General features: G+C 47.1%; 4 protein-coding genes and 1 pseudogene across 17 annotated transcripts in view; 4 read left to right on the top strand and 1 right to left on the bottom strand.

Annotated features, from left to right (window-relative positions):
• Positions 1-12,165: 12,165 nt before the first annotated feature.
• IL19 (interleukin 19) lies at positions 12,166-20,329 on the top strand. Of its 4 annotated transcripts, none has more exons than XM_014460898.2 (6): positions 12,166-12,201; positions 14,509-14,655; positions 14,810-14,875; positions 16,790-16,942; positions 18,118-18,192; positions 19,769-20,329. In XM_014460898.2, the coding sequence occupies exons 2-6, from the start codon at positions 14,512-14,514 to the stop codon at positions 19,862-19,864; spliced, it is 534 nt and encodes a 177-aa protein (XP_014316384.1). In that variant the 5' UTR covers positions 12,166-12,201; positions 14,509-14,511; the 3' UTR covers positions 19,865-20,329. The 4 variants fall into 4 exon arrangements, with proteins under 4 accessions (XP_014316384.1, XP_023614787.1, XP_006094954.1 ...); XM_023759019.1 differs by lacking the exon at positions 12,166-12,201 and adding an exon at positions 14,256-14,389 and having other exon boundaries at positions 19,503-20,329; XM_006094892.3 differs by lacking the exon at positions 12,166-12,201 and adding an exon at positions 14,256-14,389.
• Positions 20,330-29,318: 8,989 nt separating this feature from the next.
• On the top strand, positions 29,319-36,427 carry IL20 (interleukin 20). Of its 2 annotated transcripts, none has more exons than XM_014460899.2 (6): positions 29,319-29,439; positions 32,904-33,091; positions 33,373-33,435; positions 33,552-33,704; positions 34,397-34,471; positions 35,730-36,427. In XM_014460899.2, the coding sequence occupies exons 2-6, from the start codon at positions 32,933-32,935 to the stop codon at positions 35,805-35,807; spliced, it is 528 nt and encodes a 175-aa protein (XP_014316385.1). In that variant the 5' UTR covers positions 29,319-29,439; positions 32,904-32,932; the 3' UTR covers positions 35,808-36,427. The 2 variants fall into 2 exon arrangements, with proteins under 2 accessions (XP_014316385.1, XP_006094955.1); XM_006094893.3 differs by lacking the exon at positions 29,319-29,439 and adding an exon at positions 31,858-32,742.
• Positions 36,428-45,521: 9,094 nt separating this feature from the next.
• Positions 45,522-46,993, top strand: LOC111827252 (annotated as a pseudogene).
• Positions 46,994-53,970: 6,977 nt separating this feature from the next.
• On the top strand, positions 53,971-60,641 carry IL24 (interleukin 24). 10 transcript variants are annotated; one of them, XM_014460944.2, is made up of 7 exons: positions 53,971-54,143; positions 54,846-54,898; positions 55,559-55,757; positions 57,365-57,427; positions 58,311-58,469; positions 59,109-59,183; positions 60,069-60,641. In XM_014460944.2, the coding sequence occupies exons 3-7, from the start codon at positions 55,587-55,589 to the stop codon at positions 60,150-60,152; spliced, it is 552 nt and encodes a 183-aa protein (XP_014316430.1). In that variant the 5' UTR covers positions 53,971-54,143; positions 54,846-54,898; positions 55,559-55,586; the 3' UTR covers positions 60,153-60,641. The 10 variants fall into 10 exon arrangements, with proteins under 10 accessions (XP_014316430.1, XP_023614793.1, XP_014316429.1 ...); XM_023759025.1 differs by lacking the exon at positions 54,846-54,898 and having other exon boundaries at positions 55,464-55,757; XM_014460943.2 differs by lacking the exon at positions 54,846-54,898 and having other exon boundaries at positions 55,556-55,757.
• A 1,010-nt stretch (positions 60,642-61,651) lies between these two features.
• The window catches only part of FCMR (Fc fragment of IgM receptor), a 15,455-nt gene continuing 11,399 nt past the window's right edge, over positions 61,652-65,707 (bottom strand). Inside the window, exons 5-7 of the mRNA XM_023758997.1 lie at positions 65,468-65,547; positions 64,700-64,729; positions 61,652-62,753 (exon numbers count right to left, since the gene is read on the bottom strand). Of these exons, the coding sequence (XP_023614765.1) occupies positions 62,577-62,753; positions 64,700-64,729; positions 65,468-65,547 (287 nt within the window). The 3' untranslated portion in view covers positions 61,652-62,576. The remainder of the gene's footprint in view (positions 62,754-64,699; positions 64,730-65,467; positions 65,548-65,707) is intronic.

A 65,707-nucleotide genomic window follows, 5' to 3' on the forward strand; every position in this document is an offset into this window, starting at 1 on the left:
ATATTTGGAAACTAAATAGATTTCTAAATAATTCTTGGATTGAAGAAGAAATCAAAAGAGAAATTAGAAAGTATTTTAAACTGAATCAATACAATACACCACACGTCAGTATTTGTGGAATGCTACTAAAGTAATACTTAGAGGGAGGTTTATAGCACCTAATGCCTGTAATAGAAAATCTTTCCCCCCATCTGCTAAAGGGCATCTATGGAAAACCTATAGCTAACATCGTACTTAATGGAGAAAGACTAAACACTTCCTCCCTAATATCAGAAATAATACAAGAATATTTATTTTCCCACTTGTATTTAACATTGTATTTGAGATTTTAGCCACTGCTATAAGGCAAAAAATAAATAAATAAAAATAATAAATAAAAGGCATCCAGATTGGAAAGAAAGAAGTAAAACTGCCTTTATTCATAGTCTACATAGAACATTTTGTAGAATCTACAAAAAAGTTATTATACTTTCTTCTCCTTTCTCAAGATTGCTGCGGCTCTTTGGGGTCTTTTGTGGTTCAAGTATGTAAAGCATTTTACACATACACAGTTAGCAAAATAGAAGTGTTTGCTGTTGTGATTACACAAAACAATGATAATTTCTGCAGTTTTCAGAAGTAGAGCTGTCCTGTCAAAAGTTAGTTTACTCTTCCATTAGGCTTTTCCCTTGAACGGGACATTGCAGGATTTTGGCACCCTCTCAGATCCTCCTCCTCCTCCTCCTCCTCCTCCTCCTCCTCCTCCTCCTCCTCCTCCTCCTCCTCCTCCTTCTCCACCACCACCACCATTCTGGGAGCTCCCTGAGGTTAGAATTCCCTAAAGAGGATCCTCTGCAAGAGGAAGTGTGCTCAGGGTTAATGGAGTCTGGGTGTGTCTTTCTCTTGGCCAAAGCTCAGTACCTGCTCCAGCACCATCAGCCACTCTCCTATTGGCTTCCACTGAGGCAGGTAGATGCAGGTATAGCCACCTGCCAGGTGTTTCTGAGCTTCCCCAGGCCTGGCAGAGCCGAGGAGAGGCAGCGGTGAGTCAGTGATAGGCTTCTCTGGTATCTGCCACCCCTGGATAAGCATCCACCTTCCCTTTGCCCTTTGAACCTGGGTGGTTTGGGGAAAAGCTGGAGGGAACGCTCACCCATTGGAATGAATTACACTTGGGGAGAGGCCTGCTCTGCACCCTAATTTGGAGGAGGTGCCCAGGTGTGACAGGCTCCCTTAAGCCTTGCTCTGGCCCTGCCTTTCTGGGATGGCCTGGAGCTGAAAAGTCCCATTTCCTCCTCATCACTTCCTGGCCCCACCCTGCCTGGAATTTGGGGGAACTTGAGCATTTTTAGCCTGAACTGTGATTAATATTTGGTGCTGGGAAAACCAGGGTTCTTGGGGAAGCTTGAAAAATTTGGGGGATGAGGGGAGAGGGGAATTTCCAAGATGCCCCTGAGAGACTGGGAGGGTAAGAGGCTTAAGAGCAGTGGGGACTGCCTGGCCGGTGTGGTGCAGTGGTTGAGTATCAACCTAGGAACCAGGAAGTCATGGTTCAATTCCTGGCCAGGAGACATGCCCGGGTTGCAGGCTCGAGCCCCAGTGTGGGGTGTGCAACTCCTCTCAAGCTTCCAGTTAAACCTCACTTCCTTTGGGGGGGGGGGCTTGCGTGACCTGTGGACCTGGCCAGGTCCTCCTACTCAGGCTCCCCCAGGGCAGCACTGTCATAACCCCCACCCCACTTCAGAGTTGGACTCTGGGGGTCCAGACCCCAGTTCCTCCCTTACTAGCTCTAGGTAATTAAGCTCTGGTTACCTAAATTCCCTCAATCTGTGTATTGTGCTAAAAATAGTACCTCCTCCTGGGGTTGTAAAGATGAAAATAGTTCCTTCTCACGGGATTTTCAAGATGAAACAAAAGAATACACTGGAAGTGGTCAGCACAGAGGCCAGCTCCTGACTGGAAAGGGGATGTGGTCACAATGGCTGCTTCCTGGCATCACCCCTGCTACTGTGAGGTCGGAGGTGGTGGGGGGGGGGTAGTTCGCTTTGTCCAGCACTGCACTCCCAGAACCGAGCACAGGGCCCAGTTAAGTGTTTGTTGAATGAACGTGTAAGTGACTAAAGTGGGCTCGGGTTAAGGCTCTGGTGGGGGTTAAGGCCTAGGCCAGTGATGGCGAACCTTTTGAGCTCGGCGTGTCAGCATTTTGAAAAACCCTAACTTAACTCTGGTGCCGTGTCATATATAGAAATTTTTTGATCTTTGCAGCCATAGTAAAACAAAGACTTATATTTTTGATATTTATTTTATATATTTAAATGCCATTTAACAAAGAAAAATCAACCAAAAAAATGAGTTCGCGTGTCACCTCTGACATGCATGTCATAGGTTCGCCATCACTGGTCTAGGGTTATAAGTCACCGTGTCTACCCTCTCAATATTTTTCTCCAGATGATCCCGAGTTAAAAAAGACACCAAGGCTACTCCTGGATAGATGACGATGACTGACCATTTTTCTTTCCTTCTATTTTTCTGTAGTCCCCACAATTTGTCTATACCAAACAGGGATGACTTTTCTAACACGTAAAAAAGAGAAAATGTTATTAAGCCAACGTAACCCTGTGCATTGTCTGGACGGGAGGAGTGTCACCGAAGGATAAGAATAGGTAAGTGGTGCAGGGGTGGCTTGGGCGGCACTTTCCCAGCTCAGCAGGGCCCCCTGGAGGTCTCACAGGCTGCTTCCTGCCAAGGGAATTCTCAAAGCATCAACAAGGCTATGGGACGAGGCCCCCACTTTTCCACTCAGGAAGCAAGTTAGAGCTCTAACAGGATCTCCAGCGCTCATTTCCTGACTCAGTGCCATTTGGCTCTGCCAATCACAGTGGAGGGGCAGACGTATGGGAGCCAGAAAGTAGTCACCCCTGCTCTTTCCTAAGGGAGAAGTGATTTAAGCCCCAGCCCTGGGCAGACCCTTCCACAGGCAGGACCAGCCTGAACAAACCCAGCAGAAAGGCCACGCGGGCAGCGCCCTGCTGGCGTCAGATCCGTCTCCCTGTTTCTCTGACTTTCATCACTGAGCATGCTGTGACCTGCTCTGAGGGAAGCAGGCAGAGAGAAAAGGCAACTCTTCCTTTCTAGGTGAGCGCCCCTCCCTCTGTGCTAATTATTCCTCACGCAGGTAGACAGCGTATGGTTTGTAATGCAGGAGGGCAGGGCAGGGCAGGAATCGTCATCCGAATTTCCCAGATGAGGAAACGGAGGCACAGAGAGGTTGACCTGTCCAAAGCTATGCAGGTGCCCAAACTGGACGCAAATCCAAGTCTTTTAAGGTTTGTAATTTGGATCTCAGGGACTCCTGAGGGTCTGTAGATGAACATGGCAGGGAAAGTGGTGTGTGTGTGTGTGTGTGTGTGTGTGTGTACTTTTTGGGTGAGGGTCATTCCATGTATTTCACCAGTTTCTCAAAATTAATCAGACTTCTCAGCTCTGTAGTTCGGGTATGATTGACCTTTTCTGTGTTTAAACATTAATCGTGTTACAAGGAAAGCTTCAGGGATAGCAAGTTACTCTAACTCTTAAAATATGCCTGTTGCTGTACTTCAAGGGCATTAGGCAAAATGAGTGACTTGACTTTGATACAACGGGCCAAATTGAATTTTTTCTCTCTTCCTGCTTGGTGTTTCTTCAATGTCTATGACATGTCATGTTCTCCTGGTACCATGTTTTGTTTAATCCTCAACATAGGTGCACACACAAGACATTCAACTCTTCAATACCCAGGGTTTTCTGCCGCAGTGCTTCCTGGGGGCTGATTGTTGTGGACCCTGGGAGAGAAGCAAGCAAACCCTTTGGGCCTGAACTTTCTGATTTTTCTCCGGAAGGCTTCACCACCAGGCACCCAGCTTAGAAGGCAAGCTGTTCATTTTGAACTCACTGAAACCCCAACAGATGGGTGTGGGGAACACCAAAGAACTATGCAATTGCCTGTGCCTTTGGGAGGTCCCATTGCCTGTCACTCATTCATTCATCCTTGCGTTCACTCAATAAACGTTTATGGCCTGCCTACTATGTACTATATTTTGGACGTTATAAACATGACATGCAAGATCCCCGCTGTCATGGAGTTACATCCAAGCAAGAACTTGGCCTTAGGTTCTCAACCTAAAAGATGGATTTAATACATCTGAGAGATGCAAATCAAAACGACAATGCAGTACCATCTCACACCTGTCAGAACGGCTATCATCAACAAATCAACAAACAACAAGTGCTGGCGAGGGTGCGGAGAAAAAGGAACCCTTGTGCACTGCTGGTGGGAATGCAGACTGGTGCAGCCACTGTGGAGAACAGAATGGAGTTTCCTCAAAAAACTAAAAATGGAACTCCCATTTGACCCAGTGATCCCACTTCTAGGAATATATCCCAAGAAACTAGAAACACCAATCAGAAAGGATATACGCCCCTATGTTCATAGCAGCACAATTTACCATAGCTAAGATTTGGAAACAGCCTAAGTGCCCATCAGCAGATGAGTGGATTAAAAAACCGTAGTACATCTACACAATGGAATACTATGCTGTAGTAAAAAAGGAATTCTTACCATTTGCAACAGCATGGATGGAACTAGAGAGCATTATGCTAAGCGAAATAAGCCAGTCAGAGAAAGATAAATATCACATGATCTCACTCATTTGTGGAATATAATGAACAACATAAACTGATGAACAAAAACAGATCCAGAGACAGAGAAGCATTGATCAGACCATCAAACCTCAGAGGGAAAGTAGGGGAGTATTTGGGTAAGGGGGAGAGATCAACCAAAGGACTTGTATGCATGCATATAAGCCTAACCAATGGACACAGACACCAGGGTGGGTGAGGGCAGGAGTCGGGGGGGGGGTGAGTGGGGGCCAAGGAGGGGATAAGGACACATATGTAATACCTTAATCAATAAAGGGAAAAAAACCCACAAAACATCAAAAAAAATTGATTTAACAAAGGAGCCATCTGGTCGTCAGCTAGAATTGGGGAGACCGTCTTAGTCCTCCTCAAGCTTCAAGTCTGAGGGGGGAGAGATTTCAGGACGGCTCAAGCCACCTAAAGCGAAAGTAAATAGCACAAGTAAGCTCCCAGGTGCTGAGGTTTAAGTTTGAGCCCTCAGCTGAACGTTCTAGCTCGCCGCTAAGAGATGACAACGGGCTCCCACTCAGCATGCCAGGTGGAGTGAACTTGTACCTTGAGTAGAATGGAGGGTTAGCCCACCCAGGGGAGAACGTCCTCTGGGAAAGGAAGTCCAAGTGGGCGGACAGGACCCTAAGAGCTGGGGCGGCGCCACTGAGGAGTCCTGCTGGTCGGGGTCTCCTCCGGGAAACCATGGGCACACGATGCCGTCCTTGTGCCTGGCCTGCGCTCACGCCTCAAGCGTTTCCATCTGTCAGCGGCTGCCCACTTACTGCAACTACACAGTAAGACTCCAGCCTCCAGCCTCCAGCAGGCACCCTCCTCCCCCCACGTGTCCTGAGGTGCAGGTCTCCCCAGGAACTCCCTGGCTCGTGGGAGCAGCGCTTTTCAAGTGACCTGGTTCATTTTAACAATAAGGGAAAAACCACATCCGATTTCCTCAGAATCACAGTTCCTGCTGACATGCCCGGATCTGTTGGTTGAAAAGGGTGCTGTGCTCGGCATCATTTGCTGCTCTGCTTTTTCTTTGCTTGACGCAGCGGTTCTCAACCTGTGGGTCGCGACCCCTTTGGGGGTCGAACGACCCTTTCCCAGGGGTCGCCTAAGACCATCGGAAAACACATATATAATTACATGTTGTTTTTGTGATTAATCACTAGGCTTTAATTATGTTCAATTTGTAACAATGAAAATCCATCCTGCATATCAGATATTTACATTACGATTCATAACAACAGCAAAATTACAGTTATGAAGTAGCCACAAAAATAATTTTATGGTTGGGGGTCACCACAACATGAGGAACTGTATTAAAGGGTCACAGCATGAGGAAGGTTGAGAACCACTGGCTTGACGGGAATAGATGCTTTTATTTCTGTAGAAAGAAGGCGTGAAGTCAGAAGAGGTGACAACGGGCATTGAATAAAAAGAGCACTGGATTAAGAGTCCAGGGTTGTGGGCTCTGGTCCCTGACCCACCATTATGCAGCCGTGTGGCTGTGGGCAAGGCGCCTCTCTCTGAGCCTCTGCGAGAAGTCTGGACCACACGCTCCCTCATGGCTGGTAGAGGGCAATAGCTAAGAATGGGGTGCCCGAGTCGGGCTGCCAAGACTGCATCCAGCTCTGCCACCTACCTGCTCCCTGGGTGCCCTGGGGCAAGCTTATTTGACACTTCTAAGTCTCAGCGTTCTCTTCTACAACAATAGACACAAAGACTGTCTTCCTCATGCAGCAGGTGTGGAGATTAAAAGAGATAATGCAGGTAGGCGCTTCCTGCAGTGCCTGGGCGGAGATGCGTGCTCAATACTTGTTTGCTCTACTGTTAGTCTGGCTCGTCTGTCTATAAGTTTTGAGTGTGTGACCAGGAGGAACATAAGATAGTGGAAGGAAAGACACATGAAGCATTTGGACCTGATTCCATTCTTCTGATTCTTCCTGGAGGGAGCTGAGACACAAGCGCAGGATAGCAGGGCGTTGCCTGCACCCAGCGGCTCAGGCCTCCACGAGTGGGCTTGAGTGACACGTTGCCTCTGAAGAGGCGGCATTATGATGTGTTTCTATTGGTCGGATAGGGGAGGAGCGTGCACATGTTTGCATAGGGCAGTGATGGCGAACCTTTTGAACTTGGCGCGTCAGCATTTTGAAAAACCCTAACTTAACTCTGGTGCCGTGTCACATATAGAAATTTTTTGATATTTGCAACCATAGTAAAACAAAGACTTATATTTTTGATATTTATTTTATAGATTTAAATGCCATTTAACAAAGAAAAATCAACCAAAAAAATGAGTTCGTGTGTCACCTCTGGCACGCGTGTCATAGGTTCGCCATCACTGGCCTAGGGTGTCATATTTACTTATTTATTTTTTGTTAATCCTCACTGGAGGACTTCCCCCCCCCATTGATTTTTAGAGGGAGCGGAAGGAAGGGAGGGAGAGGGGGGAGAGAGAAGCATCAATTGATTGCCTCCCACCTGCAAGATTGAACCTGCAACCCAGGCGTGTGCCCTTGACAGGGGATTGAACCTGTGACCCATAGGTCCATGGGCTGATGCGTTAGCCACTGAGCTACACCGGCCAGGGCTCTATGGGGTGTTATAAAATAATTAAAGATTTATCTTTCATTGTAGTAAGCTGATAGATCACTTCAAAAATCAAGAATTAAAAAACGGCAATAAAAGCGTGTTCCTTACAATTGTGGAGATACATAGGAGAAGAGGAAGGTGAATGTCGGAAAGCTGTTGCCTACAGGGTACAAGATAGGGGGTTAGGGAGGACTGGAGCACCTGACCGCAGTGCAAATCTTTGATTGAAAATAAAAATGAAGTTAGAAAAGACAAAGAAATACAATATATTATCCCAGGGTCTGTGGCCAGCGGGGATTTACTGTTTAGCTAAGAAAGTTCAAGCGTTGGGCCCCGCATTTGCATGCTCTCCCTTCAAGTTCCTTGAGGGGCCCTAGCGATGGGTTCACAAGGTCATATGTTCTTGTGAAATTCACAAAAGTAAGGTACATTGGCCTTAATCAGTAAGATCAGTGTCCTTTCTGATTCTGACTTCCCCTCTGTCTCACTTCCTCTCAAGTCAGGTGACATTAGAGAGGCCACACTATCTAGGGGATCTGGCTAAGGAGCAATTGACCCGAGATGCATCTGGCCTTTAGAGAAACATCTTTAATGGATTGTAATCACATCTGTGTGTGGTTAAGATATTGTAACCCATATGGTGTGAGAATGGCACCAAGGCACACTCCTTCCTAGCACTGTGCTGACTCTCATTACTGGAAGTGTGCGGGCGGTAGGAGAGAAGCGAGGTTTGAGATGTATGAGCCAGAAGGAAGTGTGTTCAATTTCTTCCAGGCATTGGGCATGTAAAATTGGAAGCCAAAGATTTGGTTTTTATTAAAATCTAGTCAAAGTGGAAAAAAATTACTTAATAATGCCATATATACGATTAGAAATGAATCATCTGCTTTTTCTTCTTTTCATGGGAATCTTGTGAGGCAGAATTTATCAGAATTTCTGTGTTAGTAGGGCATGAACCTATAGCGTATTTTATGCATTTCCACTATCAAAACCAAAAACCCAATTTTGAACAACCGTATTAGAGAAAAGACAGACTTTTTTTGCTGTCTTTATAAAAAATAACAGTCACTGTCATAGAAAAAGCAAACACGGAGGTGTCCGGTGGTTAATTTATAACAGTGCTGAGCTATCTTTCTGAACTTTGTGGTGCTTGTGGTATTTGTCAGCTTTTAAAATTTTGCAATTTCTTGTGATTTATTTCTTGTTCTAAGTAAATATTCACGTTTGTCCCTAATTTTGTACTTCTATTTTAAAATTTCTTTTCTTAAAAAGCAACCCATGAGCTACAGGGCCCATATAAGCTGCATCTGGCCCTGGCTGGCATGGAAGTCTAGAGAGGGCTCTGGAGAGAATTGCCAGATTTAGCAAATAAAAATGCAAGACGCCCAGTTCACTTTGAATTTCAGCCACTGTGCAAATGGCCCATTTAACTTAAGCACTGAAATGTGTTTATCTGAAATCCAAGGTTAATTGGGCATCTTAAATCCATCCAGTGAAAGAAACAGCAGTCAACTAGGGTTGGGGTAGGGAATCAAAAGTATTCATTATAGACCTAATCCATTTCATTCAAATTCCTTCGGTAGGGCCACACTTTTTCAACCTCACGGGGCCTCAGTCCAAAGAAGGCAGTGGGCACAGTGGCCTCTGGAGTAGGGTTGAGAAGGGGAGGGGGGAAGAAGGGAAGAGAGAAAAGATTTCACAAAAGAAGTCACACTGCAGCTAAGTCTTGAACGTTGGGTAGGTGTTTGCAAGGCAGAAAAGTGGGGGCTGGTCTTTCTAGGTGAGAGGGGACAGTGAAGTGTGGGGGGCTAGTCAATAGAGATGAGGTGGGAGATGTGGGCAGGGTCTGGATTCTGATGGGTCTTCAGTGCCATGGGAAGAGGCTCACCCTTTATCTTGGAGGCTCCCTGGGAGCCATGCTGAGAGTTTTAGCTAAGGAGTATCAAGACTGGGCTTGCATTTTAAAAAATGTATATATATATTTATTGATTTTCAGAGAGAGAGAGAGAGAGAGAGAGAGAGAGAGAGAGAGAGAGAAACATCAATGATGAGAGAGAATCATTGATCAGCTGCCTCCGGCACCGCTCTTCCTCTAATGTGACTGAAATTGCTCACTTAGACCTAATCCCTTTCATCCAGACCAGCCAGTAGGGCCACACTTTGCTCCTCTCACGGAGCCTCGTTCCCGTAGAAGGCCGTGGGCATGGCGCCCTCTGGAGTTGTGCAGTGCCTGGCTCACTTCTGTCTGAGCTCCAGGACTTAGCACTATGAGTGAGCAGCTTGCACTGTTTTATAAAGCGGGAATGACCCCGGCACCACCCTGAATGTTCATGAAATCGGAGTGGATAGTGGGGAGGACGGGGAGAGGGGGTTGAAAAGTGGGAGAGAGCTGAGTCCAGTACATGTCTCTCGGAGCATTCATTCTTCAGCCGGCTCCCTGGTCTCCCTTCACATTCTCCCTGCTGCCCCATTTAACATGGAGAATCGAGCTCCGGTATCCCAGGAGTGGGTGGAGTGGCTCTCGAATACCCAGTTGTAAGGCTGGACATAACCCTATGCCTGTGGCGCAAGACCATGGTGCGACTGCAGTCCTAGAGGGATGCCATTCCATCTCAACCGAGTCTCTTATTTTCTACGTTATGTGTTAGGCAGCAAGGCTTGGGATGGAGAAGTCGTTTCTTATTGTCCTTTCTTCCTCCCAATGTAGCGGCTGTACAATTAATGACAAGGGGTATCCTCTTCTAAGCCCTTACTATGTGCCGGCCGCTGCGCTAATGGCTTAATCCTTTAACCTACGCACATGCCCACATGGTGAATAGCCAGCCAGCACCGTGAGCACCATATTGCAGATGAGTCAACAGAGGCACAGAGAGGAGCTGGCTTGCCTTCAGTCTGGCCGCCACAGGGAGCAGAGGCAGTCAGCCGAGGCTGGGCTGGCTGCCTCCAAGCCACAGGCCCAGCCGCCCTGACCCTTGGTGCGTCCCGGGGGAGCAGCTCAAAACACATCACATATTTTTCCTTCCTCTGCCAGTTTCCCGACAATGACACCGTCCCCCTGAAATGCAAGCTGGGTCAGAACATACAGTCTGAGCACAAGGGGGTGAATGCGGGGTCAGAGTCCCAGGGACGGTTAGGCAATCCTCTCACATGTGGGGCTGGGCCGCCATCTGCAGGCTAAGAGCCAGGCAGCTCAGGCCCAGCTGGGAAGCAGCGCTCAGCTCCCCTGCTCCTCCCCCTCCCTAGGGAAGCAGGGGTGGAGGTGGGAGAGCTCTCTAGACTCAAGAATAGCTCTTTTTCTCCTCCCAAGCAGGAGCAGAAAGACACTTATGGTTAACTCCTACCAACGGTGTCTTCTCCTTTCCGGTGCCTGGCGCACAGCATCAGAATACATAATCTTTATTGAGTGCTTTCTGTGGACCAACTCCATTAGCTCATTCAAATCCTCACACTTCAGTTTACCTAGTTTATGGCACTTCAGAAAGGTAAGCAGTCCAGTCTCACAGAGAAAGGAGAGTCAGGTTTTAAATCCAGAGCTACAGTCTACTGCTCCCCTCGACATATATTAGGATTTCATTTTGTCTAAGATGCTGGACAATAAGGCTTCTAGCCCCCGAGGCTCCTTTTCCTTGCATCGACCTCCATAAAAGTTCCCAGTCTTCCTTGTCCCTCTTCCTTCTGCCAGTGCCCTGCCCACTACTCCGGCTCACCAGTCTGGCAGGGCAGAGCCTGGGCCAGCCCATTGTACCAGCCCGTTGTTCAAAGGGCCCTTGGGATCCTTTGTAATTGCATTTCATCCCAGAGTTGCTTCATTTGGTAAAAAAAACAAGCTCTGTTTATTTTGAGAGTTTGTGTTGCGGGGGAGGGACTTTTTATACCTTAGCTTTCCATCACCATCACCCCAAACCCTGATCCTTGGAGAATTCATGGTGTAGAGTTTATTAATTTAGAGCCCTGGCCAGTGGGGCTCAGCTGGTTGAGTGTTGTCCTGTCCACTGAAAGGTCTCTGGTTCCATTCCTGGTCTTGGTCAGGGCGCATATCTGGGTTCGATTCCTGGTTGGGATGCATATGGGAGGCAACCAATTGATGTTTCTCTCACATCCATGTTTCTCTCTCTTTCTCCCTCTCCCTTTCTCTCTTTCCCTTCCTCTCTCTCTCTCTCTCTCTCAAACCAATCAAAACCTATTTTATAAAAGCAATTAAGAATCCTTGCCCAACCGCAAGGATTCCAGGGCTCTGTTCCTGGCTCTGTATTCCAGGCCCTCTACTCCCCAGTCTCACTTTCTCTCTCTGTGTTCATTGAGAATGAAATGACCATCCAGGGACAATATGAAGAGGAATGAGATGATGTCCAAAGAAATCCTTTGCATTCCTGAGGGGAAACCCCACGACATTCTCCATGAAGTTAAACAAAAAGCATTTAGCTAATGCCTGGCACCGGGTAGGCATTATGAGCACCATGGATATGAGCACCATGGGAGCCATTGGGCAGGTGGGGTGCGCTGGAGTCATCGGCACCTGCAGTCTCAGGGCGTGGCTGTGAGGAGAGCGCTTTCCTGAGACTGCCTGCCAGATGCAGTTGGTGACATGCCCCAGCTCTCAGGAAAGTGACCTAACCTGGATCTTTCTCTATGGACACGGGATTGCAAGAAATTCTCATTTGCATGTTGATGGGGAGTTCATTTTTCCTAGAATCTGCATGTCTAGACCCAGAGAGAGAAGCATTTCTTCATAATGATTAATCAACTCGATTTCGAAGGTGAAAGAAAAGAAAAGAATTAAGGAAATGAGATGCTAAGGAAACAAGGGGCGGGGGGGGGGGGAAATCTCCCAAAGGTGGACCCACCCAGTACACCTTGACAGCATTTCCTCGTATCCACCTGCATAAAAGCAGTCCGCCCTTTCTGCGTGACAAAGAGCACCGAGAGAGCCGACGCAGGAGCAGCCCGAGCATCCAGGGACAGGTGAGCCTCCTGCCAGCCTCCATCTCAGGCTCTTGTTCATCTTCATCCTCACCCTCATCCTTTACAGCTGCAGAGAGGTGGCCTGCCACCATTGTGTGTGGCCTAGGATGTCCCAGGTGCTTGGTACTCAATATAGAGGTGAACTTTCTGGTACCTTACCCTCAATAAGAAAAGATGGAGAGTGGGGTAGAAGGAAGGATGGAAGAAGGAAAGATGGAAGAAGGAAGGAAGGAAGGAAGGAAGGAAGGAAGGAAGGAAGGAAGGAAGGAAGGAAAGGAGAAAGGGAAGGGGAGAGAATCCAACATTTACTATAACCTCTTTGTTCTAGGGCCTGTGCTGGGTACTTCATAATATATCTTCTTTTAAATCCTTTGCAGTATTAAATATCTTTTTAAAAAGTATATATTTTTATTGATTTCAGAGAAGAAGGGAGAGGGAAAGAGAGATAGAGATATCAATGATGAGAGAGAATCATTGATTGGCTGCTTCCTACACGTACCCCCCCTGGGTACGAAACCCGCAACCCGGGCCTGTGCCCTGACCGGGAATTGAACTGTAACTTCCTGGTTCCACCCCTGAGCCACACCGGCTGGGCTTACATATCTTGTTCACTGTAAGGAGCATCTGTAGCTCAGTCTACCCAATCAGAAGTGCATTTCTTTCTGGCTGGTATGAGGGCATCTGTGGGGATCTCCAGCTGAGCTCCCCCAGGGGACAGAGCCGTCAGTGGGATGATGTAGAGGACAGAGGGCCGAGGGCCAGCTTGCCTGCCTTCTCCCTCTGGCTCTGCTACTTGGTGGCCACATACCTTGGGCAAGTTCCTTCCCTTCTCTAAGTCTCAGTCGCCTCTGGTCAAGTGGAGATAGGGTGGTTGTGAGCATGAAATAATTAGGAAAAATGCCTGGCACAGGGCCTGGCACCTTGGCATGCATGACGAACGTTAGTTGCCTCTCTTATCTCAATCTGCCAAGGTGTCTGGAGTTGCCAAGCGGAGGGAGGCATCTTTCTCCTGCACAAGATGCCGGGGCCTCCTGGCAGCAGGGGCCGGGCAGGGACTATCCCGTTGCTTCTGACAAGGTAACTGTCAGAAGCAAAACTGTGCTCCCTTCCTAGTCACTTGGCTTTCTAGAAGCAGCCCAGTTGCCTTTGGCGGGGAGAGAGCGCTGAGGGGACCTACAGACACCCCTGCCAGTGGGGTCTGTACTCTTGTTTGGTCAGAGAGAGAGGTTGGAAAAGGAGCAACCAAGCTCTGTGATGAATGCCCCCTGCTTGGTGAGGTCTCATTAGACACCTGTTCTCTCACCGGGAGTGATGCCGAGTCCAGGAGAGATAAGGCGAAATGGCTCTCTACACAGGATTTGCTGTTTCTTGGCTTTCGGGAAAAGAGCGCGGGACTCCCAAAGGGAGATCTGTGGAGTGGTGGTCGGGTATGGGAACAGCTGCGGCTCACACTCTGGAACCAATGCCTGTGCTTTATAGTTAGAGCCACTATCACTAAAGGCAGGAGGTGGGGCGCTCTGCCGCCCCTTAATTGGCTTCCGATTTGGGTGCCTCCCTCTCCTCCGCTGTCACACACCAGCTGGAAGTGGTTACATGAGAAAGGCGGAGAAAGACGGTGCTGAAGGGTGAGAAGGCATCTCAGGGTCTGGCCCTGCCTAGGGACTGGCCAGCTCCACCATGGCCCTCACATCCCCGGCGCAGTGGGAGACAGAGGGGAGGCAGGGGCAGCCTTCCCCTCTCTCTTCCCTGTGGCTAATTAGTTATTAGGAGACGGCTTGCTTCTTTCTTTCCCATCTTCCCCAGGAGGTGACATCTTCATAGCTGGCGTCAAATAATGATTTTAAGCAGATAATAAAAGGGTGTCGCCTATTTTGGGGGCAAATAAAAGAAACCACATAAATGTGCTCTTATGGTTTTTTAGATCTGTTGCCTAATTCCTAGGACATATTACAACCCTGTTTTTCCTATTTAATTGATTAAAAACAATGCTTTTCAAAGTGAGCTGTGTTGAGTCATAATAGAGTGATATGCACTCACAGTCACAATCCCTGGGACTTGAGAGAGAGCGCACTGTATTGTGCTTCCTAGGGTGGCCGGGGGAGCATGGGGGTAGGAGGAGGGCTCACTCAACTGAGTCCAGAAAGCCAGGGGAGGAGACAGATGCCTCTGGACTCCACAGGCCGGGGCGGTGAGTCTGTTCTATTGGTGGCTGCCTGGCCTGCCCTGTGACGTCCAAGGGGGAGCTCACCAGGGGTCTCTCTCGCCCTCTGCACTCGGCCGGGCAGCTGACTTCCACCCCTCCTGCAGGACATGAAGGCACAGCGGGCTTCCCTCTGGCTCCTGGGCACAGCGTTCCTCCTGAGCGCAGCGCATGCCCGGGGTCTCAGGAGATGTCTGATTGCCATGGACATGCGCCACCTAGGAGAGAGCTTCCAACACATCAAAGGAACCATCGTGAGTACGGGCTCTGGGTGCAGGTGTGGGCAAGAGCGCGTGCCTGACCTTACATCCAAACATGAAGAACAAGTACCTGCTCGTTGTTTGTTCGTGTCTCCGGAAGACATGGGATGCTCCTCACGTGCGTTCGTTCTTATGTTTTCCTCCTCAGCAAGCTAAGGACACCTTCCCAAATGTCACCATCCTGTCCACATCGGGGACCCTGCACAGCATCAAGGTACTGGCCTGTGTCTGCTCTTGCCTGTGTTGTTATTTGTACGGTGAAGCGGCCCTGGGCTGAGAAAGAAATCCTCACCCTGTCCCCGTCTCTTTCCTAATCTCGTGTGTCCTCTAAGTGCTCCCAGCTTTTTATTAATCACCAGAGACATTAGGGCACACTCATGACTCAGAAACTCTGAACCCTTGGGAGCTGCCATTTTGTTGTCTGTATCTATGAGGTTTGTTTGTTGCTTTTTGTTTTATATCCCCAAAGATATAAACCCACAGAGTAGTGGTTACCAGAGGGGGCGGACCCCCTTCAAGGACCCCCTTCCTTCCTTTTATCCACTAACCCGCAGCCTACTCAGCCTGTAGGTCACTGCTCCTTTTCCCGGCTTCCCCATGAAAGCTTCCAGAATCACCTTAAGCCGCAGGCATCCTTTTACTGACTACTATTCCAGCCAGCTGTACAAGAAACTCATTAGATATCACAGCTGGAAATGACCCTAAAGATTACCTATTCCGAAACCACAATTTTCAAATGACCAAATTGACACCTTTAGAGGGAGAATGACTAGTTCCTGGTGGGCCAGGAATAGAGCCCCACGTCTCATGCCTCTGTCTCCACATTCTTCTCTCAAGGTCTAGAAATAGCTGATGGGATGTGAGAAAGGGGTCCATGAGGATTCAGGTCTTTATCACATTTTTTTAATCTTTAAATTTTTATTGATTTCAGAGAGGAAGGGAGGGGAAGAGAGAATCATTGATAGGCTTCCCCCTGCACTCTCCAAACTGGGGATGGAGCCCACAACCCAGGCATAGGCCCTGACCGGGAATCGAACCGTGACCTCCTGGTTCATAGGTCCATGCTCAACCACTGAGCCATGCCGGCCGGGCTTTATCACATTTCTGTCTCCCTCTTTTCCTCCCTGATAAAAGAGATGTGCCACTTTAGCCCCTTCGGTTAAGGGAACTGGCAGGACTGGTGGCAGGAGAGTATTTGTGTGTGTGTGGCAAGTAGTGTTTGCCATCCAGGAAAAGCTACCCCTGGGGCCAAGGAGGTTTTGCTGCATTAATGCTAATGAAGATGAAGGCTCTATCTCTGCTGTAGATCCCTCCCTTCTCAGACTGAGCTATACGTCTCCTGCAGAGTAACTCACTGATCTCAGGCTGCTAGAAGGAAACAGCCTGGCCAGCTGCTCTGAGCTGTGCTCTGGGAATTCAGGAGCCCTTCTTTAGAGACATCTGCCCTCTGTTAGCTGCGGACCTGCCCAGATGCAGCATTTCCACAGCGGTCAGTGTCCATTCTTGCACATCCCAGTCCCATCAAATGATCCCTGCGGTTTAGAAAGGACAGACTGGAGGAGAGCCGAGCATTACACTAGAAGGAATGCCATTGCGATAGAAGGAATATGTGCTCAGCATATGCCTGGCAAGCAACCGCCATTGAATAAATCCAGGCTGTCCGAAGGCAGACGTTACAGAGGGGCAGACTTCTGCACAATGTAAGAAAATGCTTTTCAGGAAAACTGCTCAGACACGGATGCTTTCAAAAGGCAGATGCCTGGTTCCTGGAGGGGTGTAAACAGAACTGAGTGGTGACCTGTTGGGGATGCTGTAGAGAGAATCTAGTCTCTGATTGGGCTCCACCCCTTATTAACATATCTCCTGGCCCTATACAAAGAGTGGGTGAACCACAATCTCTCCTCAGTGCCTTCATCATAAGTAGCTTCAGTGTACCAAGGGATGGACACTCTGAAACCAATATGAATTTAAAAAAATAACTTTTAGTTATCTTGGTCCTTGCTGCTCCTATTCAATCAAATAGGCCACGTTGGTCTCCAAGATAATAAAGAAGAGAGGACCCTGGACTTCTCTGATTCGTAGCTGTAGCCCGTGGGTGCCCTGGGCTTTCTCTAATTCATATCTGTAGCCCTTAGATGTGTGCTGTGTGACCAAGAACCTCCTGGCGTTTTACGTGGACAGGGTGTTCAAGGACCACCAGGAGCTGAGCCCCCAGATCCTGAGAAAAATCAGCAGCATCGCCAACTCTTTCCTCTACATGCAGAAGGTTCTGCAGCAATGCGTGAGTCCCACATCAGCACTCCCAGCATCTGCATGCTGTCTGCTGGGGAGAGCCCGGGATGTGCTGGCCCCAGTCGCCTTCTCACGTGGTTCAGGAAGGCAAAGGACGTCCCCTCCCTCATCCGCCATGGGGAGACCTGTCAGGAGCCTCTTCCAGTGGTCACCCCTTGCCCAGGCGTCCTCCCTGCCAACACCTTATCAGACCCGAGTTTCCTTAAGGAGAGTCCTCCTGGGGTGACCACTTATGTCAAAGTATCGCTTAGGTGACCCCAGGACTGGCCTGTGAGAGGGGCGTTCCAGGCTTATCCTAGGCCAGTGATGGCGAACCTATGACACGCGTGTCAGAGGTGACATGCGAACTCATTTTTTTTGGTTGATTTTTCTTTGTTAAATGGCATTTAAATATATAAAATAAATATCAAAAATGTAAGTCTTTGTTTTACTATGATTGCAAAGATCAAAAAAATTTCTATGTGTGACACGGCACCAGAGTTAAGTTAGGGTTTTTCAAAATGCTGACACACTGAGCTCAAAAGGTTCGCCATCACTGTCCTAGGCACACCCCTGCTGTCTGTTTCTGGCCCTTCGGGGTTTTCATAACCTCTGGGTAGGTCCCCGGTATAGCCTTCCCCTAAGGATCCCCTGTAATTCATGATTATCTATTAAAATCAAACATCAGAAATAAAACCAAACTCCAACAAACCAACGAAAACGTAGGACAGCAGAGACCCTGTAGCCCCACCCCCGCCAAGGGTTTCCTGTGTGCCTTGGCGGCAGGTTACTTCACCTCTGTGTGTCAGAGTCTGAAACTTAGGAACCATGACCCCTGTCCCACTTACAGTAAGATTCATTGAGTCAATTATTTAATTAACGAACCCAACCAATATCTATTGGGTGCCTGCCTTGTGGGGCGCTGCATTCAGAGTGGGGACAAGACGGATTTGGCACCTACTCTCCTGACGCTTCCAGTCTGTCAACCCAGAGGAAGCCAACGCTCTGGTCAAACACAGGGTGACTCTACAAACAGGCCTTGCTCCCCTGCTGCTCCACACCGAGTTTATTTACCTGGCGCTCACCTTGGGCGGAAGGAGGAACATCACTCTAGGAGGGGAGGCGGTTGAAAGGGTGGGCCAGGATGGGAAGGTTCTCTCACGGGTGCTGCCTCCATTTTATCAGCAGGAGCAGAGGCTGTGTCACTGCGGGCAGGAAGCCGCCAATGCAACCAGAATCATCCATGACAACTACAATCAGGTGAGGGCGGGGAAGAAGACGGGGACGATGGGGATGACAAGTGGGCGTGCACCACCCTCTGCCTCCACTCCACTCACACTCATCCACTCACCAGCAAGTATTTATCGCAGGTCTCCCGAGCTGTGTGTGCCCGCAAAGAGAGTGTTGGCCTTACCTGATTTGCTAAGGTCCTGGGCTCCCCTCCCCCACACCCCTCCACTGTCTTCTTACGCCCTCACATATCAGATCTAACCCGTGTTAAGTTTTGGGGGAAAGCACATACTGCTTAAGATGGGGGTGATCCAGAGGAAGCGAGATCTCCAGTGAATTGGAAGCTGTTATGCATGAAGCAGGTTACCTGCCAGGTGTCAGCGTGGCCAGTAACGGTCATGAGCATTCTGTGTGGTACAGAAGAGCATGCTGCTCATTCGGTGGTGGGTGCATGTCTCATACACAGGTGGAGGTGGAAGCGATGCTTCTTATGTGCATCAATTGGAGATTTTTGTGAAAATGCAGATTCTGGCTCCATTGGTCTGGAATGAGGCCTGAGATTCCACATTTCAACCACACTCTCTAGAGATGCTAGTCATTGGAATAGCAAGGAGGTGGGGAGAGCTGTTAGAGCTCTGGTTCCTTATGGAGAGGTCCCATAGGATAATGTTATAGCAATGGCTAAGAGTCCTATTGCTCTTATTATGAGTCAAGTATTGTTCTAAGCTCAGTGCAGGTATAAACACATTTGGTGCTTACAACATTGAGATGAGCTGTTATCGGTGTTTGACAAATTAGGAAAGTGAGGCACAAACAGGATAAGAAACTTAGCTAAGTTTATATTGCAACTAAGTGGTGAAGGTAGGACTCGATCCCATGCCTTCTGGCTCTACGGGACATACTTTTAGTCGGCTGAAGAGGAGATGGAGGAGGTCAGGAGCTAGTCCCACTACCGGTTGTGTGACTTTGGGTAGGACACTGATTCCTAGGGACTTTGGTGCTTTCATATGTCCAATAGGGAAAACAAGCTCTCCCTACTCACTGCACAGCACCCTGGGATCGAGACCTCTTAAAGCTAATTTGAAATAGAAAAAAGCAAAAGAACTGTCTAGAAAGGCAATTTTTCCCCCCTGTGAAAAACAGGAAAAAGCCTGGCTGGCATGGCTTAGTGGTTAAGCGTCAACCTACGAAATAGGAAGTAACAGTTTGATTCCTGCCCAGGTTGTGGGCCCGATCCCAAGTGTAGGGCATGCAGGAGGCAGCCGATCAATGTCTCTCTCTCCTCATTGATGTTTCTCTCTCTCTCTCTCCCTCTCCCTTCCTCTCTGAAATCAATAAAGATATCTATTTAAAGAACAGGAAAAAGAAAAACAAGGGGCAAAGAATGAAGAATTTTTAATTTTGACAAGTTTCTGAGATGATTTAACTGCTTGTTTGTGGCAAACAATTTGGGTTGCCTGTTGGGAAAATTATTTGGGGTCTGTATACTCTGCAAATATAACTGATGAACTAAAAGAAAACCTCGTGGGGACCAGAACATGGGGATAGTGGGTTGAAATGATTACAGGGTCTGAAAGGCAGGTTCTCATAGTCTCTCTGGTTCCAGCTGGAGGTCAGGTCTGCTGCCCTCAAGTCTCTGGGAGAGCTGGACGTCTTCCTGGCCTGGATTGACAAGAATCATCAAGGAACTCCTGCCGCCTGACACAGAGAACCTGGTTGCCCAGGTGAACAGCTTGGGAGGTTTCCAGGAGACAGCCTCAAGCATGTCAAACTTGTGGCCCGGGGGCCTCATGCCTCGTCTATTTGGCCCGTGGTAACCTTTGAGTTTGACATGCTTGGCCTACCTTGAAGGGCAGGGAGATGGGGATGACCCCATTTTAATGCAAATGAGCATGATTGTGAAGCAACTTCTCTGCAGATTTGGAATTCTCTCCTCTCGGTCTGAGGGATTGTAGGGCAAAATCTAGGTTTGGACGGATCTCACCCTGTAGCCGGGAGTCCCAGGCTGTCTGACCCCACCTGAAATAACCTACTAGTCTATTGTCATATTTATAATGAAATATGTTCCTTTGAAAGGTCTCGTTGGCCATCCTGGAGGAGAAGGGCTGGCTTCCCCCTAATTTATTGTGAGCGTGTTTATCCCATGTCTGTGATGTGAGCTGAGCGATATCCTGTAGTACATATTGTACTGACTGATTTTTCTTAATAAACTCTGTTTTTTTAATCAATTAGTGAAAGTGTCTTCTGATTGGGGTGGGGGGAAGGGTCAGTTAAGGAATCATAAATGGCAACTATTAGAAATGAATGGGGCCTTAAAGAACATGACTAGGCCTAGAGAGGGATGAGACTAGAGAAGGGTTCCAAACTGGGTCTCTAAAGTCTCCATCCAGCACCCTGTCCTCTGCTTAAGGATCGGGAAGATGGATGGAGGGCTTCTGCCCACCGACTCCTGGACATCACTCTGCTTTTCCTCCTCTTTCTCTGTGTCGTTGCCTTTTCTTTCTGCCTGACTTTGTCTTTGTCTCTCTCTGTCCTCTCTTTCTTACTGCTCTCAACCTAGAAACATCTTCTCTGACCCTAAGTCTCCATGGGTGTATATGTCGGGCTAGAGAAGAGTGTTTCTGACAGAGGGATGGTTGTCATGGTGACAAAGCTGGGGTATCCTGGGTAGAGGAGTTTGGGCCCAGGCTACAGTGGAGAGAGGCCAAAATGGGCACCAACTTCTAGATGGACCCTCCTCAGATGGTTAAGGACAACAACAGCTGACACTTACTGAGCATCTGTCACGTGCCAGTTGCTGAAATAAGCACTTTATACTCGCCATTCTGGGTCGGTATCTCTACTGTGACCGGTTGGCCGAAGCATCCTTTCTTATTCTACCTGAGAAGGAGATTTCACAGAGTGTGCTTTAGTGGACAGGGCAGGATCCCTGAAGTCAGAACAACTTGGTTCCAATCCTATTGACTTGGAGCAAATTACGTATGTCTCTAAGTGTCCGTGTCCTCCTCTGTAGAATGGAGATAACACACCAGTCTCAATGTGATTCTGTGAGCACCAAGTGAGGGGAAGCCCCTGACCCACATGCCCCCCACAGTAACCCCAGCAGGGGGAGGCTGCCTGGTGTAGTGTGAAGAGCTTCTGTCCTGAATTGATGGGGGCAGGTCACCTCTGAGTGCCTGGCGCAGTCCTGCACGAGCTATGGGCTCCCTCCCCCTGCACCTTGGCGGTTAAAGGTGAGCCCTAGATTTCTCAAGGGTGCTGCTAGGAGCTGATGGAGGATGGAGAAGAAATGGTTTGGCTCCTTAGCAGGTATTTATTAAGCACCAACTCTGTGAAAACAAAAACAAGAAACAACAACACCAGTGTTTGAGTGTGGACCTCTGAACCAGGAGGTCACAGATCGATTCCTGGTCAGGGCACATGCCTGGGTTGCGGGATGGATCCCCAGTAGGGGACAGTCTACCGGCATGCAGGAGGCAGCCAATCAATGCTTCTCTCTCATCATTGATGTTTCTATCTCTCTCTCCCTCTCCTTTCCTCTCTGAAATCAATAAAAACAAACAAACAAACAAACAAACAAACAAACAAACAAACAAACAAGAAACAACACCAAAAACACAACTCTGTGGACAACCAGAGTCAGGACACATTCTTCAAGTCTGGGTGGAGGGAAAGGACAGGTAGACAAGGGAAGTGGGCAAAGTGAGGTAGGCAGGCAAGAGGTAATCCTTCCTCCCTCCCCCTCCTCTCTTTCTCCTCCCCCCTCTCTCCCCTTTCCTCTCCTCCCCTCTCCTCTCCCCTTCTCCTCCTCTACAACCATCCATGTAACAACCTGTCCTTCATGCAGGCACAGCTCCTTCCGCCTGTAAGGCTCCTCCTCTCCCAAACTCCCATCATGCATGCAAGATGAGCAGGCCGCATTGCATCCTGATTGAGGACCCAGGCTTTGGAGCAGGACTCTCTGAGTTTGGAACTATTAAAGGTAAATGGAGGCACATCAGAAACTTTACAAGTTTATTTGAGCAAATCAGTGTTTACTGGAATCAGGCAGTGCCGGACCAGAAGGAGCGCTCTGCCCACAGGATCCAGGAGAAAGACTCAGAGAGAGAAGGTGCAGAAGCCAAGAAAGGACATTGATTGGCTGCAGCTCAAAGCCCGAGTGGCTGTCAGGGACTGGCTGCCCTTGATTTCATGACTTGAGGCATTTCCAGGCTTAGGTTATAGTTTGCTTATCAGGCTGCCATGGCATTAGTCTCACCTCAGTCCAATGACTTCCTTGTTTAATTTCACAAATCCCAGTTCCATAACTAGAGCTGTATGACTCTAGGTGTGTCGTTGAAACTTACTAAGCTTCACACTTCTTCATCCATTTAATTGGGCGGCCTTTACCCTATTATGAGGAGTAAAGGAGAAGGTGTGAGCAATGTTTTCACCTCAGTGCCTGGCGCATTCTGAGCGCCAACATGTGTACATTGTTGTCGACACTGTAGGTCAAGCATGTCAAACTCAAAGGCTAACACAGGCCAAATAAACGAGGCATGCGGCCCGCGGGCCACGAGTTTGACATACTTGTTGTAGTTCATTCTGGCACCAGATTGCCTGGTTTGGAAGCCCCTGGCTTTGCTGCTGCTGAGCTGTGTGACTTCAGGGAAGCTATTTAACCTCTCTGTGTCCCAGTTTGGGGGACCCTGCTATGTTACCAGAATTCTCTGGAGAAAGAATGACAGCAGTGGGCCTATATACTACTGACATGTCTAAGTTGTGAGGAACATAATGATATTTTGGGGTGTCTGAAGCAGCTGGAATAGGATACCAAATAGCTGTGATTTCTAGCAGGGACAGGTTCACAGGTGCTGCGAATTCTATTGTGGTTTATGTTTGTTTCCCAGCCTCATGATGGAAGGAAATGCTTTGAACAGAGGTTAGTGGAAAAAGCAAAAAAGGATGTTTTTTCCATCCCCCTTTCCCAGGCTAAGAACCCCTGCGTTAGAGGGTCTGTTCCCCTATGATGCTCTGAGGTCCCAAGCACCCAGGTCTTGTCCACTTTGGTACCTTTGGGCCATTTTGTTCGGTGCGGGCACACGGAGAGTCCCCTTGCTTGTTTGTGGAATTGAAAGGAAAGGAATTGCCTAGATCGCCATCCTCCCAGGTGAGGAAAGTGCTCATTCAAGGCTAAGGCTGGAGTTTTGTTCCCACACTTCATGTCTGGGAGAGGGTTTTCCAGGGGCTCCCACTCTGCAGGCTGGAGCGGGAGGAAGTGGCCAATTCTGGGGACTCCGCTAAGTTACAGGAATTCTCTGGAGAAAGCATGACAGCAAGTTGAGCTGGTTAAGCAGAGCAAGATGGAAAAAACGCTGGAAAAGGAAATGACGTCACTCATTCTGTTGGCTTTGAGCACCGGAACCGAAAAGTTCGAAAAGTACAGAAAAGTACGGACGCTCCTGATAGTCGGCTGCTCGGCCCATCCCCGCCCTGCAGGGAGGTGGCAGGGCTGCCAGGCAAGGCTCCCAGTGAGCGGAGGTTCTTCCTCCTCAGAACGAGGATGCCAGGGTTTCCCTGCAAAGTGATGCAACTGGCAGGCAGCTCAGATGCCAGCAACGATGATGCCCTCCATATAGACGGGCAAGACGCTGAACTGCGAGCTCAGGACCTGCCGTGGGGAAAAAGGAGTGGCTGGGCTTCCTTGGTTTCTAGACAACTGTTTCCGGCCCCAAAATGCCCCGGTGAGGAAGCTGAGTTTATTTCCTAAGAAGGGATTCTCCTTCCTCCTCTGCCCAGCTTATCTTTATAATTACCTGGCACTGGTTATAGGCTGACCCCCAGTTTTGAAACCCCACTTCCTAAAGTTAGCTTCGTGTGCTCACGAAATGCACCCTTATTTCCCCGCCCCGGCCACAGCAACCCCCCTCGCCCCCCTCCGCCGCATCTCATTTGAGCCGTTTGCTTCTGCCACTCACAGGGTTTGCTTCTGCCACTCACAAGCAGACATTCCTTCACAGCTGCCTGGGGAAGGCCAAGCAATTCCTGTGCCAGGGATCCTGCTGGCATGAGTGAAGCAAGATTTGACAGGGTCAAGGGACAGTCCTCCACTGGGAAGTCTGTGACGGAGGGAGGACAGACTGCAGGCGAGCCTGTCGGAGGGGTGTCTGAGCAGCAGGGAGAATGGAGCCTGCCTGGCGGCACAGAAGCTGCAAGCGCCCCTAGCAGGGATGCAGACCTAGAGGAAAGCTCTGTTGGCCTGGCCGGTGCCTTTTGCTTTGTCTCACTGGCTAGTTCCCACAACAGTGTTTCTGGGAAATAAGATTAGAAAAGTTGAGAATTATGAAATAGTAACACCATTTTTTTTTTAAAAAATTAGAGATTGTTTTATATGTGCCATATACCTTTAAGAATATGTTTTTATTGATTTCAGAGAGGGAGAGAGAGGGAGAGAAAAATAACACATCCATGATGACAGAGAATCATTGATTGGCTGCCTCCTGCACGCCGCCTACTGGGGATCCAGCCCGCACACAACCTGGGCATGCGCTCTGATCCGAATCAAACTGTGACCTCCTGGTTCCTGGGCTGATGCTCAAGCACTGAGCCACACTGGCAGGGCAACACCATTTCCGGTAATCATTTGCAGTGCTGAATGAACTGGTTCTTAGACATGATGTGATTAACATTAATTGTCCAAGGAGGCAGTGAATTCCATTATATTGGGAAGTTTGAAAACCTTCTGATTTCAGGACTTGAGGACAGGTTGCAACAACTCATTGTTTGCTTCATGGACTCCATCACTGCCCAAAAGTGCCCTGCCTAGATGGGTGCTCAAGCAGCTGGGTATTGCTTCTGATAGGATAGAATCACCCCAGTGATTCCGGATTCCTGGGAGGAAGATGGAAAGTGCTAGGTTCTTCCTATTATTGTAGATTCAGTGTGAATTTCAGAGCCTCAGACAGATGAGATGCGTAGTCTCTTCTAGCTGAACAGACTGTTGGGACTCTTATAAGTAGGCCCTGAAATAGAACGAGGAGCCCTGTTTCCTGGCACCCCCATTCCCACTGCTCTTCTAGGCCCTTTTGTCCCTGAAGACACACAGTTTAATGCACAGAGTAATGAATTAAAAATTAAGAGACTTAGATGGAAGTTTCCATTCTGCCACCAACTCACCTTAAACTTCATGTTGCCCCCTGGGGCTGGTTATCCTCACATCAACGGTAGGAGGAGAGGCTATATTTTTAGTACATTCCGTTACTACTAGCTGGGTGAACTTGGGCAACCCATTCAACCATTAAGCTTAAGTTTCTTTGTCAGAAAATTGGGATATAAGACCTGTCTCATAGGAAAAAAAATATCTGTCCCATAGAAATAACAATATATTCAACATACATTTATCCAAAACTTACCATAGACTAGGACCCATCCCAGGTGTTTGTAATATAGGGGTGGTAAGGCAGACACAATTATAGCCTCAAGGAGCTTATGTTCTTAGTGGGATTTTATGATAATATCTACATTAAATATGTATTAGTGTATATATATTATATGTTATATACTATATATACATTATATATTATATATACATATATGCATACATTTATATACATACATATATATACATATACACACATACATACACACATATATATACACATACAAAAATGATTATAGTGTACAGAGTAATTAATAGTTACCCCAGGTACCAGGTTCAGGAAAATCTATACATTATTATAATAATAATTTTAGGTTGAACCATATGACAGTGCCAATATCAGATAGTTCTGACCTATGCAGATGGAAAATGCATGTGGTCAGTCTAGCTATATTTTTATGCTGGGCTGGGGTCTCTTCTCCGAGTCCCGCATGGAGAGAGAGATGTGAACCGGTTTGTTTAAGTAGGCGGCGCTTTTGGGATTAAAGAAAAATGAAAAGACAGACACAAAAATAGAATAGAAGCTTGGGCCGGGTGTGGCATCTGCCCTCTGATTCGAGGGACAGACAGAGAGAGCCTCAGCACCGCAAGCAGATTTATTTATACTCGAATAACTGGAAGTTATATCACATCTGGGTGGGCCTTGATTTCCTGGCAACATCATGAGATCCATCCCCTTAACACTGGGCGGGAAGGTCAGACTGAGAGGTGTCCCAGTCTGTTGACCTGGTCTGCCCTCAGGGCGTGGCTCTGCCTTCACTCTGAGTTTCAGCTGGCATAATTAAACCATGTTTTTGCCAGTGGCCCTTAACACATACACACACACACACACACACACACACACACACACACATATATATATATATATATATATATATATATATATATATATACAAAAATGATTATAGTGTACAGAGTAATTAATAGTTACCCCAGGTACCAGGTTCAGGAAAATCTATACATTATTATAATAATAATAATGTTAGGTTGAACCATATGACAGTGCCAATATCAGATAGTTCTGACCTACACAGATGGAAAATGCATGTGGTCAGTCTAGCTATGTTTTTACTATCCTAGATTGCTCCTACAGGTTTAATTGGCCTCTATTTTTTAAAAAATGTACTTAAGCCAAAACCGGTTTGGCTCAGTGGATAGAGCATTGGCCTGTGGACTGAAAGGTCCCAGGTTCGATTCCGGTCAAGGGCATGTACCTGGGTTGCGGGCACATCCCCAGTAGGAGATGCTCAGGAGGCAGCTGATCGATGTTTCTCTCTTATCGATGTTTCTAACTCTCTATCTCTCTCCCTTCCTATCTGTAAAAAATCAATAAAATATATTTTTAAAAAATGTACTTAAATGCTCTTCAGTTCACCCACATCACTCTCTACTACCACTAATTGAGGCTATAGTTAAATCTCTTTCTGGGAGGAATCATTTTTGCCTTGGGAATTGGTGGTGGAGATAGAGAGAATGGTTAGGGTGAGGTAGGAAAACTTTTATAGAGGAAGTGTGTGGAGAGTGGCTTCAGCGTTTGGACAGGTTCAATCCGGGATTAATGAGAGGGCATGATCCTCTCGTGGCAGAGCCACGTGCAAGTCCCAGCTTGAAGGGCAAAGCCCTCCCAGCACAATTATAGCCAAAGGCTATGTTTGTAAGCTTGAGCTTATGGTCCGAACCTGTGGTCCCACATGGCTGAGTGATGATAGAGTTCCGGTGCATGTAATTGAGTAGATTAGAACATTGTTAACATCTTGACCACACCCTTATTTGTCTCGTGGAATCTGGCTATAAAATAAAGACTCGGCTTACACGCCATGGTCCTGTCTCTCCATCAGAGAGGGCATCGTCCCACCCAGCCTCAGCTTTTATCTCTTGTCTGTCTTTTCTAAATCCTTCACCGCCCCCCTCTCAGGTTCACCCATGGCCATGCTGGCTCGGCACAGAAGTGGACTAAATTGCTGTCTGTACGGAGAATGGAATGGGATCTATTCAATGGATTTTAAAAGAATAAAGCCTTTTGATATAGGAAAAGGAGACAATTGATTAGTCAAGTTAAATTGGGGGGATTGAACATGAATATGTTTAATTAATCATTGCAAGTAAGTTAACACAAAGCATTTGGGTTCTTCTTGGCTAATGAAAAGGAATTGACTGGCATGGGTACTGCTTATATTTCCTGAAAGTCTTGATTTTAAGTATTCTTGTCAGATCGTGTTTTTCAATTTTACTTTAATCACTTATGGCTGATCAAGAGAAATTGTTTACTTATCACCAATGATAAAAAAAGACAGAGGGGAAGGGAGAGTAGAGGACTGGACGAAAGAAGGCGAAGGAGCCAAGTAACATATATGCATAGCCCATTGACACAGACAACAGTGTGGTCATGGCCAGAGGGAAGAGGAGGGTAGTAGGAGGTGGGCAAAGAAGGGAAAAATGGGGACACCTGTATAGTATCAACAATAAGAAATGAAGTAAAATAAAAAGAATAAAACAAGTATGAGCTCAAGAGATATTTAGATTAGATGTTCACACATATTTTTAATGTGTATCAAGCATTAGGATGAAGAGTTATGGTCTTCATTTTGAGGATCTTTAGGAGACGTTAAAAGACATGAAAGAGAGTGCCCTGATCCAAAAGGCAGAATAACAAAGAATCATGGTGACATTGAATGTCAGAACTGGAAAGGAGTTTATACATTATCTCATGTACAATATTTTAAAAAATATTATAAAATAAAATATTGCTCTCATTTTACAGATATGTAAGCTGCAATCCAAAAAGATGAAATACTATGTCAAAGTCATTCTCTAAACTGTGGAATCCTGGGACTCTAATACAGGACTTTAGAGTCATAGATATTGAGTAGAAAATAAGTTGAAAAGGGATATAGTATAATAATCTCTACCATCTTGAAAAATTTTTTAAACATTAAACTGGATAGATTAGTCCCTGTATAAGAAAATCTTTCCACGTCCTCAGGGGGAAAAGGCGAAGGCCCATGAAACAGAAGGCAACGTTACACTCTTTCACGTGCCAAAGAAAAATCTGCTATTGGAAGTCAGAGAAGAAAGAGGTCGGCGTGGTTTAAAGTAGTTTATGAATAGCCCAACTGTCGTGGCTCAGTGTTGAGCGTCGACCTATGAACGAGGAGGTCAAGGTTCGATTCCCAGTTGGGGCACATGCAGGAGGCAGCTGCTTGATGATTCTCTCTCATCATTGATGCCTCTATCTCCCTTTCCCTCTCCCTTCCTCTCTGAAATCAATAAAAATATATTTTAAAAATAAAGTAGTTTAGGAATAAAGAATTGGGGCCCACTCTTTAATACTGAATGGAGAGAAACAAGGGTGGCCATGGTTGGAGGGAAATGGGAGAGAAACAAGGGTGGCCATGGTTGGAGGGAAATGGGGGGGAATAGCAAGAGTAAAGGAGAAACAGCAGGAGGCAGCCCACCATGTCTGAGGTTGGGGAGAAGCCTGGTTAAGGAAAATTGGAATTAAAGGAGGGCAAAAACACCTCCTGGAATTCTCTTACAGTTCTGTAATTCAGTCATCTTTTTTTGCCCTAATTATCTTTAGAAAGAAACCAGAAAAAAAAAGAGCATATCTTTTATCCAATAACTACAACCAGTAACCTCATGAGAAGTGCTTTTTGGAAGTGTTGAGGTAATCCAGCCAACAATTAAACTGTCTTCGGATGGGAGGAAGTGCCATGCACCAGAGAATTTCCAAGGGAGTTTCACTTCTCACCTATGGGAGCTCACTTCCTTCCTGTGACACATCTATAAATAATTGGAAGCCTCTTAGCTTTGAAACAGACTCCTAGGAGATCAGCAGCAACAGCCGGTTCTGAGTTCAGGTAAGAGAACTTGCCATCTATCAACACCATCTAAACAGCCCAGTTCTGCCAGTCATCTACCTCGATGTATACAAGGTCACATCTAAAGGAGCCCTTTCCATTAGGACAAAGTATACCCTGGAGGGTGGGAATTTCCATGTTTATCTTTGTACTTCAGTACCTAGCACAATATTCAAGACAGTAGGTGCTCAATAAATACTGGTTGAATTGTTTAATTTATCGTATATATACTATACACCTACTATGTTCAAGGCAAACTAACATCATTCTTTATTTAAAACGAATTAATCACTCATTATAGGCAGGTGTATAAATTAGGCTTTATTTTATTTAAATGTCAAAACAAGTTTCTGGGGTATGTTTAATTATCATCATTTTGGGGCTGAGAAAACAAAACTCAGAGAGGTGAATGGACTTGCCTAAGGCCCAATAGATGTAGGGTGACTCACTGATCCGGTTTACCTGTGACTTTTACAGTTTTAAAACTGAAGTCCTGTGTTTTGGCAACTCTCTCGGTTCTGGGCAAACTGGAACAACCTACACTGATGGGAACTTGTAGGGAGGGACATGAACCCAGTTCTCTTGTCTCCAAACCCAGAGTTCTTGCAGATTTGGGGGGGTTCAGTTTGTTTATTTCTTTTTCTTACATTTAGCAATATCTCAGGTGGACATAAATATAAAACATACCTGGCATATTGCCTGGTACATAGGAAAAATTCAGTAAGTGGTAATGATGATCAGTTGTGTGCCCAGCATATGGGAGCCTAAGGCAAGAGGAAAGATGTATGCCCCATTACATATGTTTTTATGTGTTTTATGTATGTTATTTTCCCAAAACATTAAAGTTGTTGAAAAATATTGAAAAATTTAAAAGTAGCTATATTACAACTCACAACGTTATTGTAAATTTAAATATTTATTTATGCCCCATACATAATTTATTATAATTTTACTTTCTTGGTGAAGACTCATCACCTGTATTTTCATCATATATGTACTTCTGGGGAAAAATTAATCACTAAAGATACATAAAAACATATAGTGTAGCCTGGCTGGTGTGGTTCAGTGGTTGAGCATTAACCTATGAACCAGGAGGCCATGGTTTGATTCCCGGTCAGGGCACATGCCCGGGTGGCAGGCCCAATCCCCAGTAGGGGACGTGCAGGAGGCAGTGATCAATGATTCTCTCTCATCATTGATGTTTCTATCTCTCTCTCGCCCTCTCCCTTCCTCTCTGAAATAAATAAAAATGTATTTTAAAAAACATATAGTGTATATTAAGTAAATAGGAGTACTCATCTTCCCTTCTGTCTTGAGTTCCAATAGGGCTCAGCTTGGCACTGTCAGATTCTGTCTTTATTTAAAATAGTGATATTTTGTTTATCATGGATTTTTCATTAATTTTGATGTTAATGTAAATTAAGTATATTTATAAAATTTAATTTATAAATATAATATTAAATATAACAATTAAAAGATTACAAGATTATCCTATATGATAAAAGCATAATATGCAAATGGACCAAATGGCTAAACAGTGGAACGACCATCCGGACGACCATCCGAGACCACGCTATGACACCCAGTGGCACCAGCCAAGGCAGGGCCGATGCGATTGGTCGGGGGCCCAGCATCGCCCCATGATAGCCCCACAGGGTGTGGCAGGTGGGAGGGGCCTCCCTCCATGAAGGAAGCCCAGGTTCCAGGTACAGGAGGGAAGCCAGTGCTGGCATCCAGGGGAAGGAAGGCCTACTCTTGCACGAATTTCATGCATTGGGCCTCTAGTTATTTATATAATACTAGGAGCCCAGCACATGATTTGAAATCGCACTGCCCACCCTCCCGTCCAGCCCTGCCTCCCTCTCTGGCCCTTAAAGCAGCTGCAGCCACTACTGATCATGACCTCCCCCAGCACAGGCGCATGGAGACCCCTGCTGCCCCACCCCTGACGCTGCACGTGCAACCTCCTGTCCAGTAGAACCATTTCAGAGTCCCGGTTAATTAGCATATTTCTCTATTTTTTATATATGCAAGCAATACTAATTTTCCACTTACATTAGAGACAAAGTTTCCTGTTTAAATAAATTTTGGAGTAAAATAAAGAAATGCGGAAAATATTAACTACTAGAGAGCTGGTACACAACATTTGTTTACTGAGGGGGAGGTGTCCCTCAGCCCAGCCTGCACCCTCTCGTATTCCAGGACCCCTCAGGGGATGTCCACCTGCCGGCTTAGGCCCGCTCCTCGCTGTGAGCTGGGCTTCTGGCTGAGAGGTGCTCCACCCTGTGGGAGTGCACTGACCCCCAGGGAGCAGCTCCTGTGTTGAGCATCTGCTCCCTGGTGGTCAGTGCGCGTCATAGTGACTGGTCGTTCCACCGTTCGGTTGATTTGCATATTAGGGTTTTATTATATAGGATTAAATATAACGATTAAAAGATTATTTAAATCTCAATTTATTATTATTGATATTTCTGAGACTTTTGGTGCTCCCTAAAATTTTGTGCCTGAAGTAAGTGCTTCTTCACTCTAATCCCAGCCCATTATTATTTCATCATAAAACTTAGCAAACACTATAAAGTGCCACTACAGAGCAAGGCTCACCCCAAGAGGAAATCAGTTTTCTCCTGCCTTTTTCCTCTGTGTTTGAGATCCTACTTGATCTTCACCAGGAGTTAAAGGGCCAGGAAAGAGTGTGCTCTTGGATTCATCCCAGTTGTGCCTGACTAAGGTCTTCCTGCAGAGGGCGCTGGGGAGTCAACAGCTCAGGAGGGTGGAGAAGTGTTAGGTGGACTTGGGATGATTGCCTATCAGATCTCGCCTTTCCCTGGCAATGGAATTATTATGAAGTCATTGACTTTCTATTTGCCTTCGGGGCTGAAATGAATCTGCTATCCTCAAATAACCGATCTGATCTCAGACAAATGCCAATGAGAACTAAGCTTCTCTGCCCTGAGGTGGCCATAAAATTGAGACAATTTTCTCCAAGTGTTTTTGGTGGCTCAGCAACAGCTTCTGTGAGTTCTGGTTTTCCCCAGTTTTCCCTGCGGGTCTAGGGTGAGCTACTGGAAGCGAAGATGATATACGTCAACGCACCCGAACAAGTTTTGACATTTTCCCTGAGGTGTCACCCTCTGTCTACTCACTACAAGTGCCTGCTGCTCCAGGCCTTACCTGCTGGGCAATGACGATGGGGCTGGGATAGGGACAGAATAAAAGAGCTGGGACCTGTAGCACCAACTCACACTCAGACCTTGAACAAGCACCTGAAAGCTACTCTTTGAGGAGGCTCAGCAGTTTTCCTTAGTAAGTTAGATGAATGCATCCGACTGTCAGAAATCAGATAAAGCTATGAGGTTTCACCCCCAAGAGACATCTGGGGGAGGCCCATCCCTGGTGACTAGATTGGCTTCTGAAAGCATGAGATGGGAAAACAGTAAGTCATGCTCTTTCCTTTGAATTCCTAGCTCCTGTGGTTTCCAGATTCTGGCACAAGATGAAAAGTTCTTGTCTCCCCCTCTGCCTTCTCTTGGCTGTGTTTTCTCTCTTCTGGACACCTTCTGCTGGGCTGAAGACACTCCATTTGGGAAGCTGTGTGATCGCCACAAACCTTCAAGAAATGCAAACTGAATTTTCTCAGATAAGGGACAGGATGGTATGTGAGGGAGGCACCCTCCCAATTTGTGGCTGCTTCTCCCCTTCTCTACTTGTCTTTCTCTGTCCCCCAATAGTGTGACCATAAAAAGAGACAGGTTGGGGACTCCTTACCAGGAGGATGCATTCCCAGGAAACATCTGCAGTTCATAATTTAAAAGTGTTTTGGAAAGGGACACTGTCCAAGGGTCATGGCAAGGAGGGGATAAGAGGTCTCTATGTCTAAGACCCTGACAGCCATCACCGACCTGTCATTTTCTTGTCTTGTCTTTTTCTGTTTAGCAAGCCGAAGATGAAATCATGGACCTCAGAATCTTGAAAACTGAGTCTTCGCAAGACACAAAGGTATGTGTTTGGCCCATAGGAGTTCTGGGAGGAAATGTGAGCCAGGGGCATCTCTATCACTCTGAGTCTTGTCCCTGGCCACCTTCTCCCCACCAACATACTCGTCTTCTTTGTAGCCTGCAGATCAGTGCTGCCTCCTTCGCCATATACTGAGACTCTACCTGGGCATGGTATTCAAAAACTATCAGACCTCTAACAAACTTATCCTCCAGAAGCTCAGCAGTCTCGCCAACTCTTTTCTTACTATCAAGAAGGACCTTCGGCTCTGTGTGAGTAAGGGTCTTGGGTAAAGGGTTAATCTTAGTACACAGCTTCAATGACTTAGCAACCAAGCTCTTTTTTTTACTCCCATTTAATAGATGGAAAAACTGAGTCCATAAGTTCTAATAGTCTGTGTTGAGCCATGTGACTAGGTAATAAGAACTCAGTTTTATTGACTTTTGGGTATAGGTCCCATCTAAAAAGTCTAAAGAACTATAAAATGCTAGCTATTGGATGTTAATGACAATTATCTTTTATCCACGTAATTAAGGTGAGGTATCTGATGGTGTGTGTACTAGTATATCCGGGGTCCAGGCAGCCAGTCATTAGGCCATTGGACTCAATATCAAGATAGGGCCTCAGTAGGATCTAGGGATCCAATTCTTTCTTTCCATGGGGACTCTCTGGGAGGGGGGCAGACTAGAGCAAAGTAGGGGGTACAGGCCAGATGACACTGTGATCACAAATTCCTCCAGTGTCACCTGTTTCTAAAAGAAGCAATGAGCTCTGTATTTGAGCCTAAAGAGCTGGTTTTCTGATCTATTGATGACTAGATTAATGATCTTAAATGATGAGATCTGATAAGACTTGTCTATGAGAAAGGAGTACCTATAGAAAGAGTAGAATTCCCACTTACTTCATGTTAATGGCAGATAATTGAATACTTATAAAACCTATTACTCTTTGGCATTCTTTTCAGCATGCCCGTATGACATGCCCTTGTGGGGAGGAAGCGATGGAGAAATTCAACCAGATTCTGAGTCGCTTCGAAGAGGTATATGCAATTTTGGCTTTGGTTGGGATGAGTGTGTTTTCAGAACTGAGATCATAAATGAGTGGGATGGGTATTCACACTGGGAGAAATCCTGTAGCCCTCAGGGTAATAGCTCTCTGAAGTCATGTGGTCTGTCTCTCTGCTGTACCCCAGTGACACCCAGGCAGGCTTAGAAGGGTGCTTTCTCTGAAAAAATGCTTTAAGAATTAAAAGGGAATGGCCATCAAGTCACTTCAGAGACATGTGATCTTCCAGGTGCACGAACGAGAGGCTATAGTCTTCCAAACATGCATGCACTCATACATGCCCTCAAAAACAATCACTCACAATTTCACCGGTGCCCACCCCATGCTGTTTTTCACCTCATGCCTTTGCACATCTGCCAGGAAGGCCTGGAGTCCACTCCTCACTGACTAATTCTATCCTTTAAGACTCAGCCTACACATCACCTCCAAGAAGGTACTGCTACCTCTCCGAGTTAAGTGCCGCTACTGTTGTCCTGTGTGGACTCCATCATTTATTCACCATGCTACATTTTTTAAAAATATATTTTTATTGATTCCAGAGAGGAAGGGAGAGGGGGAGAGCGATAGAAACATCAATGATGAGAGAGAATCATTGATCGGCTGCCTCCGGCACACCTCACACTGGGGATTGAGCCCGCTACCCGGAATGTGCCCTGACCGGGAATCGAACAGTGACCTCTTGGGTCATAGGTCGACGCTCAACCACTAAGCCAAGCCAGCCGGGCACCACACTACATTTTAACTGCCTGCTTCTGCCTGTCTCCTTCACTAGACTATTAAGGCCCTGTGGGTAGAGGATGTACAATTCATCTCTGGATCCCGAGCCAGCCCAGTGCTTAGCACAATACATATTTGTTCAATTGGAGTATGCAGAGTAAGCAACCCCTGTGTGCATGAGTGCACGCGCACACACCCACACCCACCCACCCACACCTTTAAAAAACACAGCCTCATTACTTTGATCTCTGTGATGCAAGAGGCTTGGGCTATAGTCCTAATTCTGCTACCCCTCTGGCCTTAGTTTCCCTATTTGAGACCAGGGTGATGGACTCAATAATTTTCCTTCCTCTTGTGAGATCTTGAAGTTCCATAACTTCTTCAAGCTCTTCCATCTTGAAAAGAATGCTCTGCTTGTGATCCTCAACAGAACTGCCAATGAAAAAAGAGGATCAATCTTGGGGCTCATGTTGTTTCGTTTTGATTTGCTCATTACACAACTGTGTGTCTTTCAGCTTAAACTTCAGGAAGCGGTGGTGAAAGCGTTGGGAGAGCTAGACATTCTCCTGCAATGGATGGGGGAGATGAGATAGGAGCAACACGATGATACCTCTGACAGCATTTCTGGTCGAGTCCGGTCCTGAGAACTGTGGAGATGTGACCCCAAACCACCATCTCTTTACTTCATCATTTAGTGCTGGTCACTGTGTATATTACTTATTTAATATTTATTTCCTTATTGTAGTTGTTTTCCTTTCTTAATCTACATCATGGGTTTATAAGATTTGGGTGATATCTTTTGTACTGTTGGATGTATTTATTCGTTAATTTATTTATTTATTCTGCTATTTAATCTATTTATTTTTGTACTTGTGCATGTCTTTAAAAATTCGTAGATAATATTTATGACTAGGGCACATTATATATTTTCAAACAGTGAACAAACTGTAACTTCTAGACGAGTGGCTGGGGTGGGTAGTCACTTTTATTAAATTAAGGACGTATTTACTGACTGCCACAATGGTTTTGTCAATGGAAACAATGGTTACTAAGTGGGAGCTGTGGAAGAAGTTCCAGTGAAAAATGACAGACGTGCCTCACAATTACTGACCACCCCACCCAACTCCCCAACCCCATACTTGTGTATCTTCCAGCTGTGGCATCCTGTATGGTAAAAATTGTGTTCTACGAATAAAGTTTTCTTTGCATGATATTTGGTTGGTGTTGAAAAATGCTTCAGGAACAGAAACAATGATGGGGATGAGCTGGAATCTCATATGGCCGAGGGACGGCTTGCTCCTTTGGGGAAGAAGAACGAAAGTGGGGACCCAGGCCTTCTCTCTCCTACGGAATACCTTGCCAGCTCTGATCTCTCAGTTCACTCACATCTCTGATCTCATGATTCTACCCTCCACATAAAGTGACTGTGACTGGAGGAGGGGCTTTAGCCACCCTTACTTTCACCTTATTGGCTTGAACAATGTCCTCTCTGTACCTCGGTTTTCTTCCTCATTTCATGTTCCCATATGTTGGATTTAGAGATCTTGATTACACCACAAATTACAATGGGCAGAAGTTTCTATTGTAGGTTAAGAGCACACACATGTGGAAGATAGTGACTGAGCCTTGCCCAGGAAAGTGCATGAGCCCTCTTTTGAGGTCGTTTCTTTTTGGATTCTGTCCACCCCAGGATCTAGGTTATTCCTGGATCAAGTATTTGTTGTCATGACCAACTAGTAAATCAGTGTTATTCAGGTTGAACTTCCCTGGGCCGTAAGGAGCCGGAATCCTGGCCTGGGCTGCTTGCATCCTTTCTCCCCACCTTGCTCTGAAAGGAACCTGAAGCTTAGCAGTTCAGTGTTTCCAATTTCAGAAACAGCAGGCTGAGGCTGATGCCCTGGCTTCTAGAGAGAGCTCTGCTAACTGCCTCTGGTTTCTGCTCCAAGCCCTCAGCCTGAGACCTGGTTTGTTTAAATTACTTTACTAGTTTTCTTTTTTTTGCCTTCTCATTATACAAGTAGCAACTACCTAATACAGAAAATCTGAAAAATACAGAGAAATATAAAGATAAATTAGAATCATCCATTAGTCTACTGCACATAGGTAACTACTCAAACATTTTGGTGTCTTTTCTTTAAAAAAATGTCTTTATTGACTATCTAGGAAGGAGGAGGGAGAAAGAAATAGAAACATCAATGATGAGAGAGAATCATCCATCAGCTGCCTCCTGCACACCCCTACTGTGATCGGGCCAGCAACCCGGGCATATACCCTGAACTGGGAATCGAACCATGACCTCCTCGTTCATAGGTCAATGCTCAACCACTGAGCCACCGCGTCTGGGCAAGAGAAAGTCTTTCATGCTCCTCTGAAAACAAGGCATCTTCTGCTTTCATGCTCCCCATTGTAATCACCCCTTTTCTGTGAGATTTTTCCTATCACCCTTCTTCTATCAGATTTTCTAGTCACGTGTCTCTTGGTTTTCTCTGACAAGTCTGACGAAAACTTAGCTTCAACTCTCAAGAAAGAGTGGAGAAGTCAACTTCACTGAAGTCAGTGTTAAAATTAGAAACACCACCTCTAAGAGACATTGGATGGCAATGAGGAGGCTGGTTTTACCTGCCAATGGTGTGAGTCTCCCAGATGGGCGTGTCTGAGGTTGGCTCACAGAGGTGAGGACAAAGCTCCTTTATTCGCTTTCCTGGGCCTTGCCAACAGGAGGCAGCGGAACAAATGGTGAGAGAATGACTCCGCTATTTCACTGGAAGTTGGGAGGAGAAAAGGTGACACTCTCTGTTCAGCCCAATTGTCAAGAGCACAGTGAGTCAGGCCTTAACTGGAAGAGGCGGGGCTCGGAGGCCTACGGGCAGGAAGCTGTGGATTACAACGGGGAGCGCTAACCCCTTTCAGAGGGCGTTGCTTCACTACATGTTAGAAACTAGGGGAGGAACGTTCGGAACACTTTACAGTAACTCGGGTTCAGAGAGGGAAAGTGACTTGCCAAAGGTTACATAGTGAGTGACGGCAGAGTTGGCACTGGAACTCAGGTTCCTGTATCTCCAGGACATTCAACCTCAAGTCAGTGTAAGAAGAAACACAAGTCATCCTGGTTGGAAACGAAGAAGTAAAACTACCTTTATTCATAGAAGACATGCTCATCAAGGTGGGCTCATCTGATGGAATTTACAAAAAGCTACTAGAACTATTAAGGAAGCTCCATTTGGTAGCAGAATATAAGCTCGAGATACACAGGTCAATTGGAATTCCATTTACCACAAATTGGACATTTTTTTTTTAAAAAAAGACTATCATAGCATCAAAGATTTTACATACTTGGGCATAAATTAGGGACAAACGATGTGAAAGGTATCTCCACATTAGAAACTGTAAACCATTGTTGGGAGCAATGAAAGATGATGGAATAATGAAGAGCTTTACTGCCAGATTCTTGGGTTGGAAGTCTCAGTATTATCAAGATGCCAATTCTCTCTGAATTGATCTATAAATTCCAGGCAATCACAATTAAAACTTCAGCAACCTTATTAAGGTAGAAATGGACAGATTCACTTTAAAACTCATATTAACATGCAACAGACCTAAAATAGCTTCGACAAAGAACCAAATTGGAGGATTAATATTTGATTTTAAGATTTATGTAAGACTATGGCCATCAAGAAAGTGTGGTATTGGTGTAAAAATAGACAGATCAATCAGAAAGTCCAGAAAAAGACCCACACATGTATGAGCAATTGGTTTTTGACAAAGGTGCAAAGGTGATTCAGTGGAGCTAGAATAATCTTTTCAAGAAATGGTGCTAAAATAATTAGATAGCATAGGAGGCAAAAATGAATGAATCCCTACCTTATTTCATGTGTAAAAATTAACTCAAAATGGATCACGAATCTAAATGTACAATCTATACTATAAAACTGCTCAAAGAAGCCCTGAGCAAATTCATTTGTGACTTGGAGTTAGCCAAATATTTTTGAGATATGACAGCAAAAGCAGAGGCCACAGAAGAAACAAATCGATTATTTGAACTTCATTAAAGTGAAACTCTTCTTCTTTTCAAAAGATAGGCCATTGTCTGGGTGTAAGTATTTGCAAATCCTGTTTATGATAAGGAACTAGAGTCCAGAAAATATAACGACTACTCAAAACTCAGTTATGTTCCACCTCCTATCAAAGTGAGTTAGAATGGCTTCTAAAGATCCATGCAATACAAAAGAGGCAAGGAAACTAGGGGAAACCCTTGGAACACAGACAATGCCATGAAGTTGAACTAAGATTGTTCCACAAAGGACAGATGATAAGGTTCTGAATCATAAGTTGTTAGAAGGATGAGTATTTGGCTCTGAGCTTCTCAGAGTCTGGAACAAAGAAGAAAACGACGGAATTCACTGAGCACGTCATCTAGATTGTCTCACTCAGTCTTTACAGACCTGCATGGTAGGTCTGTCTTTCCTTCCAATGTCAGAGTCCCGTGATTTTTCCGCAGCTGTTGGGGACCTGGTGAATGCGCAGAAGGATTTTTCCTCTTTACTCGTTTGCATAAAGGATGCTTTTTATTTCATTTGATTGATTTCAGAGAGGAAGGGAGAGGGAGAGAGAGCTAGAAACACCAATGATGTGAGAGAATCATTGATAGGCTGCTTTCTGCACACACCCTACTGGGGATCGAGCCTGCAACCTGAGCATGTGCCCTGACTGGGAATCAAACCGTGACCTTCTGGTTCACAGGTCGATGCTCAACTGCTGAGCCACACCGACTGGGCTGAAGGAGGATTTTAAATGAAACTTCTCACTGAGAAGAAGTCAAGAAAAGTTGGGGAAAAATCAGAAAATATGAAAAAAAACCCACACACCTGTTTGAAGATATTAGAGAGATAACAAGACAGGCATAATTACAGGGCCAAGATATGGGAGCCGGAATCCCGAGAAGTGAGCCCAGCGTTGGGGACAGCTTTTCCCTGAGGGAAGTTATCTAAATTTAGAAAAGTTGATAAAAGTTTGGGAGATTGAGAAGATGTGCAGAACTTTCCACAGATTTACAGGATCCGGGCAATAAAAATCAGTGTTCAGAGCCTGCTGAAGGGGGCCCTAGTAACCGCTCAGACAAGCTTCCGGTTGAAATCCCAAAGTGATACCCTCTGGCAGTCATGGTCATCCCTGAATATACCGGCCCCAGTTGTGGGCTTGATCCCCACTAGGGGGCATGCTGGGGGCAGACGATTAATGATTCTCATCATTGATGTTTTTCTCTCTCTCCCCCTCTCCCCTCCTCTCTGAAATCAATAAAAATATATTTTAAAAATTGTGGAAGTACTTTGTAAAATACTACACAATGGTCTGCCTTTTGGACTAGAGCTGAGAGCTGCCCCTTAGTCCCCAACCCTCATGACATGTGGATTCTGGTCTCATGTTACCGGAAACTGCCCCAAACCAATCACTATGGAGGCACGTGGACATCTTGGGGCCAAGAATTGCTCTGAGCGTAAACTGGGAAAGCTGTTTTACTGAACTCTGTAATCCTTTGGGCCCAACACCCTATAAAGGGAGAATGTGACTTTGTAACATCTTTTGGCTGCAGCAAGTTGGCACCAAGACCTGGTGAGGGGAGTCCCATTCTCACCATCATTGGGCAGCTGTTGGAGCTTGCAGCAGCTGGCTCGCCAGCCCTGATGGCTAAGGTCAGTTCACGGACACACCTATGGAGACACTCTTCTGGGGATTCTCAAAAGACTCGAGGGAGTGAACTCTGTAAGAGCCTGTGCTGTTTACATGAGCAGATGGGGCTTCAGAATTTTGAGATTTTTAATTTGTAATCATAGGCTACTGCAACCTGGACATTCAGGCCATACTATTCCATATAATTATTTTATTGTGGGAAAGCAGAATTAACCAAGATTCAGCAATTAGATCCACTTTCTTATGGGACCATCTCTTGGGCCTGGGAAGAGGGATGGTGACTTTTTTAGGCGGTAAATACTCTGCAACAGGAAATGCCTTCTCTTCAATTTCATGAGCAATATTCAAGAGGGTATTTTTCGGAAATTGAAGGCAGAGTTTATGGAGAGAGCCCTGCTCACTGGCTGGAAGCAGCGTCTACTCTTCATCAATCCTTTCACTTTTGAAGATCCCCTGGATTTGATCAGTTACTTGTGGGCAAAGCCTAGGGATGAGGAGTCCCCCCCACCCCCCCAAAAAAATGGTTAGGAGTGGTTCTCCACCTTCTGGCCCTTTAAATACAGTTCCTCATGTTGTGACCCAACCATAAAATTATTTTCGTTGCTACTTCATAACTGTAATGTTGCTACTGTTATGAATCGTACTGTAAATATCTGATATGCAGGATGGTCTTAGGCGACCCCTGTGAAAGGGTCGTTCGACCGCCAGAGGGGTCGCAAACCACATTGTGTTCAAGCAGTTCTCAACTGCTGGTGGTTAGGTAAGCCTTACCAGGAACAAAATCTCTAGTTTCTCAAGCTCAGACATATCAGGCCTTAGCCTGATTTTCTTTGCTAGTTTTAAGATCCATACTAAGTATGTGTGGTGGAGTGTGTGTGTGTGTGTGTGTGTGTGTGGCAGTTGGCTTGTTCAAAACATTTTACTGGCATCTGCTAGGAGAAGGGTCCTTTCCATCTTCCCTTCCAAGAGCACAAGGCTCTCTCTGGTAGGTAGGGTGTCAGACTCCCATCCATCCTCCAGTCCGGAGCTGTTGTCCCCATTATGTGACTCTCGAGTGACTGTGCTCCAGTTGCTGGATCTCAAAGTGGTCAGCCTCATGCCATAACCTGATCTCATCTTGCTGAATGCATCATTTACATTGTGTTCAAGGAGAAAGCAGTGCTTTCCATCAAAGAAGGATTCAGAGAATCTCTGTGATTACAATGAGTTGTCTAAATAGAATATTGGATCACAGTTTTGCCTATAGCAGAGTCTGAATTCATTATCTGAGGTTTGAAAGGGATTTTAAAGGGCTTTGAATCCTTCTCCCCACAACATTCCTTATGTATTAGTCAGGTTGGGCTAAGTTATGCTGCAGTAACAGACAATATCTCAATCTCTCTCAGTGGCTGATTACAAGAGAAGTTATTTCTCACTTATTTTACATGTCCAATACATGTTAGCATGGGGGCTCTGCTCATCTCTGATACTCAGAAACCCAGACTGATGGAAATCCTTCCACCTATAATGCTGCCATCTCCACACCAACAGGATATGAGAACATGGCTTAATTCCTTCCACCTGCAATGACACATGTTTCTTCCACTTAGATTTAACTGGTCAGAATGGTCACATGGCCATGCCTAACTTCAATGGGGCAAGGAAGTGCAGTTTTCCTGTGTTCCACGAAGAGGAAATGTGCCTACCATATTTTCAAGGGGAAAATCCAACCTAGAATACTTTCTGTTCCTTTGCTCTTTCAGGACAGAGAGAGAGAGAGAGAGAGAGAGAGAGAGAGAGAGAGAAGAAGAAGAAGAAGAAGAAGAAGAAGAAGAAGAAGAAGAAGAAGAAGAAGGAGGAGGAGGAGGGGGAGAAGGAGGAGGAGGAGGAGGAGGAGGAGGAGGAGGAGGAGGAGGAGAATGAGGGGGAGGAGAAGGGAAGATAAGAAGAGGAGAAAGGAAGAGAGAGAAGGGGTGGGGTAGAGAAGGCAGGCAAGGGAAGGGATAAGATTTAGTGCCATACCCTGGCTGGTGTGGTTCAATTGGTTGTAATAGGTAAATTGTGTCCTAGAACATAAAAGTAATTCATTCACATATTGGGTCAGAGTGAAATCTCTAGAAAATTTAATATTATTTAAATCAGCTTTTAGTACCTAAGAGAAATAGGTGGGACTCTGTACATCCATGTAAACTCGTGATCTTCTCAGGTGAAAGCAAAGAGGTATTTATTTATTTTTTCAGAAATGCTGAAAAAGGCATTATATAAATCTATTACTGACAAATATTGGCAGTCCACAGGAATAGCAAATAATTGGTTATGTAAATTTTGAAAAACAGGATGTTTGAGAAGATTTATAGCTATGAGATTGTGTACAAATCTTCCACCCTTTCCTATTGAGTTTCTTTACTGGAAGGATAGGAGAATTACAGGAGGTCATACATGGAATTATAAGCCCCTTTAAAAAAGCGATCGTGTATATTAGGCTTAATTTCATCTCATGCGTAAAGTTATATTGGCGAATAGAAAAGGCCTGAAGTTGTATTGGAATGTCCTGTAACAAATGTTAAGTTCCTCTTGTGGAGAAATGCTTCTTTAAAATCAATATTTTCCCAATTGGTTCAGTATCTTATTTGTTTACTGCTAAATACATTTCACTTTTCTGGAAAAAGGATATGTGGGCATCATTAGTTTTAAGAAAATTTTGCCCTATTAAGTGAATTGGGGCATATTTGATTAGCAAAAATGTATACTGCCCCATATCATCCCCTAGTTGGAAGGAAACAGGTTCTGATTTAAAAAGAGACATTGGTTGATTAGATCTCCCTACCATTTGTACAGAAGCTTCCCTCTGGGCAACTTAGTTGGGTGTGCACGTCCCAGATGAGTCACGTAATTAATTACTTGGACTGGAATTCCCTGTGGGGCTCCTGCACGTCATGGGGGCATGCCCCCTGACACCTCCACAGAGATTCTCTGTCACCTAAGAATACCCGAGACTCAGGCTGGAGGACGGGCCCCTCATCTTTAGAGACAAGTGAGCTCAGGCTCTCATTTATCCAGCAAAAGGGTTTTGTTCAGACTCTCAGAAAGCGATTCTGGTTGAAAAGCCAAAGTTAAAAACCAGGCACCCATTTTCCTCTCATCATGCCTTAGCTTGGGTTCTGTCAACCCTTAACCCTTAGTTCCACCTCGAGAATTAAAAACAGAAACAAAGAACAGCTCAAATAAAATCAGGATCTCGTACCTTAAATCAGGGAAATGAATATTAAGAAAGGAATTTTATGTATAAACGTCAGAACTTAATTATGGGAATGTGCTTACCCCCTAATGGTTCCAGGGGTGGGGAAGTTCCAGCTGTATAAGGCCCAAGGAATCATGTGGTCTGGCCCTGCCAAGGCACTAGGGGTGAGCTAATTAAATGTTTGATCAAATATAGCAGGCTTATTTTTAAGTTGATAATTTTGTATGGTCTGCAAATGATGTTATAAATATCCAAACAGTCTTTGGCAGAAAAAAACTTCCTACCCTGCCTAACCCAACAAGGACTACTAAGGATATTAATTCAGATAGAAGCTGAAATGGCTCTAAAAACATGGCCCTCTATAACCATTGCTGAGGCACAGGACATTTACTTATAAAACTCTCACCTTAAAACCCCTCCCAAAACCTAACCGGTTTGGCTCTGTGGATAGAGCGTCAGCCTGCGGACTCAAAGGTCCCAGGTTCGATTCCGGTCAAGGGCATGTACCTTGGCTGTGGGCACATACCCAGTAGGGAGTGTGCAGGAGACAGCTGATCAATGTTTCTCTCTCATCGATGTTTCTAACTCTCTATCCCTCTCCCTTCCTCTCTGTAAAAAAATCAATACAATATATATTTTTAAAAAAACCTCCTCAAACCCTGGCCAGTGTGGCTCAGTTGGTTGGGCATTGTCCCATGAACCCAAGTTTTGGGCTCGATCCCTGGTAGAGGGCATGCAGGAGGCAGCCGATAGATGCTGTGCTCTCACATCAATGTTCCTCTCTCTACGTCCCTCTCCCTTCCCCTCTCTCTCTAAAGAAAAACAAAAACAAAACAATGAACTATTCTTTAAAAACAACCAAACAAAAAAGCACCCCCCCAAAAAAAACAACAACCCTACAACAACAACAAAAAACCCCACACAAAAACTCACCCAACTTCACCTGATGCAAAACAAGGAGCCAATGGAACACAATGGCCCCTGCTGGTGCCTAGCACGGGTCTGGGTCTGCAGGTGGTCCAAGTAAATGTCAACGTAAGAAACATCCAAATCTGTAAGAATTTTATGAGTTTATGTGATCTAAACTGACCACAATTGCTGGGAAGCAAAATTTCAAAGGATTAAGAAAATGCACCCCCAAATGGCAGTTTTACCACTTATTTTATACATCAGAGTCAAAGGGGAAGATGTAAAAGGGTTCCATGAAGTCCATTGGTGATAGATTACAGAGTCAGGAGAAAGCAGAGTGGGGAAACCTCTGGGATTGAATAAAAAGCGGAAGCAATAGACATATGCCTCTTTTACATAAGTGGGTACATAGGCTAGTGAACAGTAGACAGCATGGTGATGGTGCCCTGAGGGGTCTGGAGAAAAAGGAATTGCTTGATATTTGAAAGGTATGTTACCAGGTATGTTATCTTAGATGCAAAAAGACAACCGACAGGCTCAGTTAAGGTGAAGATTGGCATTTGTTAGGGAACAATACCTCCCTAGGACAGTGGTCGGCAAACCCCGGCTTGCGAGCCACATGCGGCTCTTTGGCCCCGTGGCATGTGCCACGAAGTTTCAATCGCACTGTACGTGCGCGCCTGCATGTGGTATTTTGTGGAAGAGCCACAAGGGGCCAGTTTGCCGACCACTGCCCTAGGACATGGCTACCCTCCTCGAACTGCTTTGAGTTAGAAAGTTTTCATTTCAGACCATCCTATGTGCTTATTGGAGGTCTCTGAGTTTGTACGGCCACCACGCAGGCCTCCCCTGAGCTTATCAGGTTTAGTAAGTGGCCCTTTTTGTGTCCACAGGTGTTAGTCAGCAAATGAGGGTCCTGGAAAACGTAAGGGTAGCCCCATCAAATGCTGACCTGGAACGAAAGTTCTAAGAAGAGTTCCACATGCTGGTGTGATTATGCAAGTGTCAGAGGGGATTGTCGTAGCAGGAAATAATGAAGACATTTCATGTTCAAGACCAGCAGATCTTTACCTCATCCAGTCAACTTCCTTTAAACGTCTGGCACTACAAACACCCCCCCCCCTGTCCTTATGCTAAGTGAAAGAGCACTGGACGTTCTGGATTTAGAAAGACCTCCTCAACCCTCAAGATGAAGAAACCCGTGCAGTTGGCAGGCTGAAAAGAGAGTGCTCTACGAGGGAAAATGCTGTTGGCCAAATTGTATCAGTTCTACTGCTGCCACTTCTGATCCCCATCATGACAATGTCAGGTATGGCATTTCAAACATAGAGTGTGGGGAGCCGGCACAACCATGGCATACTCATGCCAGCTCAGCCTGGTTCAGTGACCCTGAGTGGGGGCAATGAAAGGCTTAGAAAAGACAGACAAGAGAACGAAAGCTGGGTCTCGGTGGGACGCTGCTTCTCTGAGAGACAGTAATGACGCCCATAAGCCATGTCTTTATTTTATAGCTGATGCCACGAGGCAAAGTAGGGGCGTGGTCAAGATGTTTACAACATTCTCATGGGTTTCGATCCTACTCAATTACATGCACCTGAACTCTATCAAGCCCACATCACTCAGCCATGTGGGGCCACGTGTTCAGACCACAGGTTCAAGCTTACAACTACAGGTGTTGGCTATACTTGTGCTGGGAAGGCTCTGCCCTCCAAGCTGGGACTTGCACGTGGCCATGAGACGACTGTGCCTTCTCATCAGTCCAAGGCTTTAACCTGTCCAAACACTGTAGCCACACCCCACAATAGAGGCAATAGGTGAAGGGACTTCAGATGACATGACTGTGGGAGATGCAGCTTCTTTAAGATGACAGATAAATGAAACCAATGTCTACCACTTCTAGAAGAGGAGCATCAAGAACATATTAAAAGAGAGGTGGTCATGTACTGTATTCAATTGCTGTAGTATTCTGGCCTCTGCTGCCTCTGGTTTGGCTGCAAGAGGTAACCTCAGCTCTCAAAAAAACATTGTCTCCACAGCTGGAAATATAAAGAATTAGCAAACTTCTTTGTTTCTGTGTCTGCATTATATGCTGTGTTATAGTCCATGCTCTGAAAATGAACTTCTTCCAGAAAGGGAGGGGGGAAGACTCATCGGTGCAGAAGTAAAGGCACATTGTGTCACTTAGCAGCTGCGTTCCCTTTTAACCAGTTCTGCAATAACACCTACTTACACGCTCCCTTTGCACGTTTTGTACATAGGTTCTGATTTGTTTTTTAAAAGGAATTAATTTTTTTTTCTTCAGCAGTCTGGACAAGTACTTCTCAGAATGGGGAGGGGTAGAGAATTGACTTAGAAAAGTATCTGTAAAAGAAAACTACAATGGGGCCTTGACTTACGAGTGTCTCGACTAACGAGTTTTTTGAGATACCAGCTGTCTCTCGGCCGATTTTTTGCATTGAGTTGACAGAGTAATTTGAGTTAATGAGCTCCTTAACGAGCTCGGTCTCGGAACGAATTAAACTCGTAAGTCAAGGCCCCACTGTACTTGATTTCTCAAACACCATTCGACAGTTTTGTTAACAGACATGTTTGCATCCACATTTCAACATTAACACTTCTGAAGTCATGGTCTGGTGTCAGTCACTTTTATTAAGAGAATTCTGAACATTTTCAGCAGTTAGAGAACACACGTTGTCTTTACCCCCCAAAGAAACCCTGGACTCAGGAGTAGTCACTTCCATTCTGCCCACCCACCCAGCCCCTACCTAACTCCAAGCCCCAGGCAACCACTACTCTATTTTGTGTTTCTATAGATTTGTATTTTCTGGACCTTTTACATAAAAGTTATTAGAGTAATTTTTTTGCATAGCCTCTTCTTTTTAAAAAATCAAATATATTTTTATTGATTTCAGAGGGAAAGGGAGAGGGAGAGAGAGATAGAAACGTCAGTGATAGGAGAAAATCACTGATTGGCTGCCTCCTGCATGCCCCACACTGGGGATCAAGCCCACAACCGGGGGAATGACCCCTGACTGGGAATCAAACCGTGACTGAGCATGCTGTGCAAGTGTAAGAATAATTTGTGTTTGGTTCATAGGTTGACGTTCAATCACTGAGCCACGCCGGCTGGGCTTGCACAGTCTCTTCTGACCCTCAGTGGGTGCTTAGGAAATATTTGTTTAGTAAATGAATGAATGGATGCAAGATGGAAAGGTTGCATAGAAGAGTGGCACAGGGGAAAGAATACTATTCTAAAAGCCAGAAGACCTATACTCTAGTTCTGATTCTGTCATTTATTTAGGTGACTTAGGAAAAATTATTAGACTTTTCTGACTCTCAGCTTTCTAATATACGATGAAATAATATCTCAAAGGGTTATGGGAAATAGCAAGTGAGAAAATTCCCTTGGAAATATTTCTCTATCTGAGCATGCTGTGCAGGTGTAAGAATAATTTGTGTTTGGTTTTCCTTTCATCCTTTGGAATGCCTGTAATACATCATTTAATAGACCAATGATGGAGGAGAAAGAGGAATGGCAGCACGCAAGTCTAAGGGGTCAACCAGTGGACATACACCTCTCCGCTCTGCTCCTGGAACAGTGGCAGCTACCGGTCAGAAGAGGTCCCCACCCCCACCTATTGTTCATGGGAGTGGAATTCTTACGATATCCCGATAAAAGGAATTTTCGGAGACCCACACAGGAGAATGAGTGGCTTTTATTTGCGTGGAATTAAATCCCTGAGTTGCGGTCCCATTTCCCTTTGGCACTCCAAGGAAGGCGTGTAGCTGTGGCTTTCATTAGGGCTGGAATCCGAGCCAGTGTCCGGAGTTTCTGGGCCATGTTGATGCAGTTCAGTCCAGCGTCAGGCTAGCGTAGTTTGTTTCCAGCTGTAGTCCCTCAGCCCACGGCATGCAGGGTTCACAGGGCCACATGGCTGTGGAGAAAACATGGGCAGGAGCAAAGCCAAAGGAGCCAGAGAGCAACCAGAGGGAGAGAGAGTTCCTATTTTGAAGGATTATGTATCCCCAAATTTTGGCCGACTTGCAGTGGCCCTGCCCACTCTGGCCAACCCCTGGTTCCCTAGGCTAGATTGACAGGAACCGTCCCTAACTTCACTGTGCATGCATAGATGTCCCTTTGTTGGACCCTCTCCCCCAGTGTTTTGCAGGGAATGGGCCAGTGGTTCTCTGGGGAGTGTGAAACCGCAGCTTCCTGGTGAAGTTGCCCAAATGACCACGCTTCTAATGTCTGGCCTCCCTTTTGCTCCTTTCCTGTTATGAATCACTAGCTCTTTACAACGCTATCGCTACTACAATGAAAGGGGTTGACAAAATGCCCAGGTATCCTACATCCATGACTGCATGTGTTTCCCAGCCAAAAGGAAGATAAAAATCTCTTTTAGAGTGAAGATCAAAGTTAATGCGCTGGAAGAAATTGATGATGCAACTTTCTTTTGTCTCTTGGCTCTCAGGGAATCTTAATTAATATGCTCATCACTTCTTTTCTGGGTGGCATTTCCATCAACCAGAAAGAGGGGGCATTCAGATGTAAGAGTGAGCTCTTGATTGCTTCCCACAGCAGTGGAGAGCGGCCCTTCTCCATCTGTGTCAATTCCTTTCTCTAGAGCAGTGGTTCTCAACCTTCTTAATGCAGCGACCCTTTAATACAGTTCCTCATGTTGTGGTGACCCCCAATTTCATTGTTACATATTGAACATAATTAAAGCATAGTGATTAAGCACAGAAACAATCTGTAATTATATATGTGTTTTCCGATGATCTTAGGCGACCCCTGTGAAAGGGTCGTTCGACCCCCAAAGGGTCACGACCCACAGATTGAGAACCGCTGCTCTAGAGGTTTAGGGGAATTTGTAGGGGTGTGGGGCGGTAATAGATTGACTTCTCAAATGTAAAATTCCTTCTCTACAGATAGATGTACATGACAGAGGTGGCATGAGATTATCAGAATAACAGCCCGAAATCTCACAAAGGGCATGTTGGGAAAGAAAGTGGCCCTGTGAATCGAAATTTATCCTCAGAGCACCTTTCTCTCACCCGATATGTTTGCAAAGGAAATCCCCCAAGTTCCAGAAGATTCGAGAGATTGGAAGAGCCTCAGGTTTTAGTCTGGTCCAGGATGACGTTTGGATAAAAATATATGGGTCTGGACTGGCTCCACTTTCTCCAGCCTCGAAGGCTGGATGTGGAGCTTCCCCAGGGGAAGCCAGGGGCCAGGCCTAGCCCATCCACTCCCACCCACGAGCATCTGGGCACTGTCTCCCCAATTTCTATCTTGTACTTCCACTCCCCTGACCATCGCATCAGTCTGCTGCAACTTTCCCTTATGCGGTTCCCTTCTTATCCCCCTCTGTTCCTAGTTCACTCTTCTCCCCACAGCCACTGCTTTCCTCTCATCCAGGATTTCTGAGCCCCTGCACTATGGGCATTTGGGGTCACATAATTATTGGTGAAGCGCCATCCTGTGCAATGTGGGATGTTTAGCAGCATTTGTAGCCCCTTCTACTACACGTCAGTAGCACCTTCGCCCCACCCCCACCCCACTCCCCACTTATGACAACCAGCAGTCTCCCCAGGCATTGTCAAAAGTCCCCTGGGAATGCCCCGTTGGGAATCACTGCTCCAGCCCTTTCCCCTTTCACTGGAAGCCCTTGTTAGTTAAGCTTTTGACCTCGTGGAAGACACTGGGTTAAATGTTTCATTTGTTTTATGTAGATGCTTCTCACATTTCAATACACATGATCATCTGGGGAGTGTCTTAAAGCACACTTTCTGATTCAGTCGTTTTGGGGGAGGGTTTGAGGTGTTGAGTTTCTCACAAGCTCCCAGGTTGTGTTGGGGCTGGTCCCACAGACCACACTTTGAGGAGCAAGGCTCTATGTCAGGGGTCCTCAAACTATGGCCAGCGGGCCACATGCAAATACAAATATTGTATTTGTTCCCGTTTTGTTTTTTTACTTCAAAATAAGATATGTGCAGTGTGCATAGGAATTTGTTCATAGTTTTTTTAAAACTATAGTCTGGCCCTCCAACGGTCTGAGGGACAGTGAACTGGCCCCCTGTTTAAAAAGTTTGAGGACCCCTGCTCTATGTCATTGTGTCCTTGTGGCCCAGGGAGGACTTGGTTTTACAGATGAGGAAGCTGAGACTCAGAGAGCTTGTAGGTGGCTCAGTCACACTTGGAACCCAGGTCTGCCAGCCTGCAGAGCTGGTCCTCATAACCAGCAATCACAGTTGATGTTGCGCCAAGGGCCTCGAGTTCTCTCCTCAGCCTCCCTTCCCACGTCATTGTGTTACGGTCAGCTCAGCAGAGCCTGAGACTCAGGCACGTGTTTGCCTGGAACATCCATGTTCTATTAATCCGTCCTTAGACAGAATAAGCTACTCCTGACGCCAGGTGGATATCCTGGAGCCTAGTGAGCTGTATCCATGACCTCATGCCTCTGTTCTGGCCTGCCCTGCGAACAGCTCATCCCTCCTGCCTAGCAGTAGACAGTCATCTAGGATTGCAGTCGCCCCCGAGGCTCGAGTCCCTCTCAGCTTCCTGATTTCACTATCTGTCTGGTCTTTCCAGCCCTCTTCTGCCTTCTTCTCATTTGTTGCCCCAACACTCTGACTTTGTCTTCTTCTTCTTTTGTTTTGTAAATATATTTTTATTGACTTCAGAGAGGAAGGGAGAGGGAGAGAGAGATAGAAACATTAATGATGAGAAACAAGCATTGATTGGCTGTCTCCTGCACGTCCCCTACTGCGACCGAACCCAGGCATATGCCCTGACTGGGAATCGAACTGTGACCTCCTGGTTCATAGGAACCATCTTTCCATAGTGGTTAGGGATTTTTACTAATGCCCTCAACCCTGAAGGGGAAAAAAAAGGTGTAATGTGGAGCCCCACCTACAACTAGAGGGCAAGACTCAGGTCCTCCCAGAGCAAAGCAAAGGACTCAAGCTTGGTCCTTGTAGAGGCAGCAGGAGCAGGCCAGGCTGCTGGCTGGGGACTGCAGATCTCTGTGTGTGATGGAGGGAAGGGTGCTAGTGCCAGAGAGACTGGGAAGAGTGTGCCAATGGGAGAGATTGGGCTGCTCCCCCCAGTGTCTGCCTTCTGCACTGAGCTGGAGAAAGTTATCCTGCCCCTCCCAGCACACCCTACTTCCTGTTTGTGCAGGAAGGTGATTTGGAGCAGGGCTCTGCAACCTCTCCCTATAAAGGGCCGGAGAGTAGATATTTCAGGCTTTGTGGGCCACACAGTCTCAGTCACAACTACTCCTCTGTGTCATTGAAGCACAACAGCAGCATAGACAAGTGAACACATGGGCATGAACTGTATTTATGAACACTGAAATTGGAATTTCACAAACTTTTCACGTCACAGAATATCATTCTTTTGATTTAAAAAAAAAGTATCTTAAAGTCTGAAGACCAGCACTGGCCAGTGTGGCTCAGTGTTTAGAGCATTGGGCCCGCATACCGAAGGATCTTGGGTCTAATTCACAGTCAAAGGCACATACCTGGGTTGCAGGTTTGATCCCTGCCCATTGAGACGTGTGCGGAAGGCAACCAATCGATGTGTCTTTCTCACATCGATGTTTCTCTCTCTCTTTCTCCTCCTCCCTTCCTCCTCCCTTCCACTCTCTCTAAAAATCAATGGAAAAAATATCATTGGGTGAAGATTAACAAACCAACCAACCAACCACAAACAAACAAAAATGTATAAACCATTCTTATATCGCAGAGCTAAGCCATTCTTAGCTTATACTTGGCCTGGAATATGCCAAGTATACTAGACCCTGATTCAGAGTCTAGTTTTTTTGTTGTTGTTTTTTGGGGGGGGGCAGGGGCGGGGGGGGAGGGAGTCTAGTGTTTTCCCAACTGTTTCCAAGGGGCGTGGTCAAACACTCGGGGGAAACGCTGGGTTAAGCAAAGCTGACCACCCGGCCTGCTCCTGCCCTCATGGGACTTCTCAGGTCAATATTCTCAGGAGCTGCACACGTTTCCCAGAGAGGCTGGCACAGGCCAGGCCTCTAATTTACTGACAATGAATCTCTTGTTCTGTGGAGTGTCTTGTAGACAAGCATTTCTCAGGGCTGGGTTCTGTGGAACGTGCTTTGGGAACCCTCTGCAGTCCACCCCTCATTTGATACATGGGGAAGCTGGACATACAGTCAGGCCCCGTGACTGCGCTCAAGCTCCTGACATGCCACTGCGCATCCCTGGTGCAATCAGGCCCCGTGACTGCATGATGCTCCCGACGTGCCGTTACTGCATCCTCTGGGGGAGCCCCAGCAGAGCAGCAGAGTCCGAAGCGAGTCCACAGGACACAGGTCCTTAGGTTCAGACCCAGCCATGCACACACAGAACCCGGCCAACATATATTGGTTGAGTGTTTGTCACCCTGGTTGCATGTCAGGAAATACCCCTAAAATTCCTGGCCCTGATCCATTGAAGAAGTACTTATAGGCTATCCTTAGCCTCTTGGCTACTGTCCCGTCATTAAAGGGCATAACTATGGCATGATTTGGACAGTAAGGAGGCTGGTGTACTCTACACAGCAATAATGTACTTCCACGTGCATAGACTTTACAAAGCACCTCTGTGTCATTTGCTCTTTACACCTGCCTCTGGGGGAAATAGGACAGTTTCCTTTTTTTTTTTTTCTTTTTTCAAATTTTCTAGATACAAAAGCTGAGGCTCAGGGTCCCTAGGAGACTTGCCCTTGGTCACCCAGGGACAAAGCCGGAACTCAGACCCAGGTCTCATCACCTCAGGGGCGACTTTCTCCTTGCCCCATTGTCTTCGAGTGAAGGGTGACTAGGCAATGAAGTAATTCTCTAGGAGAGCATGACCAATTTCCCTTTCTCCACCCCCCTCTTCTTCCTCCTCCCCCTGACCCAACCCCCATATATATATGAATCGTCGCAAAGCTGGCCTGCACACCTTTACGTTTGAAACGACTTCCACAGCCCGGACAGGAACCATCCACCCACAGTGACATCCTGACTGGTGAGTGGTGAGGGTGCCTCCCAACTTCCTCCCTCGGTAGCGGGAGCCAGACACCTCCAAACAGCGAACCTCAAGCATCGACTCCAGCCCGGAGGTGAGTGATGCGGGAATTCCTGAGTGCTTGGCTTTGAGCAGCTGACTGCCGCCTCCCTGGGAATGGGGGTTGGGATGGCGGTGCCAACTCTTTCACTGAGTATGGAAGGATAAGATCTAACCGTGGATGGGGTGCCGCCTCTTCTGATTTAACACCAAGAAGAATTTAGGCCGGATGGGAGGAAAAGCAGGAGGGGTATGAGGCCCAGAGATGAATTTTCCAGAGAGGCTTTGAAGTCTGTGGAGTTTGAGAGAACAGAATGGAGTTTGCGAAAGAGCCGAGGGCGATGCTGAAGCTCAGACTTGCGTGGCGGAGGATACTGGGCGCTGGTCTTGGGTCCCACTACCCTGCCCATATGTTGGCAGTCGTTCCAGTGACGGGTCTTCTCCCATCTTCCTGCCCAGCCGTGGGGTGGAAGACTGAGTTTCTTCAGGTGGGAGACCACTGCCTGGAATATGAAAGGTTCTTCAATAGTTGTGGAAGGAAGGAAGGAAGGAAGGAAGGAAGGAAGGAAGGAAGGAAGGAAGGAAGGGAAGAAGGAAGGAAGGAGGAAGGGAAGAAGGAAGGACAGAAAGGAGGGAGGAAAAGAGGGAGGGAGGAAAGGAAGAAGAAGAGCAAGGGGCAAAGAAGGGAGGGAGAAGGAATGTTCTGGGTACACGTATTGCACGTATGACAAATAGATAATGGTTCGCCTTTCTCTAGCTTGGGCCTCTTCATAGTCATTCCCAGTTGGCCCGCTAGTGAAAGTTTTCAAGGTGAGTCATCCAGAAATGCGATTCCTCCCTCCTGTTCAGTTGCCTAAAAAGCCAATTCTGAGGGTCAAAAGTGAGTCGTCAGCTGAGGTGGCAGAGTGAGAGTGTGCCAGGATTAATCCCTCAGCTCCCTCGCGATGAGGAGTCAGAGGTAGCCTGGAGTGAGAAAAAGACCTGCCCAGGTGTGCCTGGTGCCTGAGGGGCAGAACACAGACAAGCAAACACCTAGTTAAAGCTCTACCCTTGGGTTTGGGCTCCCTGTACATGTTCTTTGGCACATTGTAAACACCACCCACTGCCCCCTCCCCCTGCCCATTTCTTCACTCTTCTTGGTCAAATTCTGACTAGCAGGTTGTTGGCTAGTGAGAAGTGTATGGAGTAAGGAAGGGGGTGCCCAGTATGTGTGACGTGGATGGGAATGAGGGGGTGGGCAGATAGTGAGATAGTGAGACCAGCGGGTATGAGATGAGGGGCAGAAAGACCCTCATCCCACCTTGGGGCACCACATGTTTGCAATATTCTAACTCTAACAACCACCGTAGTCTCAGGTTTCCTATCTGTGTGTCAGGCTGGCGAGGCAGAGCCAAGGAGCGTTATTTCTGGGTGTACCGGTCCTGGGCCAGAAGGCCGACCTCAGCGGCCTGTCTCCCTTCCTCCCAGCAGCATCCTCCCCGTCCTTCCTCTGCTGCAGATGGGCTCTCCAATGCAGAAGACTGCCCTCCCCTGCCTGAGTCTCATCCTGCTTATCTGGAGCCAGGGTCCCGGGGCCCAAGGCCAAGAATTCCAATTTGGGCCCTGCCGCGTGGAGGGGGTAGTTTTCCAGGAACTGTGGGAGGCCTCCCGGGCAGTGAAGGACATTGTGGTGAGTGAAGTGTCCTTCTGGACCCAGCTGCTGGGGTGACTGTGGGGGGGAGGATAATAGTTTATGATTATGGAGCCCTTTGTACCTTGCTAATCATTACCCTGGAATAACATTGTGAAGTGAGAGACATCGCAAGCCCACATTTCCTCTTGCACATGGGGAAACTGAGGCTCAGAAAGACATGGTCAGTCCATAGGAAAATAGACAGCTCACGAGGAATAAAGAACAGAGCCTGTTCATCCAGGGGGACAGGAGACTCCAGCAATGGGAAGTCACGGGAAGTCCTTTGAGTCCCAACTCCTGGAGTTTTCACCTACTGTTTAGCCAGGATCCTGCTAGTCTACCACCACCTGCTTACACTTTGGCTAAAGCAGTGGTTCTCAACCTGTGGGTCGCTACCCCTTTGGGGGTCGAACGACCCTTTCACAGGTGTTGCCTAAGACCAGTGATGGCGAACCTTTTGAAAAACCCTAACTTAACTCTGGTGCCGTGTCACATATAGAAATTTTTTGATCTTTGCAACCATAGTAAAACAAAGATTTATATTTTTGATATTTATTTTATATATTTAAATGCCATTTAACAAAGAAAAATCAACCAAAAAAATGAGTTCGCGTGTCACCTCTGACACGCGTGTCATAGGTTCGCCATCACTGCCTAAGACCATCGGAAAACACATCTATAATTACATATTGTTTTTGTGATTCATCACTATGCTTTCATTATGTTCAATTTGTAACAATGAAATCGGGGGTCACCACAACATGAGGAACTGTATGAAAGGGTCGCGGCATTAGGAAGGTTGAGAACCACTGGGCTAAAGGTAGAAAGAATGCTTAATGCTGAGTGAGGGGGCTGCTGGTGAAATGTGACCGGATTTCTCCTGGGCCTGCGAGCACTCTGATACGTGCCCTCACAAATGCACTCACCTCCTTAAAGGACAATCCAGAGGCAAGGCAGAAAGTGGGCACTCAGTGGGGCAGCCTGGGAGGGGAGAGTGCTGCACTGGAGACAGGACCCGTGTGTGTGTGTGTGTGTGTGTGTGTGTGTGTGTGTGTGTGTGTGATCGTGACCTTGAAACCAGCCCATAAAGTACCCTCATCCCCATCAGTTTCCTTATTTGCACAATGAGGATGTGGGACAAAGGAGCTCAAAAGCTCCTTCCTCTCCATGATTCTTTGAATCTAAATCCAAGAACTGAAATGAATGAATGTCTGGGCTGCAGGGAAAGCCCCGTGGGTGAGAAAAGCAGGATTTCCCCAGGCTCTTGGAAAAGGGAGGTGAAATCTTGCCCTTAGGGGTTCTTAAACCAAATAGGGTTATTTCCTCTTGTCTCAGAGGAATCAAACAGGTTCCTGATCAAGGCTCTAGTAAGAACTCCTGGGATTGCATCTGCCCTTGGGGTTCAAGTTTAGTGATTGTCTGAGGCTGAAACCTGTATCTCCACCCCAGGGGCCAGCTCAGCCCAGCCCTTCCTGGGCACCCCCCTGGCCTCTGAGAACTCACAGGCTGGAGAGGTTTAGGGGCCTGGGGAGGCAGCATGCATTTGCACGGTTGGTTTCTATGCTGCCTCCGAACTGAGACATCTTTTCTTCCTGTTCCCACAGCAAGCTCAGGATAACATCATGAGTGTCCAGCTGCTGCGCAGGGAGGTTCTGCAGAACGTCTCGGTAATCACACCTCCTCGGGGAAGGAGCAGGGCTGGTCTTCTGTGGGTGGGGGTGAGGGGTTGTCTGGGGAGGCTGGCAGAAGACTTCCCTTCCGCCCCCGGCTGGGCCTACCCAGGACAGGGCTGGGCAGTGAGCCAAGGAAGTTCATGCACGGGGTTCCCACCCGGAACCTGGGTTATGTGGGCTTGCGTGTGACGGCAGGGGGCGAGGGTGGAGACAAAGGCTTGTAAACATCTGTCTCCACTTGGTCAGAGAGTGGCCATCAATCTTTCTCTTTTGCATCTGCTTGGGTCTCCTCCCATTTCCATCCGTTTCCTCTCACCCATCTCTGTCTTCTCGTCACCAGCTAGCCAGCCAGCGAGCACACAGATACTGCCCCGATCCCTAAGGCGCTGAGCTTTGCTCTGGGGCTCTCAAGGGGGCTGGAGTGCAAGCCCTGTGTTCAAGGATGCTGTTTTCTCTCCTCGTTTCTTCTCCTTCCAGTCCGTTTCCCAGCCAATTCACAACCTCCAAGTTTTGGGTGCTTTGCAGGGTCTATCACCCCACATGGCTATTAAGGAGGTCATGGGGGTGGAGAAGAGAGAATATTGAGCAGATGGTGGTGGTGGGGTGGGGGAGGGTCAGAAACTAGACCTGTGTGTGCCACTGACCAGCTGTGTGACCCTGGCAAGCCCTTCTCTCTGGGCCTGTGGTTCCTGCCAGAAACCAAAGGTGCCACTGCCCATGCTGGCGAAGGCTCCTTCACATGTAATGTTTAACAGCATCTCCTGGAAGAGCCCTGCTTCCTTTGTGCCTATCTTGCGTCGGCGACATGTGGGTTATTCATCCAGGGCTGGGGGGTGGGCAGAGGCCTCGGCTCCTCCATGACCCAGACCCTCCTCAGGGCGCTGAGAGCTGCTACCTCCTCCGTGCCCTGCTGAACTTCTACCTGAATACCGTGTTCAGAAACTACCACAAGAAGGCAGCTGAACTCAGGATCCTGAAGTCATTCTCCACCCTGGCCAACAATTTCATTGTCATCCTGTCGAAACTGCAGCCCAGCGTGAGTAGAACAAAGCTGGGACCAGGCACCATGGGAAACGGTGTGTTTGGAGGAGACTCTGCTCCCCTTAGCTCAGCGGTTCTCAACCTGTGGGTCGCGACCCCTTTGGCAGTCGGACGACCCTTTCACAGGGGTCGCCTAAGACCATCCTGCATATCAGATATTTACATGACGATTCATAACAGTAGCAACATTACAGTGATGAAGTAGCAACGAAAATAATTTTATGGTTGGGTCACAACCATGAGGAACTGTATTTAAAGGGCCAGAAGGTTGAGAACCACTGCCTTAGCTGGTCCTGGCTTTTACTCCACGACAGGGAGTCGTGAGAAAAGAGCACAGCAGGCTTTGGACACCAGCAGTTCTGGGTTCCAGTCTAGCTCTGCGTCTAGCCAGCTGGTTGGCCCTCTGCAGGTTTCTTAGGTATAAAACGGGATGATCGCCCCCACCTGGCAAGGCCGCTGTGGGAATTCGAGGCGGCCCTGCCACGTGGTGGGAGTCAGCCTTGGCTCCTTGAGGACGTGGACTCAGCGCTGTCCTCCAAGGCCCCGGGACCCTCCGGCATCACTAGGAAGGAGGGGGAGGGGGCTTGCCTCTGCCCCCACCCAACACCCGGCACAACTTTTTTCTGTTCTCCAGCAGGAAAATGAGATGTTTCCCATCCGAGAGAGTGCGCGCAGGCGGTTTCTGCTGTTCCAGGCAGCGTTTAAGCAGGTAAGCAGGGCTGGGAGCTCAGGGCTTGCTTGAGCTGTCGCAGTCAGATGCCTCAGAGACCTAAAGCTAAATGCAATGCAATCGCCTCCTCCAGGCTTGCCCCAAAGCCACCTGACTTAGCAGGAGCACAGCCGTGTTTACATGAATTAGCATGTACTTTGCATAAACACCACAAATGACACACTATATTTTCCTGCCAGTTTTCAAATGAAAATGCTATTCTCTTTCCCTAGGGGATGATTTCACTACTGAGCATTTTTCCTGGGCAATTGGAGTCGGGAGTGAGGGAGAGAGAAGGGAGACTGCCTTGTAACCCGCCCCCCCCCCCCCCACACACACACATCTCCATACATGGTATTTCCCATAATGCTCATCTAGCTTAATTTGTGAGGAAAAACATCAAGGGAAAATATATTACTTTCTCCCAAATTAATACAACAAAGAAATGCCAAATGTCATCCCCAGCTCCCCACCCCCAACATGTATGATTTTGATCACCCTTTAAAGGAACAGATACCTCAGCCCAAAAATAAATGAAGAGCAATACCACACAAAGGAAAAGGGCCACCCAGGCCTCAGTGTCGGCTACACAGTGGACTCAGGAGGTGGACCAGACCCACCCACACCGGGATTCTAGGGTTCTTGTTGGCAGGGGCCCCAGACGCTTTTCCCTGGCTCCTGACCCACCGCTCCCCACTGTTTTCAACCCCAAAGCGGGCAACACACATAGACGGGGGACAAGTGATGGGTGGGTGAGTTCCTCAGAGGCCATCCCACAGGGGCTGCCGCCCTGAGGTGGAGTCAGCCAGGTCTGGGAGGGGTGGGTCGGAAGGCAACTACGCTTGTGGCTGACATGGCCGATCTTCAACGCTTCTTCCCCTGCAGTTGGACATAGAAGCAGCGCAGACCAAAGCCTTTGGAGAAGTGGACATTCTCCTGACCTGGATGCAGAAATTCTACCAGCTCTAACTTCCCAGACCGGAACGCCCTCCTCGCCCTCCCTGTCATTTCCAGAGTGTCCCTCCCCGTGATGTTCCCACTCTGAACTGCGGGTCCCATTCTTGGTCCAGGCGTATCCCCAAAGACTTCATTCTTTAAGTGACCCTAACAACAGCCATGGAAGTCTCCCTCAGATGCTGTGAAGAAGCTACAAAGCAGGCTCCTATATTTATTACATCTCTATTTAATTCCTGTCAGTGTTTTATATATTTATATTTATATGTAAATATAAATATATATTTATTTGTTATATAAATATATAATCATATATTTAATATATATTAAATATATATAAATATATATTTATATAACATAACTATATTATGTTATATATTTATTTGTTTGACTATGATCTGTGAAGACACCAGAGACAATGCCCCATGCTTCTCTTTTATCCTCCATGATCCTTGGAACCATGTGGGGCAGTGACGGTGCTCAGTAAAGGCCTAATAAGCTGGATATTTTTGCCTGTTTTGAATGGTTGGGGAACAATGAGGGATGCTGGGATATATAGTCGAATGTTTGGGCATGACTATCCCATTGTCCTGACATCTCCAGGAACAGAGCCGTGGGGAAGGGGTGAGGGGCGCCAGTTTGAAATGTAAATGAGAAAAGATCCAATGTGTTAAGTGCCCAACACAAAGCAAGCTCATGAAACATTGCATTTTGTGCCCACACTCCCCACCCTACTCGCACCGTCCGTTACCCTTGGGTGCCCTCCTTTCTTATCCTACTCATGCTTCTTTTATCTGCCAAGGGAGAGGGTGCCAGGGGCAAGCTGACATTGCTGATGGTGTCACGGTAGCTGGGTGGACTCTCTGATCTGTGACGCAATTCCCTGCTAGTAAAAGGCAGGGAACTCAAGTCTGGCAGCCTTTCCTTTCTACTCTGGACAAGGGCCCAGTGAGGCTGAGTTGTGTGTCTGGGAAAGACCTTCTTCCCAACGGCAAGACTGGGCATTCTCTAGTCTCAGGCTCTGGCTTGTCTCTGCAGTTGACATCAGTCTAAAGATACAATGTCTGCCCAAGCCCTTGCGCAGAAGACTTAAGGGTATGAGTCGTGGAGGAGATGGGATGTCTTCCTCCGTGACTGAAGTGCTGTTGCAGAGCCCATGGCCCTCCACGACCCCAGGCCACTTTCCCTCCCCACCTTGCTGGGACCACTTGGAACTGGCCAAGAGATAAGGTGCATTTCTGAAAGCAGAGAGAGGTAACGGTTTGGATGGCTAAGATAGAGTCATGTTAGGATAAGAATGGAAGAAGGATAAGGAAGTGACACAAACAATTTTTAGAAGACTGTATATTCTGCAGCTTTGGGGTGAAATGTTCTATAAAAGTCAATTAAATCCATTTGATCCTGTGTGTCCTTTATTTTTTTAAAAATATATTTTATTGATTTTTTTACAGAGAGGAAGGGAGAGGGATAGAGAGTTAGAAACATCGATGAGAGAGAAACATCGATGAGCTGCCTCCTGCACACCCCTACTGGGGATGTGCCTGCAACCAAGGTACATGCCCTTGACTGGAATCGAACCCAGGACCCTTCAGTCCGCAGGCTGACGCTCTATCCACTGAGCCAAACCGGTCAGGGCCTGTGTGTCCTTTAGAGTGACTGTTTCCTTTGTTAATTTTTTGTCTGGAAGATCTATCCAGTGACGTCAGCGGTGTCAAAGTCTCCTACTATGACTGTATTGTTGTCAATCTCTCCCTTAAAGTCCTCTAGAAGTGACAAAAACTATATTTAACAGAGGGGAAATGCTAGGGTTAGGATCCTTATGAGCATCAAGGAAGGGAGACTTAAAGAAGATTTAGGGACACAGGGAACTATATATGGTTCTGAAAATTTAGAATCCTTCATCACATCAAAATTAATTACCCTGTCATAGGACACAAGATGAGTAAAGCTCACTAGTAAGTGCCACCCTTAATTAAGACCATGGCAAGATGTTGCCAGGGCCGTTTCATACCAGGCCCCTTCCTAGCTCACAGGGCTGAGGCATAACCTCACGTTACAGTCCAGGGATCTTCTACTGGTATGAGGCCCAGGCCTGGGAAGGGTTCCAGAAGCAACAGCTATGCCTGTGCTCCAGCCTGATGCCGCCTGGTCTAGAGCTGAGGCAGCAAAAACCCTGTGATCCAAGAGAGTCTGTAAATCCCACAGCCTGTTACAGGGCTTGAAAGGGAAGCAGGTGGCATCGGGACAAATGCCCTGCATGGCCAGAAGCCACCCGAAGGCCACAGGGGTTTGCAAAGGTGTGCAGAAGAGCCATGGGAACTGAGCTAGCTATGCTCAGGGCAATGAGGCAGAGACGGGATGGAAGGTGGGATGTGGGACGTCACGAGGGGCTCTAAAAGCAGACGAAGCGGGTGTTGGAAACCAGCAGACAAACCAGACTCATTGGCGCAGAGGCCTGGGCCCAGGGGGACAGCTGGAGGGGGGAGTCAGGCAGTAGATATTAACGTATTCGTCTGAATCAGCATCCTCCATCATGGCGGCAGGCTGGTGGTAAACGCTCATATATTCACAGCTGGTCTTCAGAGACGGCACGTGGGGCCAGGGAGCTTCCGACACCTGGGAAAACCAAGGAAGTATGACTGGTCTGGGTGGAGCGATTTTCTATTTCTCCTGCTGGATTCCCACAGTGGGCAACGGCAGGCATGCAAGTAGTTGCTGACTTCCCGAAGACAACGACGCAGAGGTGGCCGAGCTCCATCTAGCGGCTCCGCCCTGGGGATTTTGAGGGCAGCATCTCACCTGAGATAACTGGAAAACACTTAGGTCTAATGTGAGCAGGAAATGCCTTACATGGGGCTCCGACTACAGTCACGTGGCTAAGCACCCGTCTGGAGGAGACTTGGCTGCCAAAGGAGTTTCTCCTCTGGGATTGGAAGCTTTGATTGTGGAATGAATATACATCCTCAAGGGAGTTATTCAGAGGCAGGTGAGTCACCCTTGCGCCTCTGGAAGGCTCGGAGAGGCAGTGATGTGGCGTGACAGAGCATTCCAGGAAGGCGCTGGGTGGTGAAGGAGAGGAAGGCAGCAGGACCTGTGGGCACAGGGGCGCTCCTTTCCCCAGAATCACCTGCCTTCAGGATGGTCAGTTCTCGGGGGACGGGGCCGAACCATGACCCAAGAAGGCTGTGGTGGTGATGGGTCACATGTTTACTTATTTATTTATTTTAAATATATTTTTATTGATTTCAGAGAGGAAAAGAGCGAGAGAGAAAGAGAGAAAGATCAATGATAAGAGAGAATCATTGATCGGCTGCCTCCTGCACACCCCACACTGGGGATCAAGCCTGCAACCTGAGCATGTGCCCTTGAATGGAATCAAACCTGGGACCCTACAGACCCCAGGCCAACACTCAATCCACAGAGCCAAACCAGCTAGGGTATGGGTCACATGTTTAAACACAAGTGCTGAGAATTAGAAGTCCAGCTGCCTGAACACAGTAGGCACTCAGTAAGTGCTCATTGAAAGGACCTGTTACTTTTTGTACTTATCTCCCATTGCCTGTTATAATTTGCCATTTGAGATTAATTTATTTGTCTTTAAAAATTCAAATATTCCCTGTGAAGGCTACAATATTCAGTCATTAACCATGTGCACCTTGTTGAGAACTTGTTCCATCAAGATTTTTGTCCCTAATGGTAGAAATGAGAGTTTCAAGCAAGGAGGAAGGATAAAAGTTGAGCAAGCTGATGGGGTGAGGGTTGTATGGCCACAGGGCAGTTCTAGACAAAAGGGTGAGAATAAGGGTAGAGTGGGTAGAGTCTGGGCACTGCTGGGCCTGCCTAAGCTACCGTGAACCCTCTCCAGCAGGGGCGAGTGACTGCAAACTCAAGAAGCTGGAGGTGACTGGCAGAGCTGTCACTGGCTGCTGGACATCACTCTCCCCTTTTTAGCACATGATTGCCCAGCCAGCGACTACATTTCTCAGCCATCGATGGGGAGGAAGTGATGCGTCTTAAAGAAGCAGTGTTCTTTTCCTCCCTCTATGGGCTGGAATATGGCTATTGAGCACTGACCATGGTCCAAGCAAGAAGCCAGGGGTGGGGGACCAACAAGACAGAAGGTGTTTTAGTCCCTGGACGGAACTCCTGCCCTTACTTGGGAGGAAACAGGTTTCCATCTTGTGAGCCCTCTGGTTTAAGGTCCGTTGCTTTAGATTAGTCTACACCAGGGGTTCTCAACCTGTGGGTCGCGACCCCTTTGGGGGTCGAACGGCCCTTTCACAGGGGTCGCCTAAGACCATCGGAAAACACATATAGAATTACATATTGTTTTTTGATTAATCACTATGTCTTAATTATGTTCAATTTGTAACAATGAAATCGGGGGTCACCACAACATGAGGAACTGTATTAAAGGGTCGCGGCATTAGGAAGGTTGAGAACCACTGGTCTACACCCTAATTTAAAAAAAGACTTTGGCCACCCTAGCCAGTTTGGCTCAGTGGATAGACCCTCCCTATCACTGAAGGGTCCCAGGTTCAATTCTGGTCAGGGGCATGTACCTTGGTTGTGGGCACATCCCAGTAGGGGGTGTACAGGAGGCAGCTGGTCGATGTTTCTTCCCTCTCCCTTCCTCTCTGTAAAAAAAAAAATCAATAAAATATATTTTAAAAATAAAAGAAGACTTTGGCCATGCTTCGTTTTTCCTGGTCCCTAAGCAAATAGTGTTTTAGCTACTGTGGGCTACTTTAGAGAATAAAGTCTTTTCCTCCCTAACTTTGGGAAAACAAAGATGAGTCGATAGTTTGCCCATGTGCCAATGGCCAGGGACAGAAACCCGAGTTCCTACGTCCATTCCTAGATTTCAAGAGGGACCCCCCCCCTCACCCCAGGTGTTGAGTCCTCTCTACATCTCGCCAGCAGCCAGGTCACCCTCGGGGCTTCACTGCCTCCAGGGATGGGTAAACGAACTCCTCTCAGCTTGGAGAGCCCACTTGGAAGTTCTCCTTCATATTAAGGTGAAAGTGTGCACTTCCACCCCCTTCAGGCCTCCTAGAAATCGGATCTCTCCCCCCGAGAGCCCCTCGTGTGCTGGATTACCACCCATCAGCCTCTACTTAGCACCCACGGAAATGCTTGGCTAAAAGCCAGGTAACTAAGTCTACCCCGTCCACGGGCAGGCCCTGCGCGGGCTCTGAGACTAGTTCCCGGACTCCGAGCGGGAGCAGCTGGGAAAGCCCAGCCCGGGAGCTACACGTGGCTGGGGCCCTGGCGCTCGGTCCGCGCCCAGCTCTGGGACCGCCCCGTCGGGCCACCGCGGCTGTTCTTACCTGGGCCGGGGCAGGGCGCGCCTGCGGCGGGGCGGGCGGCGCCGACGCTCCGGGGCCGAGGGTTGGTGCCTCCAGGTCACCTGGGGGAAGGAACCGGAGGCCGGGATGAGGGCGTGGCCGGGGGTCGTGGCCGGGAGGGGGGGGGGGGTCGGGCCCCACCCTAGCTCTGCGACCAGCCCAGGGGAGGGGAGCCGGCCCTGCGCCCCTGGCTTCCTCCAGCCCTCCTGGCGCGCCCTCGGC

Source organism: Myotis lucifugus, unplaced genomic scaffold (genome assembly GCF_000147115.1).
Source record: "Myotis lucifugus unplaced genomic scaffold, Myoluc2.0 scaffold_145, whole genome shotgun sequence".
Lineage (NCBI taxonomy): Eukaryota > Metazoa > Chordata > Mammalia > Chiroptera > Vespertilionidae > Myotis > Myotis lucifugus.

Bases quoted from the DNA above. Each gene is read 5' to 3' on its own strand.
- IL19 (XM_014460898.2), top strand. From the start codon at position 14,512: ATGAAGGCACAGCGGGCTTCCCTCTGGCTCCTGGGCACAGCGTTCCTC. The intron at 14,876-16,789 runs GTACTGGCCTGT...TCATATCTGTAG, and splicing joins GGACCCTGCACAGCATCAAG to CCCTTAGATGTGTGCTGTGT. The intron at 18,193-19,768 runs GTGAGGGCGGGG...CTCTGGTTCCAG, and splicing joins TCCATGACAACTACAATCAG to CTGGAGGTCAGGTCTGCTGC.
- IL20 (XM_014460899.2), top strand. From the start codon at position 32,933: ATGAAAAGTTCTTGTCTCCCCCTCTGCCTTCTCTTGGCTGTGTTTTCT. The intron at 33,092-33,372 runs GTATGTGAGGGA...TTTTCTGTTTAG, and splicing joins CTCAGATAAGGGACAGGATG to CAAGCCGAAGATGAAATCAT. The intron at 34,472-35,729 runs GTATATGCAATT...TGTGTCTTTCAG, and splicing joins TTCTGAGTCGCTTCGAAGAG to CTTAAACTTCAGGAAGCGGT.
- IL24 (XM_023759021.1), top strand. From the start codon at position 54,403: ATGGAGTTTGCGAAAGAGCCGAGGGCGATGCTGAAGCTCAGACTTGCG. The intron at 55,758-57,364 runs GTGAGTGAAGTG...CTGTTCCCACAG, and splicing joins GGGCAGTGAAGGACATTGTG to CAAGCTCAGGATAACATCAT. The intron at 58,470-59,108 runs GTGAGTAGAACA...TCTGTTCTCCAG, and splicing joins TGTCGAAACTGCAGCCCAGC to CAGGAAAATGAGATGTTTCC.